Raw genomic sequence first — 70,137 nt, 5'->3', positions numbered from 1 at the left:
GGTCTGACTGAGCGCCTCCAGGAGAGAGGCCCAAGCAAGATGCATCCCGAGGAGCGTCTTGCCACATGTAAACAATGGGTCTGACTGAGGGCCTCCAGGAGAGAAGCCCAATCAAGACGCGCCCCGAGGAGAATCTTGCCACATGTCAGCACTCGTTCTGACAGAGGGCCTCCAGGAGAGAGGCCCAAGCAAGACGCGCCCCGAGGAGCGTCTTGCCACATGTCAACAATGGGTCCGACTGAGGGCCTCCAGGAGAGAAGCCCAAGCAAGACGCGCCCCGAGGAGCGTCTTGCCACATGTCAACACTGGGTCTGACTGAGCGCCTCCAGGAGAGAGGCCCAGCAAGACGCGCCCGGAGGAGCGTCTTTTCACATGTCAACACTGGGTCTGACAGAGGGCCTCCAGGAGAGAGGCCCAAGCAAGACGCGCCCCGAGGAGCATCTTGCCACATGTCACCTCTGGGTCTGACTGATCGCCTCCAGGAGAGAGGCCCAAGCAAGACGCGCCCCGAGGAGCGTCTTGTCACATGTCAACACTGGGTCTGACTGAGCGCCTCCAGGAGAGAAGCCGCAGCAAGACGCGCCCCGAGGAGCGTCTTGCCACATGTCAGCACTCGGTCTGACTGTGCGCCTCCAGGAGAGAGGCCCAAGCAAGATGCGCCCCGAGGAGCGTCTTGCCACATGTCAGCACTCGGTCTGACGGAGCGCCTCCAGGAGAGAGGCCCAAGCAAGACGCACCCCGAGGAGCGTCTTTCCACATGTAAACAATGGGTCTAAATGAGGGCCTCCATGAGAGAAGCCCAAGCAAGACGCGCCCCGAGGAGCGTCTTGCCACATGTCAACACTGGGTCTGACAGAGGGCCTCCAGGAGAGAGGCCCAAGCAATACGCGCCCCGAGGAGCGTCTTGCCACATGTCACCACTTTGTCTGACTGAGCGCCTCCAGGAGAGAGGCCCAAGCAAGACGCGCCCCAAGGAGCGTCTTGCCACATGTCACCACTGGGTCTGACTGAGCGCCTCCAGGAGAGAGGCCCAAGCAAGACGCGCCCCGAGGAGCGTCATGCCACATGTCAGCACTGGGTCTGACTGAGCGCCTCCAGGAGAGAGGCCCCAGCATGACGCGCCCCGAGGAGCGTCTTGCCTTATGTCAGCACTCGGTCTGACTGAGCTTCTCCAGGAGAGAGGCCCAAGCAAGACGCGCCCCGAGGAGCGTCTTGCCACATGTCAACAATGGGTCTGACTGAGGGCCTCCAGGAGAGAAGCCCAAGCAAGACGCGCCCCGAGGAGCGTCTTGCCACATGTCATCACTGGGTCTGACTGAGCTTCTCCAGCAGAGAGGCCCAAGCAAGACGCGCCCCGAGGAGCGTCTTGTCACATGTCAACACTGGGTCTGACAGAGGGCCTCCAGGAGAGAGGCCCAAGCAAGACGCGCCCCGAGGAGCGTCTTGCCACATGTCAACACTCGGTCTGACTGAGCTTCCCCAGGAGAGAGGCCCAAGCAAGACGCGCCCCGAGGAGCGTCATGACACATGTCAACACTGGGTCTGACTGAGGGCCTCCATGAGAGAAGCCCAAGCAAGACGCGCCCCGAGGAGTGTCTTGCCACATGTCAGCACTGGGTCTGACAGAGGGCCTTCAGGTGAGAGGCCCAAGCAAGATGCACCCCGAGGAGCGTCTTGCCACATGTCAACACTGGGTCTGACTGAGCGCCTCCAGGAGAGAGGCCCAAGCAAGAAGCACCCAGAGGACCGTCTTGCCACATGTCAACAATGGGTCTGACTGAGGGCCTCCAGGAGAGAATCCCAAGCAAGACGCGCCCCGAGGAGCATCTTGCCACATGTCAACAATGGGTCTGACTGAGCGCCTCCAGGAGAGAGGCCCAAGCAAGACGCGCCCCGAGGAGCGTCTTGACACTTGTCAACACTGGGTCTGACTGAGGGCCTCCATGAGAGAAGCCCAAGCAAGACGCGCCCTGAGGAGTGTCTTGCCATATGTCAACACTGGGTCTGACAGAGGGCCTCCAGGAGAGAGGCCCAAGCAAGACGCGCCCCGAGGAGCGTCTTGCCACATGTCAGCACTCGGTCTGACTGTGCGCCTCCAGGAGAGAGGCCCAAGCAAGACGCACCCCGAGGAGCGTCTTGCCACATGTCAACAATGATTCTGACTGAGGGCCTCTAGGAGAGAAGCCCAATTAAGACGTGCCCCGGGGTGCGTCTTGCCACATGTCAGCACTCGGTCTGACTGAACGCCTCCAGGAGAGAAGCCCCAGCAAGACACGCCCCGAGGAGCGTCTTGCCACATGTCAGCACTCGGTCTGACTGAGCACCTCCAGGAGAGAGGCCAAAGCAAGACGCGCCCCGAGGAGCGTCTTGCCACATGTCAACTCTGGGTCTGACTGAGCGCCTCCAGGAGAGAGGCCCAAGCAAGAAACGCCCAGGAGCGTCTTGACACATGTAAACACTGGGTCTGCCTGAGCGCCTCCAGGAGAGAGGCCCAAGCAAGAAACGCCCAGGAGCGTCTTGCCACATGTCAACAATGGGTCTGACTGAGGGCCTCCAGGAGAGAAGCCCAAGCAAGACGCGCCCTGAGGAGCGTCTTGCCACATGTCAACACTGGGTTTAACTGAGCACCTCCAGGAGAGAGGCCCAAGCAAGAAGCGCCCCGAGGACCGTCTTGCCACATGTCACCACTGTGTCTGACTGAGCGCCTCCAGGAGAGAGGCCCAAGCAAGAAGCGCCCCGAGGAGCGTCTTGCCACATGTCACCACTGGGTCTGACTGAGCACCTCCAGGAGAGAGTCCCAAGCAAGACGCGCCCCGAGGAAAATCTTGCCACATGTCAACACTGGGTCTGACTGAGGGCCTCCATGAGAGAAGCCCAAGCAAGTCGCGCCCCGAGGAGCGTCTTGCCACATGTCACCACTGGGTCTGACTGAGCGCCTCCAGGAGAGAGGCCCAAGCAAGACGCGCCCCGAGGAGCGTCTTGACACATGTCAACACTGGGTCTGACTGAGGGCCTCCATGAGAGAAGCCCAAGCAAGACGCGCCCCGAGGAGTGTCTTGCCACATGTCAACACTGGGTCTGACAGAGGGCCTCCAGGTGAGAGGCCCAAGCAAGATGCACCCCGAGGAGCGTCTTGCCACATGTCAACACTTGGTCTGACTGAGCGCCTCCAGGAGAGAGGCCCAAGCAAGAAGCGCCCAGAGGAGCGTCTTGCCACATGTCAACAATGGGTCTGACTGAGGGCCTCCAGGAGAGAATCCCAAGCAAGACGCGCCCCGAGGAGCGTCTTGCCACATGTCAACAATGGGTCTGACTGAGCGCCTCCAGGAGAGAGGCCCAAGCAAGACGCGCCCCGAGGAGCGTCTTGACACTTGTCAAAACTGGGTCTGACTGAGGGCCTCCATGAGAGAAGCCCAAGCAAGACGCGCCCCGAGGAGTGTCTTGCCACATGTCAACACTGGGTCTGACAGAGCGCCTCCAGGAGAGAGGCCCAAGCAAGACGCGACCCGAGGAGCGTCATGCCACATGTCAGTACTCGGTCTGACTGAGCGCCTCCAGAAAAGAGGCCCAAGCAAGACGCGCCCCGAGGAGCGTCTTGCCACGTGTCAACACTGGGTCTGATTGAGGGCCTCCAGGAGAGAGGCCCAAGCAAGATGCGCCCCGAGGAGCGCGTTGCCACATGTCAACACTGGGTCTGACTGAGCGCCTCCAGGAGAGAGGCCCAAACAAGACGCGCCCCGAGGTGCATCTTGCCACATGTCAACACTGGGTCTGACAGAGGGCCTCCAGGAGAGATTCCCAAGCAAGACGCGCCCCGAGGAGCGTCTTGCCAAATGTCACCTCTGGGTCTGACTGAGCGCCTCCAGGAGAGAGGCCCAAGCAAGACGCGCCCCGAGGAGCGTCTTGTCACATGTCACCTCTGGGTCTGACTGAGCGCCTCCAGGAGAGAGGCCCAAGCAAGACGCGCCCCGAGGAGCGTCTTGTCACATGTCAACACTGGGTCTGACTGAGCGCCTCCAGGAGACAGGCCCAAGCAAGACGCACCCCGAGGAGCGTCTTGCCACATGTCAACAATGATTCTGACTGAGGGCCTCTAGGAGAGAAGCCCAAGCAAGACGTGCCCCGAGGAGCGTCTTGCCACATGTCAGCACTCGGTCTGACTGAACGCCTCCAGGAGAGAAGCCCCAGCAAGACACGCCCCGAGGAGTGTCTTGCCACATGTCAGCACTCGGTCTGACTGAGCGCCTCCAGGAGAGAGGCCAAAGCAAGACGCGCCCCGAGGAGCATCTTGCCACATGTCACCTCTGGGTCTGACAGAGGGCCTCCAGGTGAGAGGCCCAAGCAAGATGCACCCCGAGGAGCGTCTTGCCACATGTCAACACTTGGTCTGACTGAGCGCCTCCAGGAGAGAGGCCCAAGCAAGAAGCGCCCAGAGGAGCGTCTTGCCACATGTCAACAATGGGTCTGACTGAGGGCCTCCAGGAGAGAAGCCCAAGCAAGACGCGCCCTGAGGAGCGTCTTGCCACATGTCAACACTGGGTTTAACTGAGCACCTCCAGGAGAGAGGCCCAAGCAAGAAGCGCCCCGAGGACCGTCTTGCCACATGTCACCACTGTGTCTGACTGAGCGCCTCCAGGAGAGAGGCCCAAGCAAGAAGCGCCCCGAGGAGCGTCTTGCCACATGTCACCACTGGGTCTGACTGAGCACCTCCAGGAGAGAGTCCCAAGCAAGACGCGCCCCGAGGAAAATCTTGCCACATGTCAACACTGGGTCTGACTGAGGGCCTCCATGAGAGAAGCCCAAGCAAGTCGCGCCCCGAGGAGCGTCTTGCCACATGTCACCACTGGGTCTGACTGAGCGCCTCCAGGAGAGAGGCCCAAGCAAGACGCGCCCCGAGGAGCGTCTTGACACATGTCAACACTGGGTCTGACTGAGGGCCTCCATGAGAGAAGCCCAAGCAAGACGCGCCCCGAGGAGTGTCTTGCCACATGTCAACACTGGGTCTGACAGAGGGCCTCCAGGTGAGAGGCCCAAGCAAGATGCACCCCGAGGAGCGTCTTGCCACATGTCAACACTTGGTCTGACTGAGCGCCTCCAGGAGAGAGGCCCAAGCAAGAAGCGCCCAGGGGAGCGTCTTACCACATGTCAACAATGGGTCTGACTGAGGGCCTCCAGGAGAGAATCCCAAGCATGACGCGCCCCGAGGAGCGTCTTGCCACATGTCAACAATGGGTCTGACTGAGCGCCTCCAGGAGAGAGGCCCAAGCAAGACGCGCCCCGAGGAGCGTCTTGACACTTGTCAAAACTGGGTCTGACTGAGGGCCTCCATGAGAGAAGCCCAAGCAAGACGCGCCCCGAGGAGTGTCTTGCCACATGTCAACACTGGGTCTGACAGAGCGCCTCCAGGAGAGAGGCCCAAGCAAGACGCGACCCGAGGAGCGTCATGCCACATGTCAGTACTCGGTCTGACTGAGCGCCTCCAGAAAAGAGGCCCAAGCAAGACGCGCCCCGAGGAGCGTCTTGCCACGTGTCAACACTGGGTCTGATTGAGGGCCTCCAGGAGAGAGGCCCAAGCAAGATGCGCCCCGAGGAGCGCGTTGCCACATGTCAACACTGGGTCTGACTGAGCGCCTCCAGGAGAGAGGCCCAAACAAGACGCGCCCCGAGGTGCATCTTGCCACATGTCAACACTGGGTCTGACAGAGGGCCTCCAGGAGAGATTCCCAAGCAAGACGCGCCCCGAGGAGCGTCTTGCCAAATGTCACCTCTGGGTCTGACTGAGCGCCTCCAGGAGAGAGGCCCAAGCAAGACGCGCCCCGAGGAGCGTCTTGTCACATGTCACCTCTGGGTCTGACTGAGCGCCTCCAGGAGAGAGGCCCAAGCAAGACGCGCCCCGAGGAGCGTCTTGTCACATGTCAACACTGGGTCTGACTGAGCGCCTCCAGGAGACAGGCCCAAGCAAGACGCAGCCCGAGGAGCGTCTTGCCACATGTCAACAATGATTCTGACTGAGGGCCTCTAGGAGAGAAGCCCAAGCAAGACGTGCCCCGAGGAGCGTCTTGCCACTTGTCAGCACTCGGTCTGACTGAACGCCTCCAGGAGAGAAGCCCCAGCAAGACACGCCCCGAGGAGTGTCTTGCCACATGTCAGCACTCGGTCTGACTGAGCGCCTCCAGGAGAGAGGCCAAAGCAAGACGCGCCCCGAGGAGCATCTTGCCACATGTCACCTCTGGGTCTGACTGAGCGCCTCCAGGAGAGAGGCCCAAGCAAGACGCGCCATGAGGAGCGTCTTGTCACATGTCAACACTGGGTCTGACTGAGCGTCTCCAGGAGAGAGGCCCAAGCAAGAAACGCCCAGGAGCGTCTTGACACATGTCAACACTGGGTCTGCCTGAGCGCCTCCAGGAGAGAGGCCCAAGCAAGACGCGCGCCGAGGAGCGTCTTGCCACATGTCAACACTGGGTCTGACTGAGTGCCTCCATGAGAGAAGCCCCAGAAAGACGCGCCCCGAGGAGCGTCTTGCCACATGTCACCACTGGGTCTGACTGAGCACCTCCAGGAGAGAGTCCCAAGCAAGACGCGCCCCGAGGAAAATCTTGCCACATGTCAACACTGGGTCTGACTGAGGGCCTCCATGAGAGAAGCCCAAGCAAGTCGCGCCCCGAGGAGCGTCTTGCCACATGTCACCACTGGGTCTGACTGAGCTTCTCCAGGAGAGAGGCCCAAGCAAGACGCACCCCGAGGAGCGTCTTGACACATGTCAACACTGGGTCTGACTGAGGGCCTCCATGAGAGAAGCCCAAGCAAGACGCGCCCCGAGGAGTGTCTTGCCACATGTCAACACTGGGTCTTACAGAGGGCCTCCAGGTGAGAGGCCCAAGCAAGATGCACCCCGAGGAGCGTCTTGCCACATGTCAACACTGGGTCGTACTGAGCGCCTCCAGGAGAGAGGCCCAAGCAAGAAGCGCCCAGAGGAGCGTCTTGCCACATGTCAACAATGGGTCTGACTGAGGGCCTCCAGGAGAGAATCCCAAGCAAGACGCGCCCCGAGGAGCGTTTTGCCACATGTCAACAATGGGTCTGACTGAGCGCCTCCAGGAGAGAGGCCCAAGCAAGACGCGCCCCGAGGAGCGTCTTGACACTTGTCAAAACTGGGTCTGACTGAGGGCCTCCATGAGAGAAGCCCAAGCAAGACGCGCCCCGAGGAGTGTCTTGCCACATGTAAACACTGGGTCTGACAGAGCGCCTCCAGGAGAGAGGCCCAAGCAAGACGCGACCCGAGGAGCGTCATGCCACATGTCAGTACTCGGTCTGACTGAGCGCCTCCAGAAAAGAGGCCCAAGCAAGACGCGCCCCGAGGAGCGTCTTGCCACGTGTCAACACTGGGTCTGATTGAGGGCCTCCAGGAGAGAGGCCCAAGCAAGATGCGCCCCGAGGAGCGCGTTGCCACATGTCAACACTGGGTCTGACTGAGCGCCTCCAGGAGAGAGGCCCAAACAAGACGCGCCCCGAGGTGCATCTTGCCACATGTCAACACTGGGTCTGACAGAGGGCCTCCAGGAGAGATTCCCAAGCAAGACGCGCCCCGAGGAGCGTCTTGCCAAATGTCACCTCTGGGTCTGACTGAGCGCCTCCAGGAGAGAGGCCCAAGCAAGACGCGCCCCGAGGAGCGTCTTGTCACATGTCACCTCTGGGTCTGACTGAGCGCCTCCAGGAGAGAGGCCCAAGCAAGACGCGCCCCGAGGAGCGTCTTGTCACATGTCAACACTGGGTCTGACTGAGCGCCTCCAGGAGACAGGCCCAAGCAAGACGCACCCCGAGGAGCGTCTTGCCACATGTCAACAATGATTCTGACTGAGGGCCTCTAGGAGAGAAGCCCAAGCAATACGTGCCCCGAGGAGCGTCTTGCCACATGTCAGCACTCGGTCTGACTGAACGCCTCCAGGAGAGAAGCCCCAGCAAGACACGCCCCGAGGAGCGTCTTGCCACATGTCAGCACTCGGTCTGACTGAGCGCCTCCAGGAGAGAGGCCAAAGCAAGACGCGCCCCGAGGAGCATCTTGCCACATGTCACCTCTGGGTCTGACTGAGCGCCTCCAGGAGAGAGGCCCAAGCAAGACGCGCCATGAGGAGCGTCTTGTCACATGTCAACACTGGGTCTGACTGAGCGTCTCCAGGAGAGAGGCCCAAGCAAGAAACGCCCAGGAGCGTCTTGACACATGTCAACACTGGGTCTGCCTGAGCGCCTCCAGGAGAGAGGCCCAAGCAAGACGCGCGCCGAGGAGCGTCTTGCCACATGTCAACACTGGGTCTGACTGAGTGCCTCCATGAGAGAAGCCCCAGAAAGACGCGCCCCGAGGAGCGTCTTGCCACATGTCAGCACTCGGTCTGACTGAGCGCCTCCAGGAGAGAGGCCCAAGCAAGAAGCGCCCCGAGGAGCGTCTTGCCACATGTCAACAATGGGTCTGACTGAGGGCCTCCAGGAGAGAAGCCCAAGCAAGACGCGCCCTGAGGAGCGTCTTGCCACATGTCAACACTGGGTTTAACTGAGCACCTCCAGGAGAGAGGCCCAAGCAAGACGCGCCCCGAGGTGCGTCTTGCCACATGTCACTACTCGGTCTGACTGAGCGCCTCCAGGAGAGAGGCCCAGGCAAGACGCGCCCGGAGGAGCGTCTTGCCACATGTCAACACTGGGTCTGACAGAGGGGCTCCAGGAGAGAGGCCCAAGCAATACGCGCCACGAGGAGCGTCTTTCCAAATGTCACCACTGGGTCTGACTGAGCGCCTCCAGCAGAGAGGCCCAAGCAAGACGCGCCCCGAGGAGCGTCTTGTCACATGTCAACACTGGGTCTGACTGAGTGCCTCCATGAGAGAAGCCCCAGAAAGACGCGCCCCGAGGAGCGTCTTGCCACATGTCACCACTGGGTCTGACTGAGCACCTCCAGGAGAGAGTCCCAAGCAAGACGCGCCCCGAGGAAAATCTTGCCACATGTCAACACTGGGTCTGACTGAGGGCCTCCATGAGAGAAGCCCAAGCAAGTCGCGCCCCGAGGAGCGTCTTGCCACATGTCACCACTGGGTCTGACTGAGCTTCTCCAGGAGAGAGGCCCAAGCAAGACGCACCCCGAGGAGCGTCTTGACACATGTCAACACTGGGTCTGACTGAGGGCCTCCATGAGAGAAGCCCAAGCAAGACGCGCCCCGAGGAGTGTCTTGCCACATGTCAACACTGGGTCTTACAGAGGGCCTCCAGGTGAGAGGCCCAAGCAAGATGCACCCCGAGGAGCGTCTTGCCACATGTCAACACTGGGTCGTACTGAGCGCCTCCAGGAGAGAGGCCCAAGCAAGAAGCGCCCAGAGGAGCGTCTTGCCACATGTCAACAATGGGTCTGACTGAGGGCCTCCAGGAGAGAATCCCAAGCAAGACGCGCCCCGAGGAGCGTTTTGCCACATGTCAACAATGGGTCTGACTGAGCGCCTCCAGGAGAGAGGCCCAAGCAAGACGCGCCCCGAGGAGCGTCTTGACACTTGTCAAAACTGGGTCTGACTGAGGGCCTCCATGAGAGAAGCCCAAGCAAGACGCGCCCCGAGGAGTGTCTTGCCACATGTAAACACTGGGTCTGACAGAGCGCCTCCAGGAGAGAGGCCCAAGCAAGACGCGACCCGAGGAGCGTCATGCCACATGTCAGTACTCGGTCTGACTGAGCGCCTCCAGAAAAGAGGCCCAAGCAAGACGCGCCCCGAGGAGCGTCTTGCCACGTGTCAACACTGGGTCTGATTGAGGGCCTCCAGGAGAGAGGCCCAAGCAAGATGCGCCCCGAGGAGCGCGTTGCCACATGTCAACACTGGGTCTGACTGAGCGCCTCCAGGAGAGAGGCCCAAACAAGACGCGCCCCGAGGTGCATCTTGCCACATGTCAACACTGGGTCTGACAGAGGGCCTCCAGGAGAGATTCCCAAGCAAGACGCGCCCCGAGGAGCGTCTTGCCAAATGTCACCTCTGGGTCTGACTGAGCGCCTCCAGGAGAGAGGCCCAAGCAAGACGCGCCCCGAGGAGCGTCTTGTCACATGTCACCTCTGGGTCTGACTGAGCGCCTCCAGGAGAGAGGCCCAAGCAAGACGCGCCCCGAGGAGCGTCTTGTCACATGTCAACACTGGGTCTGACTGAGCGCCTCCAGGAGACAGGCCCAAGCAAGACGCACCCCGAGGAGCGTCTTGCCACATGTCAACAATGATTCTGACTGAGGGCCTCTAGGAGAGAAGCCCAAGCAATACGTGCCCCGAGGAGCGTCTTGCCACATGTCAGCACTCGGTCTGACTGAACGCCTCCAGGAGAGAAGCCCCAGCAAGACACGCCCCGAGGAGCGTCTTGCCACATGTCAGCACTCGGTCTGACTGAGCGCCTCCAGGAGAGAGGCCAAAGCAAGACGCGCCCCGAGGAGCATCTTGCCACATGTCACCTCTGGGTCTGACTGAGCGCCTCCAGGAGAGAGGCCCAAGCAAGACGCGCCATGAGGAGCGTCTTGTCACATGTCAACACTGGGTCTGACTGAGCGTCTCCAGGAGAGAGGCCCAAGCAAGAAACGCCCAGGAGCGTCTTGACACATGTCAACACTGGGTCTGCCTGAGCGCCTCCAGGAGAGAGGCCCAAGCAAGACGCGCGCCGAGGAGCGTCTTGCCACATGTCAACACTGGGTCTGACTGAGTGCCTCCATGAGAGAAGCCCCAGAAAGACGCGCCCCGAGGAGCGTCTTGCCACATGTCAGCACTCGGTCTGACTGAGCGCCTCCAGGAGAGAGGCCCAAGCAAGAAGCGCCCCGAGGAGCGTCTTGCCACATGTCAACAATGGGTCTGACTGAGGGCCTCCAGGAGAGAAGCCCAAGCAAGACGCGCCCTGAGGAGCGTCTTGCCACATGTCAACACTGGGTTTAACTGAGCACCTCCAGGAGAGAGGCCCAAGCAAGACGCGCCCCGAGGTGCGTCTTGCCACATGTCACTACTCGGTCTGACTGAGCGCCTCCAGGAGAGAGGCCCAGGCAAGACGCGCCCGGAGGAGCGTCTTGCCACATGTCAACACTGGGTCTGACAGAGGGGCTCCAGGAGAGAGGCCCAAGCAATACGCGCCACGAGGAGCGTCTTTCCAAATGTCACCACTGGGTCTGACTGAGCGCCTCCAGCAGAGAGGCCCAAGCAAGACGCGCCCCGAGGAGCGTCTTGTCACATGTCAACACTGGGTCTGACTGAGTGCCTCCATGAGAGAAGCCCCAGAAAGACGCGCCCCGAGGAGCGTCTTGCCACATGTCACCACTGGGTCTGACTGAGCACCTCCAGGAGAGAGTCCCAAGCAAGACGCGCCCCGAGGAAAATCTTGCCACATGTCAACACTGGGTCTGACTGAGGGCCTCCATGAGAGAAGCCCAAGCAAGTCGCGCCCCGAGGAGCGTCTTGCCACATGTCACCACTGGGTCTGACTGAGCGCCTCCAGGAGAGAGGCCCAAGCAAGACGCGCCCCGAGGAGCGTCTTGACACATGTCAACACTGGGTCTGACTGAGGGCCTCCATGAGAGAAGCCCAAGCAAGACGCGCCCCGAGGAGTGTCTTGCCACATGTCAACACTGGGTCTGACAGAGGGCCTCCAGGTGAGAGGCCCAAGCAAGATGCACCCCGAGGAGCGTCTTGCCACATGTCAACACTGGGTCTGACTGAGCGCCTCCAGGAGAGAGGGCCAAGCAAGAAGCGCCCAGAGGAGCGTCTTGCCACATGTCAACAATGGGTCTGACTGAGGGCCTCCAGGAGAGAATCCCAAGCAAGACGCGCCCCGAGGAGCGTTTTGCCACATGTCAACAATGGGTCTGACTGAGCGCCTCCAGGAGAGAGGCCCAAGCAAGATGCGACCCGAGGAGCGTCATGCCACATGTCAGTACTCGGTCTGACTGAGCGCCTCCAGAAAAGAGGCCCAAGCAAGACGCGCCCCGAGGAGCGTCTTGCCACGTGTCAACACTGGGTCTGATTGAGGGCCTCCAGGAGAGAGGCCCAAGCAAGATGCGCCCCGAGGAGCGCGTTGCCACATGTCAACACTGGGTCTGATTGAGCGCCTCCAGGAGAGAGGCCCAAACAAGACGCGCCCCAAGGTGCATCTTGCCACATGTCAACACTGGGTCTGACAGAGGGCCTCCAGGAGAGATTCCCAAGCAAGACGCGCCCCGAGGAGCGTCTTGCCAAATGTCACCTCTGGGTCTGACTGAGCGCCTCCAGGAGAGAGGCCCAAGCAAGACGCGCCCCGAGGAGCGTCTTGTCACATGTCACCTCTGGGTCTGACTGAGCGCCTCCAGGAGAGAGGCCCAAGCAAGACGCGCCCCGAGGAGCGTCTTGTCACATGTCAACACTGGGTCTGACTGAGCGCCTCCAGGAGACAGGCCCAAGCAAGATGCACCCCGAGGAGCGTCTTGCCACATGTCAACAATGATTCTGACTGAGGGCCTCTAGGAGAGAAGCCCAAGCAAGACGTGCCCCGAGGAGCGTCTTGCCACATGTCAGCACTCGGTCTGACTGAACGCCTCCAGGAGAGAAGCCCCAGCAAGACACGCCCCGAGGAGCGTCTTGCCACATGTCAGCACTCGGTCTGACTGTGCGCCTCCAGGAGAGAGGCCAAAGCAAGACGCGCCCCGAGGAGCATCTTGCCACATGTCACCTCTGGGTCTGACTGAGCGCCTCCAGGAGAGAGGCCCAAGCAAGACGCGTCATGAGGAGCGTCTTGTCACATGCCAACACTGGGTCTGACTGAGCGTCTCCAGGAGAGAGGCCCAAGCAAGAAACGCCCAGGAGCATCTTGACACATGTCAACACTGGGTCTGCCTGAGCGCCTCCAGGAGAGAGGCCCAAGCAAGATGCATCCCGAGGAGCGTCTTGCCACATGTAAACAATGGGTCTGACTGAGGGCCTCCAGGAGAGAAGCCCAATCAAGACGCGCCCCGAGGAGAATTTTGCCACATGTCAGCACTCGGTCTGACAGAGGGCCTCCAGGAGACAGGCCCAAGCAAGATGCGCCCCGAGGAGCGTCTTGCCACATGTCAACAATGGGTCTGACTGAGGGCCTCCAGGAGAGAAGCCCAAGCAAGACGCGCCCCGAGGAGCTTCTTGCCACTTGTCAACACTGGGTCTGACTGAGCGCCTCCAGGAGAGAGGCCCAAGCAAGACACGCCCGGAGGAGCTTCTTTTCACATGTCAACACTGGGTCTGACAGAGGGCCTCCAGGAGAGAGGCCCAAGCAAGACGCGCCCCGAGGAGCGTCTATCCACATGTCACCTCTGGGTCTGACTGATCGCCTCCAGGAGAGAGGCCCAAGCAAGACGCGCCCCGAGGAGCGTCTTGTCACATGTCAACACTGGGTCTGACTGAGCGCCTCCAGGAGAGAAGCCGCAGCAAGACGCGCCCCGAGGAGCGTCTTGCCACATGTCAGCACTCGGTCTGACTGTGCGCCTCCAGGAGAGAGGCCCAAGCAAGATGCGCCCCGAGGAGCGTCTTGCCACATGTCAGCACTCGGTCTGACGGAGCGCCTCCAGGAGAGAGGCCCAAGCAAGACGCACCCCGAGGAGCGTCTTTCCACATGTAAACAATGGGTCTGAATGAGGGCCTCCATGAGAGAAGCCCAAGCAAGACGCGCCCCGAGGAGCGTCTTGCCACATGTCAACACTGGGTCTGACAGAGGGCCTCCAGGAGAGAGGCCCAAGCAATACGCGCCCCAAGGAGCGTCTTGCCACATGTCACCACTTGGTCTGACTGAGCGCCTCCAGGAGAGAGGCCCAAGCAAGACGCGCCCCAAGGAGCGTCTTGCCACATGTCAACACTGGGTCTGACTGAGGGCCTCCATGAGAGAAGCCCAAGCAAGACGCGCCCCGAGGAGTGTCTTGCCACATGTCAGCACTGGGTCTGACAGAGGGCCTCCAGTTGAGAGGCCCAAGCAAGATGCACCCCGAGGAGCATCTTGCCACATGTCAACACTGGGTCTGACTAAGCGCCTCCAGGAGAGAGGCCCAAGCAAGAAGCGCCCAGAGGAGCGTCTTGCCACATGTCAACAATGGGTCTGACTGAGGGCCTCCAGGAGAGAATCCCAAGCAAGACGCGCCCCGAGGAGCGTCTTGCCACATGTCACCTCTGGGTCTGACTGAGCGCCTCCAGGAGAGAGGCCCAAGCAAGACGCGCCATGAGGAGCGTCTTGTCACATGTCAACACTGGGTCTGACTGAGCGTCTCCAGGAGAGAGGCCCAAGCAAGAAACGCCCAGGAGCGTCTTGACACATGTTAACACTGGGTCTGCCTGAGCTCCTCCAGGAGAGAGGCCCAAGCAAGACGCGCGCCGAGGAGCGTCTTGCCACATGTCAACACTGGGTCTGACTGAGTGCCTCCATGAGAGAAGCCCCAGAAAGACGCGCCCCGAGGAGCGTCTTGCCACATAACAGCACTCGGTCTGACTGAGCACCTCCAGGAGAGAGGCCCAAGCAAGAAGCGCCCCAAGGAGCGTCTTGCCACATGTCAACAATGGGTCTGACTGAGGGCCTCCAGGAGAGAAGCCCAGCCAAGACGCGCCCTGAGGAGCGTCTTGCCACATGTCACTACTCGGTCTGACTGAGCGCCTCCAGGAGAGAGGCCCAAGCAAGACGCGCCCGGAGGAGCGTCTTGCCACATGTCAACACTGGGTCTGACAGAGGGCCTCCAGGAGAGAGGCCCAAGCAATACGCGCCACAAGGAGCGTCTTGCCACATGTCACCACTGGGTCTGACTGAGCGCCTCCAGCAGAGAGGCCAAAGCAAGACGCGCCCCGAGGAGCGTCTTGTCACATGTTAACACTGGGTCTGACTGAGCGCCTCCAGGAGAGAAGCCCCAGGAAGACGTGCCCCGAGGAGCGTCTTGCCACATGTCAGCACTCGGTCTGACTGAGCGCCTCCAGGAGAGAGGCCCAAGCAAGATGCATCCCGAGGAGCATCTTGCCACATGTAAACAATGGGTCTGACTGAGGGCCTCCAGGAGAGAAGCCCAATCAAGACGCGCCCCGAGGAGCTTCTTGCCACTTGTCAACAATGGGTCTGACTGAGGGCCTCCAGGAGAGAAGCCCAAGCAAGACGCGCCCCGAGGAGCTTCTTGCCACTTGTCAACACTGGGTCTGACTGAGCGCCTCCAGGAGAGAGGCCCAAGCAAGACACGCCCGGAGGAGCTTCTTTTCACATGTCAACACTGGGTCTGACAGAGGGCCTCCAGGAGAGAGGCCCAAGCAAGACGCGCCCCGAGGAGCGTCTATCCACATGTCACCTCTGGGTCTGACTGATCGCCTCCAGGAGAGAGGCCCAAGCAAGACGCGCCCCGAGGAGCGTCTTGTCACATGTCAACACTGGGTCTGACTGAGCGCCTCCAGGAGAGAAGCCGCAGCAAGACGCGCCCCGAGGAGCGTCTTGCCACATGTCAGCACTCGGTCTGACTGTGCGCCTCCAGGAGAGAGGCCCAAGCAAGATGCGCCCCGAGGAGCGTCTTGCCACATGTCAGCACTCGGTCTGACGGAGCGCCTCCAGGAGAGAGGCCCAAGCAAGACGCACCCCGAGGAGCGTCTTTCCACATGTAAACAATGGGTCTGAATGAGGGCCTCCATGAGAGAAGCCCAAGCAAGACGCGCCCCGAGGAGCGTCTTGCCACATGTCAACACTGGGTCTGACAGAGGGCCTCCAGGAGAGAGGCCCAAGCAATACGCGCCCCAAGGAGCGTCTTGCCACATGTCACCACTTGGTCTGACTGAGCGCCTCCAGGAGAGAGGCCCAAGCAAGACGCGCCCCAAGGAGCGTCTTGCCACATGTCAACACTGGGTCTGACTGAGGGCCTCCATGAGAGAAGCCCAAGCAAGACGCGCCCCGAGGAGTGTCTTGCCACATGTCAGCACTGGGTCTGACAGAGGGCCTCCAGTTGAGAGGCCCAAGCAAGATGCACCCCGAGGAGCATCTTGCCACATGTCAACACTGGGTCTGACTAAGCGCCTCCAGGAGAGAGGCCCAAGCAAGAAGCGCCCAGAGGAGCGTCTTGCCACATGTCAACAATGGGTCTGACTGAGGGCCTCCAGGAGAGAATCCCAAGCAAGACGCGCCCCGAGGAGCGTCTTGCCACATGTCACCTCTGGGTCTGACTGAGCGCCTCCAGGAGAGAGGCCCAAGCAAGACGCGCCATGAGGAGCGTCTTGTCACATGTCAACACTGGGTCTGACTGAGCGTCTCCAGGAGAGAGGCCCAAGCAAGAAACGCCCAGGAGCGTCTTGACACATGTTAACACTGGGTCTGCCTGAGCTCCTCCAGGAGAGAGGCCCAAGCAAGACGCGCGCCGAGGAGCGTCTTGCCACATGTCAACACTGGGTCTGACTGAGTGCCTCCATGAGAGAAGCCCCAGAAAGACGCGCCCCGAGGAGCGTCTTGCCACATAACAGCACTCGGTCTGACTGAGCACCTCCAGGAGAGAGGCCCAAGCAAGAAGCGCCCCAAGGAGCGTCTTGCCACATGTCAACAATGGGTCTGACTGAGGGCCTCCAGGAGAGAAGCCCAGCCAAGACGCGCCCTGAGGAGCGTCTTGCCACATGTCACTACTCGGTCTGACTGAGCGCCTCCAGGAGAGAGGCCCAAGCAAGACGCGCCCGGAGGAGCGTCTTGCCACATGTCAACACTGGGTCTGACAGAGGGCCTCCAGGAGAGAGGCCCAAGCAATACGCGCCACAAGGAGCGTCTTGCCACATGTCACCACTGGGTCTGACTGAGCGCCTCCAGCAGAGAGGCCAAAGCAAGACGTGCCCCGAGGAGCGTCTTGTCACATGTTAACACTGGGTCTGACTGAGCGCCTCCAGGAGAGAAGCCCCAGGAAGACGTGCCCCGAGGAGCGTCTTGCCACATGTCAGCACTCGGTCTGACTGAGCGCCTCCAGGAGAGAGGCCCAAGCAAGATGCATCCCGAGGAGCATCTTGCCACATGTAAACAATGGGTCTGACTGAGGGCCTCCAGGAGAGAAGCCCAATCAAGACGCGCCCCGAGGAGAATCTTGCCACATGTCAGCACTCGGTCTGACAGAGGGCCTCCAGGAGAGAGGCCCAAGCAAGACGCGCCCCGAGGAGCGTCTTGCCACATGTCAACAATGGGTCTGACTGAGGGCCTCCAGGAGAGAAGCCCAAGCAAGACGCGCCCCGAGGAGCGTCTTCCCACATGTCAACACTGGGTCTGACTGAGCGCCTCCAGGAGAGAGGCCCAAGCAAGACGCGCCCGGAGGAGCGTCTTTTCACATGTCAACACTGGGTCTGACTGATCGCCTCCAGGAGAGAGGCCCAAGCAAGACGCGCCCCGAGGAGCGTCTTGTCACATGTCAACACTGGGTCTGACTGAGCGCCTCCAGGAGAGAAGCCGCAGCAAGACGCGCCCCGAGGAGCGTCTTGCCACATGTCAGCACTCGGTCTGACTGTGCGCCTCCAGGAGAGAGGCCCAAGCAAGATGCGCCCCGAGGAGCGTCTTGCCACATGTCAGCACTCGGTCTGACGGAGCGCCTCCAGGAGAGAGGCCCAAGCAAGACGCACCCCGAGGAGCGTCTTTCCACATGTAAACAATGGGTCTGAATGAGGGCCTCCATGAGAGAAGCCCAAGCAAGAGGCGCCCCGAGGAGCGTCTTGCCACATGTCAACACTGGGTCTGACAGAGGGCCTCCAGGAGAGAGGCCCAAGCAATACGTGCCCCGAGGAGCGTCTTGCCACATGTCACCACTTGGTCTGACTGAGCGCCTCCAGGAGAGAGGCCCAAGCAAGACGCGCCCCAAGGAGCGTCTTGCCACATGTCACCACTGGGTCTGACTGAGCGCCTCCAGGAGAGAGGCCCAAGAAAGACGCGCCCCGAGGAGCGTCTTGTCACATGTCAACACTGGGTCTGACTGAGCGCCTCCAGGAGTGAAGCCGCAGCAAGACGCGCCCCGAGGAGCGTCTTGCCACATGTCAGCACTCGGTCTGACTGTGCGCCTCCAGGAGAGAGGCCCAAGCAAGATGCGCCCCGAGGAGCGTCTTGCCACATGTCAGCACTCGGTCTGACGGAGCGCCTCCAGGAGAGAGGCCCAAGCAAGACGCACCCCGAGGAGCGTCTTTCCACAAGTAAACAATGGGTCTGAATGAGGGCCTCCATGAGAGAAGCCCAAGCAAGAGGCGCCCCGAGGAGCGTCTTGCCACATGTCAACACTGGGTCTGACAGAGGGCCTCCAGGAGAGTGGCCCAAGCAATACGTGCCCCGAGGAGCGTCTTGCCACATGTCACCACTTGGTCTGACTGAGCGCCTCCAGGAGAGAGGCCCAAGCAAGACGCGCCCCAAGGAGTGTCTTGCCACATGTCACCACTGGGTCTGACTGAGCGCCTCCAGGAGAGAGGCCCAAGCAAGACGCGCCCCGAGGAGCTTCTTGCCACTTGTCAACACTGGGTCTGACTGAGCGCCTCCAGGAGAGAGGCCCAAGCAAGACGCGCCCGGAGGAGCGTCTTTTCACATGTCAACACTGGGTCTGACAGAGGGCCTCCAGGAGAGAGGCCCAAGCAAGACGCGCCCCGAGGAGCGTCTATCCACATGTCACCTCTGGGTCTGACTGATCGCCTCCAGGAGAGAGGCCCAAGCAAGACGCGCCCCGAGGAGCGTCTTGTCACATGTCAACACTGGGTCTGACTGAGCGCCTCCAGGAGAGAAGCCGCAGCAAGACGCGCCCCGAGGAGCGTCTTGCCACATGTCAGCACTCGGTCTGACTGTGCGCCTCCAGGAGAGAGGCCCAAGCAAGATGCGCCCCGAGGAGCGTCTTGCCACATGTCAGCACTCGGTCTGACGGAGCGCCTCCAGGAGAGAGGCCCATGCAAGACGCACCCCGAGGAGCGTCTTTCCACATGTAAACAATGGGTCTGAATGAGGGCCTCCATGAGAGAAGCCCAAGCAAGACGCGCCCCGAGGAGCGTCTTGCCACATGTCAACACTGGGTCTGACAGAGGGCCTCCAGGAGAGAGGCCCAAGCAATACGCGCCCCAAGGAGCGTCTTGCCACATGTCACCACTTGGTCTGACTGAGCGCCTCCAGGAGAGAGGCCCAAGCAAGACGCGCCCCAAGGAGCGTCTTGCCACATGTCAACACTGGGTCTGACTGAGGGCCTCCATGAGAGAAGCCCAAGCAAGACGCGCCCCGAGGAGTGTCTTGCCACATGTCAGCACTGGGTCTGACAGAGGGCCTCCAGTTGCGAGGCCCAAGCAAGATGCACCCCGAGGAGCATCTTGCCACATGTCAACACTGGGTCTGACTAAGCGCCTCCAGGAGAGAGGCCCAAGCAAGAAGCGCCCAGAGGAGCGTCTTGCCACATGTCAACAATGGGTCTGACTGAGGGCCTCCAGGAGAGAATCCCAAGCAAGACGCGCCCCGAGGAGCGTCTTGCCACATGTCACCTCTGGGTCTGACTGAGCGCCTCCAGGAGAGAGGCCCAAGCAAGACGCGCCATGAGGAGCGTCTTGTCACATGTCAACACTGGGTCTGACTGAGCGTCTCCAGGAGAGAGGCCCAAGCAAGAAACGCCCAGGAGCGTCTTGACACATGTTAACACTGGGTCTGCCTGAGCGCCTCCAGGAGAGAGGCCCAAGCAAGACGCACGCCGAGGAGCGTCTTGCCACATGTCAACACTGGGTCTGACTGAGTGCCTCCATGAGAGAAGCCCCAGAAAGACGCGCCCCGAGGAGCGTCTTGCCACATAACAGCACTCGGTCTGACTGAGCACCTCCAGGAGAGAGGCCCAAGCAAGAAGCGCCCCAAGGAGCGTCTTGCCACATGTCAACAATGGGTCTGACTGAGGGCCTCCAGGAGAGAAGCCCAGCCAAGACGCGCCCTGAGGAGCGTCTTGCCACATGTCACTACTCGGTCTGACTGAGCGCCTCCAGGAGAGAGGCCCAAGCAAGACGCGCCCGGAGGAGCGTCTTGCCACATGTCAACACTGGGTCTGACAGAGGGCCTCCAGGAGAGAGGCCCAAGCAATACGCGCCACAAGGAGCGTCTTGCCACATGTCACCACTGGGTCTGACTGAGCGCCTCCAGCAGAGGCCAAAGCAAGACGCGCCCCGAGGAGCGTCTTGTCACATGTTAACACTGGGTCTGACTGAGCGCCTCCAGGAGAGAAGCCCCAGGAAGACGTGCCCCGAGGAGCGTCTTGCCACATGTCAGCACTCGGTCTGACTGAGCGCCTCCAGGAGAGAGGCCCAAGCAAGATGCATCCCGAGGAGCATCTTGCCACATGTAAACAATGGGTCTGACTGAGGGCCTCCAGGAGAGAAGCCCAATCAAGACGCGCCCCGAGGAGAATCTTGCCACATGTCAGCACTCGGTCTGACAGAGGGCCTCCAGGAGAGAGGCCCAAGCAAGACGCGCCCCGAGGAGCGTCTTGCCACATGTCAACAATGGGTCTGACTGAGGGCCTCCAGGAGAGAAGCCCAAGCAAGACGCGCCCCGAGGAGCGTCTTGCCACATGTCAACACTGGGTCTGACTGAGCGCCTCCAGGAGAGAGGCCCAAGCAAGACGCGCCCGGAGGAGCGTCTTTTCACATGTCAACACTGGGTCTGACAGAGGGCCTCCAGGAGAGAGGCCCAAGCAAGACGCTCCCCGAGGAGCGTCTTGCCACATGTCAACTCTGGGTCTGACTGATCGCCTCCAGGAGAGAGGCCCAAGCAAGACGCGCCCCGAGGAGCGTCTTGTCACATGTCAACACTGGGTCTGACTGAGCGCCTCCAGGAGAGAAGCCGCAGCAAGACGCGCCCCGAGGAGCGTCTTGCCACATGTCAGCACTCGGTCTGACTGTGCGTCTCCAGGAGAGAGGCCCAAGCAAGATGCGCCCCGAGGAGCGTCTTGCCACATGTCAGCACTCGGTCTGACGGAGCGCCTCCAGGAGAGAGGCCCAAGCAAGACGCACCCCGAGGAGCGTCTTTCCACATGTAAACAATGGGTCTGAATGAGGGCCTCCATGAGAGAAGCCCAAGCAAGAGGCGCCCCGAGGAGCGTCTTGCCACATGTCAACACTGGGTCTGACAGAGGGCCTCCAGGAGAGAGGCCCAAGCAATACGTGCCCCGAGGAGCGTCTTGCCACATGTCACCACTTGGTCTGACTGAGCGCCTCCAGGAGAGAGGCCCAAGCAAGACGCGCCCCAAGGAGCGTCTTGCCACATGTCACCACTGGGTCTGACTGAGCGCCTCCAGGAGAGAGGCCCAAGCAAGACGCGCCCCGAGGAGCGTCATGCCACATGTCAGCACTGGGTCTGACTGAGCGCCTCCAGGAGAGAGGCCCCAGCATGATGCGCCCCGAGGAGCGTCTTGCCTTATGTCAGCACTCGGTCTGACTGAGCTTCCCCAGGAGAGAGGCCCAAGCAAGACGCGCCCCGAGGAGCGTCTTGCCACATGTCAACAATGGGTCTGACTGAGGGCCTCCAGGAGAGAAGCCCAAGCAAGACGCGCCCCGAGGAGCGTCTTGCCACGTGTCACCACTGGGTCTGATTGAGCGCCTCCAGGAGAGAGGCCCCAGCAAGACGTGCCCCGAGGAGCGTCTTGCCTTATGTCAGCACTCGGTCTGACTGAGCGCCTCCAGGAGAGAGGCCCAAGCAAGATGCATCCCGAGGAGCGTCTTGCCACATGTAAACAATGTGTCTGACTGAGGGCCTCCAGGAGAGAAGCCCAATCAAGACGCACCACGAGGAGAATCTTGCAACATGTCAGCACTCGGTCTGACAGAGGGCCTCCAGGAGAGAGGCCCAAGCAAGACGCGCCCCAAGGAGCGTCTTGCCACATGTCAACAATGGGTCTGACTGAGGGCCTCCAGGAGAGAAGCCCAAGCAAGACGCGCCCCGAGGAGAGTCTTGCCACATATCAACACTGGGTCTGACTGAGCGCCTCCAGGAGAGAGGCCCAAGCAAGACGCTCCCGGAGGAGCGTCTTTTCACATGTCAACCCTGGGTCTGACAGAGGGCCTCCAGGAGAGAGGCCCAAGCAAGACGCGCCCCGAGGAGCGTCTTGTCACATGTCAACACTGGGTCTGACTGAGCGCCTCCAGGAGAGAGGCCCAAGCAAGACATGCCCCGAGGAGCGTCTTGCCACGTGTGAACAATGAGTCTGACTGAGGGCCTCCAGGAGAGAAGCCCAAGCAAGACGCGCCCCGAGGAGCGTCTTGCCACATGTCAGCACTCGGTCTGACTGAACGCCTCCAGGAGAGAAGCCCCAGCAAGATGCACCCCGAGGAGCGTCTTGCCACATGTCAGCACTCGGTCTGACGGAGCGCCTCCAGGAGAGAGGCCCAAGCAAGATGCACCCCGAGGAGCGTCTTTCCACATGTAAACAATGGGTCTGACTGAGGGCCTCCATGAGAGAAGCCCAAGCAAGACGCGCCCCGAGGAGCGTCTTGCCACATGTCAACACTGGGTCTGACAGAGGGCCTCCAGGAGAGAGGCCCAAGCAATACGCGCGCCAAGGAGCGTCTTGCCACATGTCACCACTGGGTCTGACTGAGCGCCTCCAGGAGAGAGGCCCAAGCAAGACTCGCCCCGAGGAGCGTCATGCCACATGTCAGCACTCGGTCTGACTGTGCGCCTCCAGGAGAGAGGCCCAAGCAAGACGCGCCCCGAGGAGCGTCATGCCACATGTCAACACTGGGTCTGACAGAGGGCCTCCAGGAGAGAGGCCCAAGCAAGACGCTCCCCGAGGAGCGTCTTGTCACATGTCAACTCTGGGTCTGACTGAGCGCCTCCAGGAGAGAAGCCGCAGCAAGACGCGCCCCGAGGAGCGTCTTGCCACATGTCAGCACTCGGTCTGACTGAGCGCCTCCAGGAGAGAAGCCGCAGCAAGACGCTCCCCGAGGAGCGTCTTGCCACATGTCAGCACTCGGTCTGACTGTGCGCCTCCAGGAGAGAGGCCCAAGCAAGATGCGCCCCGAGGAGCGTCTTGCCACATGTCAGCACTCGGTCTGACGGAGCGCCTCCAGGAGAGAGGCCCAAGCAAGACGCGCCCGGAGGAGCGTCTTTTCACATGTCAACACTGGGTCTGACTGATCGCCTCCAGGAGAGAGGCCCAAGCAAGACGCGCCCCGAGGAGCGTCTTGTCACATGTCAACACTGGGTCTGACTGAGCGCCTCCAGGAGAGAAGCCGCAGCAAGACGCGCCCCGAGGAGCGTCTTGCCACATGTCAGCACTCGGTCTGACTGTGCGCCTCCAGGAGAGAGGCCCAAGCAAGATGCGCCCCGAGGAGCGTCTTGCCACATGTCAGCACTCGGTCTGACGGAGCGCCTCCAGGAGAGAGGCCCAAGCAAGACGCACCCCGAGGAGCGTCTTTCCACATGTAAACAATGGGTCTGAATGAGGGCCTCCATGAGAGAAGCCCAAGCAAGAGGCGCCCCGAGGAGCGTCTTGCCACATGTCAACACTGGGTCTGACAGAGGGCCTCCAGGAGAGAGGCCCAAGCAATACGTGCCCCGAGGAGCGTCTTGCCACATGTCACCACTTGGTCTGACTGAGCGCCTCCAGGAGAGAGGCCCAAGCAAGACGCGCCCCAAGGAGCGTCTTGCCACATGTCACCACTGGGTCTGACTGAGCGCCTCCAGGAGAGAGGCCCAAGAAAGACGCGCCCCGAGGAGCGTCTTGTCACATGTCAACACTGGGTCTGACTGAGCGCCTCCAGGAGAGAAGCCGCAGCAAGACGCGCCCCGAGGAGCGTCTTGCCACATGTCAGCACTCGGTCTGACTGTGCGCCTCCAGGAGAGAGGCCCAAGCAAGATGCGCCCCGAGGAGCGTCTTGCCACATGTCAGCACTCGGTCTGACGGAGCGCCTCCAGGAGAGAGGCCCAAGCAAGACGCACCCCGAGGAGCGTCTTTCCACAAGTAAACAATGGGTCTGAATGAGGGCCTCCATGAGAGAAGCCCAAGCAAGAGGCGCCCCGAGGAGCGTCTTGCCACATGTCAACACTGGGTCTGACAGAGGGCCTCCAGGAGAGTGGCCCAAGCAATACGTGCCCCGAGGAGCGTCTTGCCACATGTCACCACTTGGTCTGACTGAGCGCCTCCAGGAGAGAGGCCCAAGCAAGACGCGCCCCAAGGAGTGTCTTGCCACATGTCACCACTGGGTCTGACTGAGCGCCTCCAGGAGAGAGGCCCAAGCAAGACGCGCCCCGAGGAGCTTCTTGCCACTTGTCAACACTGGGTCTGACTGAGCGCCTCCAGGAGAGAGGCCCAAGCAAGACGCGCCCGGAGGAGCGTCTTTTCACATGTCAACACTGGGTCTGACAGAGGGCCTCCAGGAGAGAGGCCCAAGCAAGACGCGCCCCGAGGAGCGTCTATCCACATGTCACCTCTGGGTCTGACTGATCGCCTCCAGGAGAGAGGCCCAAGCAAGACGCGCCCCGAGGAGCGTCTTGTCACATGTCAACACTGGGTCTGACTGAGCGCCTCCAGGAGAGAAGCCGCAGCAAGACGCGCCCCGAGGAGCGTCTTGCCACATGTCAGCACTCGGTCTGACTGTGCGCCTCCAGGAGAGAGGCCCAAGCAAGATGCGCCCCGAGGAGCGTCTTGCCACATGTCAGCACTCGGTCTGACGGAGCGCCTCCAGGAGAGAGGCCCATGCAAGACGCACCCCGAGGAGCGTCTTTCCACATGTAAACAATGGGTCTGAATGAGGGCCTCCATGAGAGAAGCCCAAGCAAGACGCGCCCCGAGGAGCGTCTTGCCACATGTCAACACTGGGTCTGACAGAGGGCCTCCAGGAGAGAGGCCCAAGCAATACGCGCCCCAAGGAGCGTCTTGCCACATGTCACCACTTGGTCTGACTGAGCGCCTCCAGGAGAGAGGCCCAAGCAAGACGCGCCCCAAGGAGCGTCTTGCCACATGTCAACACTGGGTCTGACTGAGGGCCTCCATGAGAGAAGCCCAAGCAAGACGCGCCCCGAGGAGTGTCTTGCCACATGTCAGCACTGGGTCTGACAGAGGGCCTCCAGTTGCGAGGCCCAAGCAAGATGCACCCCGAGGAGCATCTTGCCACATGTCAACACTGGGTCTGACTAAGCGCCTCCAGGAGAGAGGCCCAAGCAAGAAGCGCCCAGAGGAGCGTCTTGCCACATGTCAACAATGGGTCTGACTGAGGGCCTCCAGGAGAGAATCCCAAGCAAGACGCGCCCCGAGGAGCGTCTTGCCACATGTCACCTCTGGGTCTGACTGAGCGCCTCCAGGAGAGAGGCCCAAGCAAGACGCGCCATGAGGAGCGTCTTGTCACATGTCAACACTGGGTCTGACTGAGCGTCTCCAGGAGAGAGGCCCAAGCAAGAAACGCCCAGGAGCGTCTTGACACATGTTAACACTGGGTCTGCCTGAGCGCCTCTAGGAGAGAGGCCCAAGCAAGACGCACGCCGAGGAGCGTCTTGCCACATGTCAACACTGGGTCTGACTGAGTGCCTCCATGAGAGAAGCCCCAGAAAGACGCGCCCCGAGGAGCGTCTTGCCACATAACAGCACTCGGTCTGACTGAGCACCTCCAGGAGAGAGGCCCAAGCAAGAAGCGCCCCAAGGAGCGTCTTGCCACATGTCAACAATGGGTCTGACTGAGGGCCTCCAGGAGAGAAGCCCAGCCAAGACGCGCCCTGAGGAGCGTCTTGCCACATGTCACTACTCGGTCTGACTGAGCGCCTCCAGGAGAGAGGCCCAAGCAAGACGCGCCCCGAGGAGCGTCTTGCCACATGTCAACAATGGGTCTGACTGAGGGCCTCCAGGAGAGAAGCCCAAGCAAGACGCGCCCCGAGGAGCGTCTTGCCACATGTCAACACTGGGTCTGACTGAGCGCCTCCAGGAGAGAGGCCCAAGCAAGACGCGCCCGGAGGAGCGTCTTTTCACATGTCAACACTGGGTCTGACAGAGGGCCTCCAGGAGAGAGGCCCAAGCAAGACGCTCCCCGAGGAGCGTCTTGCCACATGTCAACTCTGGGTCTGACTGATCGCCTCCAGGAGAGAGGCCCAAGCAAGACGCGCCCCGAGGAGCGTCTTGTCACATGTCAACACTGGGTCTGACTGAGCGCCTCCAGGAGAGAAGCCGCAGCAAGACGCGCCCCGAGGAGCGTCTTGCCACATGTCAGCACTCGGTCTGACTGTGCGCCTCCAGGAGAGAGGCCCAAGCAAGATGCGCCCCGAGGAGCGTCTTGCCACATGTCAGCACTCGGTCTGACGGAGCGCCTCCAGGAGAGAGGCCCAAGCAAGACGCACCCCGAGGAGCGTCTTTCCACATGTAAACAATGGGTCTGAATGAGGGCCTCCATGAGAGAAGCCCAAGCAAGAGGCGCCCCGAGGAGCGTCTTGCCACATGTCAACACTGGGTCTGACAGAGGGCCTCCAGGAGAGAGGCCCAAGCAATACGTGCCCCGAGGAGCGTCTTGCCACATGTCACCACTTGGTCTGACTGAGCGCCTCCAGGAGAGAGGCCCAAGCAAGACGCGCCCCAAGGAGCGTCTTGCCACATGTCACCACTGGGTCTGACTGAGCGCCTCCAGGAGAGAGGCCCAAGCAAGACGCGCCCCGAGGAGCGTCATGCCACATGTCAGCACTGGGTCTGACTGAGCGCCTCCAGGAGAGAGGCCCCCAGCATGATGCGCCCCGAGGAGCGTCTTGCCTTATGTCAGCACTCGGTCTGACTGAGCTTCCCCAGGAGAGAGGCCCAAGCAAGACGCGCCCCGAGGAGCGTCTTGCCACATGTCAACAATGGGTCTGACTGAGGGCCTCCAGGAGAGAAGCCCAAGCAAGACGCGCCCCGAGGAGCGTCTTGCCACGTGTCACCACTGGGTCTGATTGAGCGCCTCCAGGAGAGAGGCCCCAGCAAGACGTGCCCCAAGGAGCGTCTTGCCTTATGTCAGCACTCGGTCTGACTGAGCGCCTCCAGGAGAGAGGCCCAAGCAAGATGCATCCCGAGGAGCGTCTTGCCACATGTAAACAATGTGTCTGACTGAGGGCCTCCAGGAGAGAAGCCCAATCAAGACGCACCACGAGGAGAATCTTGCAACATGTCAGCACTCGGTCTGACAGAGGGCCTCCAGGAGAGAGGCCCAAGCAAGACGCGCCCCAAGGAGCGTCTTGCCACATGTCAACAATGGGTCTGACTGAGGGCCTCCAGGAGAGAAGCCCAAGCAAGACGCGCCCCGAGGAGAGTCTTGCCACATATCAACACTGGGTCTGACTGAGCGCCTCCAGGAGAGAGGCCCAAGCAAGACGCTCCCGGAGGAGCGTCTTTTCACATGTCAACCCTGGGTCTGACAGAGGGCCTCCAGGAGAGAGGCCCAAGCAAGACGCGCCCCGAGGAGCGTCTTGTCACATGTCAACACTGGGTCTGACTGAGCGCCTCCAGGAGAGAGGCCCAAGCAAGACATGCCCCGAGGAGCGTCTTGCCACGTGTGAACAATGAGTCTGACTGAGGGCCTCCAGGAGAGAAGCCCAAGCAAGACGCGCCCCGAGGAGCGTCTTGCCACATGTCAGCACTCGGTCTGACTGAACGCCTCCAGGAGAGAAGCCCCAGCAAGATGCACCCCGAGGAGCGTCTTGCCACATGTCAGCACTCGGTCTGACGGAGCGCCTCCAGGAGAGAGGCCCAAGCAAGATGCACCCCGAGGAGCGTCTTTCCACATGTAAACAATGGGTCTGACTGAGGGCCTCCATGAGAGAAGCCCAAGCAAGACGCGCCCCGAGGAGCGTCTTGCCACATGTCAACACTGGGTCTGACAGAGGGCCTCCAGGAGAGAGGCCCAAGCAATACGCGCGCCAAGGAGCGTCTTGCCACATGTCACCACTGGGTCTGACTGAGCGCCTCCAGGAGAGAGGCCCAAGCAAGACTCGCCCCGAGGAGCGTCATGCCACATGTCAGCACTCGGTCTGACTGTGCGCCTCCAGGAGAGAGGCCCAAGCAAGACGCGCCCCGAGGAGCGTCATGCCACATGTCAGCACTGGGTCTGACTGAGCGCCTCCAGGAGAGAGGCCCCAGCATGATGCGCCCCGAGGAGCGTCTTGCCTTATGTCAGCACTCGGTCTGACTGAGCTTCTCCAGGAGAGAGGCCCAAGCAAGACGCGCCCCGAGGAGCGTCTTGCCACATGTCAACAATGGGTCTGACTGAGGGCCTCCAGGAGAGAAGCCCAAGCAAGACGCGCCCCGAGGAGCGTCTTACCACGTGTCACCACTGGGTCTGATTGAGCGCCTCCAGGAGAGAGGCCCCAGCAAGACGTGCCCCGAGGAGCGTCTTGCCTTATGTCAGCACTCGGTCTGACTGAGCGCCTCCAGGAAAGATGCCCAAGCAAGACGCGCCCCGAGGAGCGTCTTGCCACATGTCATCACTGGGTCTGACAGAGGGCCTCCAGGAGAGAGGCCCAAGCAATACGCGCCACGAGGAGCGTCTTGCCACATGTCACCACTGGGTCTGACTGAGCTTCTCCAGCAGAGAGGCCCAAGCAAGACGCGCCCCGAGGAGCGTCTTGTCACATGTCAACACTGGGTCTGACTGAGTGCCTCCAGGAGAGAAGCCCCAGGAAGACGCGCCCCGAGGAGCGTCTTGCCACATGTCAGCACTCGGTCTGACTGAGCGCCTCCAGGAGAGAGGCCCAAGCAAGATGCATCCCGAGGAGCGTCTTGCCACATGTAAACAATGCGTCGGACTGAGGGCCTCCAGGAGAGAAGCCCAATCAAGACGCGCCCCGAGGAGAATCTTGCCACATGTCAGCACTCGGTTTGACAGAGGGCCTCCAGGAGAGAGGCCCAAGCAAGACGCGCCCCAAGGAGCGTCTTGCCACATGTCAACAAAGGGTCTAACTGAGGGCCTCCAGGAGAGAAGCCCAAGCAAGACGCGCCCCGAGGAGCGTCTTGCCACATATCAACACTGGGTCTGACTGAGCGCCTCCAGGAGAGAGGCCCAAGCAAGACGCGCCCGGAGGAGCGTCTTTTCACATGTCAACACTGGGTCTGACAGAGGGCCTCCAGGAGAGAGGCCCAAGCAATACGCGCCCCAAGGAGCGTCTTGCCACATGTCACCACTGGGTCTGACTGAGCGCCTCCAGGAGAGAAGCCCCAGCAAGACGCGCCCCGAGGAGCGTCTTGCCACAAGTCAGCACTCGGTCTGACTGTGCGCCTCCAGGAGAGAGGCCCAAGCAAGACATGCCCCGAGGAGCGTCTTGCCACATGTCAACAATGAGTCTGACTGAGGGCCCCCAGGAGAGAAGCCCAAGCAAGACGCGCCCCGAGGAGCGTCTTGCCACATGTCAACACTGGGTCTGACAGAGGGCCTCCAGGAGAGAGGCCCAAGCAATACGCGCCCCAAGGAGCGTCTTGCCACATGTCACCACTGGGTCTGACTGAGCGCCTCCAGGAGAGAGGCCCAAGCAAGACGCGCCCCGAGGAGCGTCATGCCACATGTCAGCACTGGGTCTGACTGAGCGCCTCCAGGAGAGAGGCCCCAGCATGACGCGCCCCGAGGAGCGTCTTGCCACATGTCAACAATGATTCTGACTGAGGGCCTCTAGGAGAGAAGCCCAAGCAAGACGTGCCCCGAGGAGCGTCTTGCCACATGTCAGCACTCGGTCTGACTGAACGCCTCCAGGAGAGAAGCCCCAGCAAGACACGCCCCGAGGAGCGTCTTGCCACATGTCAGCACTCGGTCTGACTGAGCGCCTCCAGGAGAGAGGCCCAAGCAAGATGCATCCCGAGGAGCGTCTTGCCACATGTAAACAATGGGTCTGACTGAGGGCCTCCAGGAGAGAAGCCCAATCAAGACGCGCCCCGAGGAGAATCTTGCCACATGTCAGCACTCGGTCTGACAGAGGGCCTCCAGGAGAGAGGCCCAAGCAAGACGCGCCCCGAGGAGCGTCTTGCCACATGTCAACACTGGGTCTGACTGAGCGTCTCCAGGAGAGAGGCCCAAGCAAGACGCGCCCGGAGGAGCGTCTTTTCACATGTCAACAATGGGTCCGACTGAGGGCCTCCAGGAGAGAAGCCCAAGCAAGACGCGCCCCGAGGAGCGTCTTGCCACATGTCAACACTGGGTCTGACTGAGCGCCTCCAGGAGAGAGGCCCAAGCAAGACGCGCCCGGAGGAGCGTCTTTTCACATGTCAACACTGGGTCTGACAGAGGGCCTCCAGGAGAGAGGCCCAAGCAAGACGCGCCCCGAGGAGCGTCTTGCCACATGTCACCTCTGGGTCTGACTGATCGCCTCCAGAAGAGAGGCCCAAGCAAGACGCGCCCCGAGGAGCGTCTTGTCACATGTCAACACTGGGTCTGACTGAGCGCCTCCAGGAGAGAAGCCGCAGCAAGACGCGCCCCGAGGAGCGTCTTGCCACATGTCAGCACTCGGTCTGACTGTGCGCCTCCAGGAGAGAGGCCCAAGCAAGATGCGCCCCGAGGAGCGTCTTGCCACATGTCAGCACTCGGTCTGACGGAGCGCCTCCAGGAGAGAGGCCCAAGCAAGACGCACCCCGAGGAGCGTCTTTCCACATGTAAACAATGGGTCTGAATGAGGGCCTCCATGAGAGAAGCCCAAGCAAGACGCGCCCCGAGGAGCGTCTTGCCACATGTCAACACTGGGTCTGACAGAGGGCCTCCAGGAGAGAGGCCCAAGCAATACGCGCCCCGAGGAGCGTCTTGCCACATGTCACCACTTGGTCTGACTGAGCGCCTCCAGGAGAGAGGCCCAAGCAAGACGCGCCCCAAGGAGCGTCTTGCCACATGTCACGACTAAGTCTGACTGAGCACCTCCAGGAGAGAGGCCCAAGCAAGACGCGCCCCGAGGAGCGTCATGCCACATGTCAGCACTGGGTCTGACTGAGCGCCTCCAGGAGAGAGGCCCCAGCATGACGCGCCCCGAGGAGCGTTTTGCCTTATGTCAGCACTCGGTCTGACTGAGCTTCTCCAGGAGAGAGGCCCAAGCAAGACGCGCCCCGAGGAGCGTCTTGCCACATGTCAACAATGGGTCTGACTGAGGGCCTCCAGGAGAGAAGCCCAAGCAAGACGCGCCCCGAGGAGCGTCTTGCCACGTGTCACCACTGGGTCTGATTGAGTGCCTCCAGGAGAGAGGCCCCAGCAAGACGTGCCCCGAGGAGCGTCTTGCCTTATGTCAGCACTCGGTCTGACTGAGCGCCTCCAGGAGAGAGGCCCAAGCAAGACGCGCCCCGAGGAGCGTCTTGTCACATGTCAACACTGGGTCTGACTGAGCGCCTCCAGGAGAGAAGCCACAGGAAGACGCGCCCCGAGGAGCGTCTTGCCACATGTCAGCACTCGGTCTGACTGAGCGCCTCCAGGAGAGAGGCCCAAGCAAGATGCATCCCGAGGAGCGTCTTGCCACATGTAAACAATGCGTCTGACTGAGGGCCTCCAGGAGAGAAGCCCAATCAAGACGCGCCCCGAGGAGAATCTTGCCACATGTCAGCACTCGGTCTGACAGAGGGCCTCCAGGAGAGAGGCCCAAGCAAGACGCGCCCCAAGGAGCGTCTTGCCACATGTCAACAATGGGTCTGACTGAGGGCCTCCAGGAGAGAAGCCCAAGCAAGACGCGCCCCGCGGAGCGTCTTGCCACACATCAACACTGAGTCTGACTGAGCGCCTCCAGGAGAGAGGCCCAAGCAAGACGCGCCCGGAGGAGCGTCTTGCCACATGTCAGCACTCGGTCTGACTGAGCGCCTCCAGGAGAGAGGCCCAAGCAAGATGCATCCCGAGGAGCGTCTTGCCACATGTCAGCACTCGGTCTGACAGAGGGCCTCCAGGAGAGAGGCCCAAGCAAGACGCGCCCCGAGGAGCGTCTTGCCACATGTCAACAATGGGTCTGACTGAGGGCCTCCAGGAGAGAAGCCCAAGCAAGACGCGCCCCGAGGAGCGTCTTGCCACATGTCAACACTGGGTCTGACTGAGCGCCTCCAGGAGAGAGGCCCAAGCAAGACGCGCCCGGAGGAGCGTCTTTTCACATGTCAACACTGTGTCTGACAGAGGGCCTCCAGGAGAGAGGCCCAAGCAAGACGCGCCCCGAGGAGCGTCTTGCCACATGTCACCTCTGGGTCTGACTGATCGCCTCCAGGAGAGAGGCCCAAGCAAGACGCGCCCCGAGGAGTGTCTTGTCACATGTCAACACTGGGTCTGACTGAGCGCCTCCAGGAGAGAAGCCGCAGCAAGACGCGCCCCGAGGAGCGTCTTGCCACATGTCAGCACTCGGTCTGACTGTGCGCCTCCAGGAGAGAGGCCCAAGCAAGATGCGCCCCGAGGAGCGTCTTGCCACATGTCAGCACTCGGTCTGACGGAGCGCCTCCAGGAGAGAGGCCCAAGCAAGACGCACCCCGAGGAGCGTCTTTCCACATGTAAACAATGGGTCTGAATGAGGGCCTCCATGAGAGAAGCCCAAGCAAGACGCGCCCCGTGGAGCGTCTTGCCACATATAAACACTGGGTCTGACAGAGGGCCTCCAGGAGAGAGGCCCAAGCAATATGCGCCCCGAGGAGCGTCTTGCCACATGTCACCACTTGGTCTGACTGAGCGCCTCCAGGAGAGAGGCCCAAGCAAGACGCGCCCCAAGGAGCGTCTTGCCACATGTCACCACTGGGTCTGACTGAGCGCCTCCAGGAGAGAGGCCCAAGCAAGACGCGCCCCGAGGAGCGTCATGCCACATGTCAGCACTGGGTCTGACTGAGCGCCTCCAGGAGAGAGGCCCCAGCATGACGCGCCCCGAGGAGCGTCTTGCCTTATGTCAGCACTCGGTCTGACTGAGCTTCTCCAGGAGAGAGGCCCAAGCAAGACGCGCCCCGAGGAGCGTCTTGCCACATGTCAACAATGGGTCTGACTGAGGGCCTCCAGGAGAGAAGCCCAAGCAAGACGCGCCCCGAGGAGCGTCTTGCCACGTGTCACCACTGGGTCTGATTGAGCGCCTCCAGGAGAGAGGCCCCAGCAAGACGTGCCCCGAGGAGCGTCTTGCCTTATGTCAGCACTCGGTCTGACTGAGCGCCTCCAGGAGAGAGGCCCAAGCAAGATGCGCCCCGAGGAGCGTCTTGCCACATGTCATCACTAGGTCTGACAGAGGGCCTCCAGGAGAGAGGCCCAAGCAATACGCGCCACGAGGAGCGTCTTGCCACATGTCACCACTGGGTCTGACTGAGCTTCTCCAGCAGAGAGGCCCAAGCAAGACGCGCCCCGAGGAGCGTCTTGTCACATGTCAACACTGGGTCTGACTGAGCGCCTCCAGGAGAGAAGCCCCAGGAAGACGCGCCCCGAGGAGCGTCTTGCCACCTGTCAGCACTCGGTCTGACTGAGCGCCTCCAGGAGAGAGGCCCAAGCAAGATGCATCCCGAGGAGCGTCTTGCCACATGTAAACAATGCGTCTGACTGAGGGCCTCCAGGAGAGAAGCCCAATCAAGACGCGCCCCGAGGAGAATCTTGCCACATGTCAGCACTCGGTCTGACAGAGGGCCTCCAGGAGAGAGGCCCAAGCAAGACGCGCCCCAAGGAGCGTCTTGCCACATGTCAACAATGGGTCTGACTGAGGGCCTCCAGGAGAGAAGCCCAAGCAAGACGCGCCCCGCGGAGCGTCTTGCCACATATCAACACTGAGTCTGACTGAGCGCCTCCAGGAGAGAGGCCCAAGCAAGACGCGCCCGGAGGAGCGTCTTGCCACATGTCAGCACTCGGTCTGACTGAGCGCCTCCAGGAGAGAGGCCCAAGCAAGATGCATCCCGAGGAGCGTCTTGCCACATGTCAGCACTCGGTCTGACAGAGGGCCTCCAGGAGAGAGGCCCAAGCAAGACGCGCCCCGAGGAGCGTCTTGCCACATGTCAACAATGGGTCTGACTGAGGGCCTCCAGGAGAGAAGCCCAAGCAAGACGCGCCCCGAGGAGCGTCTTGCCACATGTCAACACTGGGTCTGACTGAGCGCCTCCAGGAGAGAGGCCCAAGCAAGACGCGCCCGGAGGAGCGTCTTTTCACATGTCAACACTGGGTCTGACAGAGGGCCTCCAGGAGAGAGGCCCAAGCAAGACGCGCCCCGAGGAGCGTCTTGCCACATGTCACCTCTGGGTCTGACTGATCGCCTCCAGGAGAGAGGCCCAAGCAAGACGCGCCCCGAGGAGCGTCTTGTCACATGTCAACACTGGGTGTGACTGAGCGCCTCCAGGAGAGAAGCCGCAGCAAGACGCGCCCCGAGGAGCGTCTTGCCACATGTCAGCACTCGGTCTGACTGTGCGCCTCCAGGAGAGAGGCCCAAGCAAGATGCGCCCCGAGGAGCGTCTTGCCACATGTCAGCACTCGGTCTGACGGAGCGCCTCCAGGAGAGAGGCCCAAGCAAGACGCACCCCGAGGAGCGTCTTTCCACATGTAAACAATGGGTCTGAATGAGGGCCTCCATGAGAGAAGCCCAAGCAAGACGCGCCCCGAGGAGCGTCTTGCCACATGTCAACACTGGGTCTGACAGAGGGCCTCCAGGAGAGAGGCCCAAGCAATACGCGCCCCGAGGAGCGTCTTGGCACATGTCACCACTTGGTCTGACTGAGCGCCTCCAGGAGAGAGGCCCAAGCAAGACGCGCCCCAAGGAGCTTCTTGCCACATGTCACCACTGGGTCTGACTGAGCGCCTCCAGGAGAGAGGCCCAAGCAAGACGCGACCCGAGGAGCGTCATGCCACATGTCAGCACTGGGTCTGACTGAGCGCCTCCAGGAGAGAGGCCCCAGCATGAGGCGCCCCGAGGAGCGTCTTGCCTTATGTCAGCACTCGGTCTGACAGAGGGCCTCCAGGAGAGAGGCCCAAGCAATACGCGCCACGAGGAGAGTCTTGCCACATGTCACCACTGGGTCTGACTGAGCTTCTCCAGCAGAGAGGCCCAAGCAAGACGCGCCCCGAGGAGCGTCTTGTCACATGTCAACACTGGGTCTGACTGAGCGCCTCCAGGAGAGAAGCCCCAGGAAGACGCGCCCCGAGGAGCGTCTTGCCACATGTCAGCACTCGGTCTGACTGAGCGCCTCCAGGAGAGAGGCCCAAGCAAGATGCATCCCGAGGAGCGTCTTGCCACATGTAAACAATGCGTCTGACTGAGGGCCTCCAGGAGAGAAGCCCAATCAAGACGCGCCCCGAGGAGAATCTTGCCACATGTCAGCACTCGGTCTGACAGAGGGCCTCCAGGAGAGAGGCCCAAGCAAGACGCGCCCCAAGGAGCGTCTTGCCATATGTCAACAATGGGTCTGACTGAGGGCCTCCAGGAGAGAAGCCCAAGCAAGACGTGCCCCGCGGAGCGTCTTGCCACATATCAACACTGAGTCTGACTGAGCGCCTCCAGGAGAGAGGCCCAAGCAAGACGCGCCCGGAGGAGCGTCTTGCCACATGTCAGCACTCGGTCTGACTGAGCGCCTCCAGGAGAGAGGCCCAAGCAAGATGCATCCCGAGGAGCGTCTTGCCACATGTCAGCACTCGGTCTGACAGAGGGCCTCCAGGAGAGAGGCCCAAGCAAGACGCGCCCCGAGGAGCGTCTTGCCACATGTCAACAATGGGTCTGACTGAGGGCCTCCAGGAGAGAAGCCCAAGCAAGACGCGCCCCGAGGAGCGTCTTGCCACATGTCAACACTGGGTCTGACTGAGCGCCTCCAGGAGAGAGGCCCAAGCAAGACGCGCCCGGAGGAGCGTCTTTTCACATGTCAACACTGGGTCTGACAGAGGGCCTCCAGGAGAGAGGCCCAAGCAAGACGCGCCCCGAGGAGCGTCTTGCCACATGTCAACACTGGGTCTGACTGAGCGCCTCCAGGAGAGAGGCCCAAGCAAGACGCGCCCGGAGGAGCGTCTTTTCACATGTCAACACTGGGTCTGACAGAGGGCCTCCAGGAGAGAGGCCCAAGCAAGACGCGCCCCGAGGAGCGTCTTGCCACATGTCACCTCTGGGTCTGACTGATCGCCTCCAGGAGAGAGGCCCAAGCAAGACGCGCCCCGAGGAGTGTCTTGTCACATGTCAACACTGGGTCTGACTGAGCGCCTCCAGGAGAGAAGCCGCAGCAAGACGCGCCCCGAGGAGCGTCTTGCCACATGTCAGCACTCGGTCTGACTGTGCGCCTCCAGGAGAGAGGCCCAAGCAAGATGCGCCCCGAGGAGCGTCTTGCCACATGTCAGCACTCGGTCTGACGGAGCGCCTCCAGGAGAGAGGCCCAAGCAAGACGCACCCCGAGGAGCGTCTTTCCACATGTAAACAATGGGTCTGAATGAGGGCCTCCATGAGAGAAGCCCAAGCAAGACGCGCCCCGTGGAGCGTCTTGCCACATATAAACACTGGGTCTGACAGAGGGCCTCCAGGAGAGAGGCCCAAGCAATATGCGCCCCGAGGAGCGTCTTGCCACATGTCACCACTTGGTCTGACTGAGCGCCTCCAGGAGAGAGGCCCAAGCAAGACGCGGCCCAAGGAGCGTCTTGCCACATGTCACCACTGGGTCTGACTGAGCGCCTCCAGGAGAGAGGCCCAAGCAAGACGCGCCCCGAGGAGCGTCATGCCACATGTCAGCACTGGGTCTGACTGAGCGCCTCCAGGAGAGAGGCCCCAGCATGACGCGCCCCGAGGAGCGTCTTGCCTTATGTCAGCACTCGGTCTGACTGAGCTTCTCCAGGAGAGAGGCCCAAGCAAGACGCGCCCCGAGGAGCGTCTTGCCACATGTCAACAATGGGTCTGACTGAGGGCCTCCAGGAGAGAAGCCCAAGCAAGACGCGCCCCGAGGAGCGTCTTGCCACGTGTCACCACTGGGTCTGATTGAGCGCCTCCAGGAGAGAGGCCCCAGCAAGACGTGCCCCGAGGAGCGTCTTGCCTTATGTCAGCACTCGGTCTGACTGAGCGCCTCCAGGAGAGAGGCCCAAGCAAGATGCGCCCCGAGGAGCGTCTTGCCACATGTCATCACTAGGTCTGACAGAGGGCCTCCAGGAGAGAGGCCCAAGCAATACGCGCCACGAGGAGCGTCTTGCCACATGTCACCACTGGGTCTGACTGAGCTTCTCCAGCAGAGAGGCCCAAGCAAGACGCGCCCCGAGGAGCGTCTTGTCACATGTCAACACTGGGTCTGACTGAGCGCCTCCAGGAGAGAAGCCCCAGGAAGACGCGCCCCGAGGAGCGTCTTGCCACATGTCAGCACTCGGTCTGACTGAGCGCCTCCAGGAGAGAGGCCCAAGCAAGATGCATCCCGAGGAGCGTCTTGCCACATGTAAACAATGCGTCTGACTGAGGGCCTCCAGGAGAGAAGCCCAATCAAGACGCGCCCCGAGGAGAATCTTGCCACATGTCAGCACTCGGTCTGACAGAGGGCCTCCAGGAGAGAGGCCCAAGCAAGACGCGCCCCAAGGAGCGTCTTGCCACATGTCAACAATGGGTCTGACTGAGGGCCTCCAGGAGAGAAGCCCAAGCAAGACGCGCCCCGCGGAGCGTCTTGCCACATATCAACACTGAGTCTGACTGAGCGCCTCCAGGAGAGAGGCCCAAGCAAGACGCGCCCGGAGGAGCGTCTTGCCACATGTCAGCACTCGGTCTGACTGAGCGCCTCCAGGAGAGAGGCCCAAGCAAGATGCATCCCGAGGAGCGTCTTGCCACATGTCAGCACTCGGTCTGACAGAGGGCCTCCAGGAGAGAGGCCCAAGCAAGACGCGCCCCGAGGAGCGTCTTGCCACATGTCAACAATGGGTCTGACTGAGGGCCTCCAGGAGAGAAGCCCAAGCAAGACGCGCCCCGAGGAGCGTCTTGCCACATGTCAACACTGGGTCTGACTGAGCGCCTCCAGGAGAGAGGCCCAAGCAAGACGCGCCCGGAGGAGCGTCTTTTCACATGTCAACACTGGGTCTGACAGAGGGCCTCCAGGAGAGAGGCCCAAGCAAGACGCGCCCCGAGGAGCGTCTTGCCACATGTCACCTCTGGGTCTGACTGATCGCCTCCAGGAGAGAGGCCCAAGCAAGACGCGCCCCGAGGAGCGTCTTGTCACATGTCAACACTGGGTGTGACTGAGCGCCTCCAGGAGAGAAGCCGCAGCAAGACGCGCCCCGAGGAGCGTCTTGCCACATGTCAGCACTCGGTCTGACTGTGCGCCTCCAGGAGAGAGGCCCAAGCAAGATGCGCCCCGAGGAGCGTCTTGCCACATGTCAGCACTCGGTCTGACGGAGCGCCTCCAGGAGAGAGGCCCAAGCAAGACGCACCCCGAGGAGCGTCTTTCCACATGTAAACAATGGGTCTGAATGAGGGCCTCCATGAGAGAAGCCCAAGCAAGACGCGCCCCGAGGAGCGTCTTGCCACATGTCAACACTGGGTCTGACAGAGGGCCTCCAGGAGAGAGGCCCAAGCAATACGCGCCCCGAGGAGCGTCTTGGCACATGTCACCACTTGGTCTGACTGAGCGCCTCCAGGAGAGAGGCCCAAGCAAGACGCGCCCCAAGGAGCTTCTTGCCACATGTCACCACTGGGTCTGACTGAGCGCCTCCAGGAGAGAGGCCCAAGCAAGACGCGACCCGAGGAGCGTCATGCCACATGTCAGCACTGGGTCTGACTGAGCGCCTCCAGGAGAGAGGCCCCAGCATGAGGCGCCCCGAGGAGCGTCTTGCCTTATGTCAGCACTCGGTCTGACAGAGGGCCTCCAGGAGAGAGGCCCAAGCAATACGCGCCACGAGGAGCGTCTTGCCACATGTCACCACTGGGTCTGACTGAGCTTCTCCAGCAGAGAGGCCCAAGCAAGACGCGCCCCGAGGAGCGTCTTGTCACATGTCAACACTGGGTCTGACTGAGCGCCTCCAGGAGAGAAGCCCCAGGAAGACGCGCCCCGAGGAGCGTCTTGCCACATGTCAGCACTCGGTCTGACTGAGCGCCTCCAGGAGAGAGGCCCAAGCAAGATGCATCCCGAGGAGCGTCTTGCCACATGTAAACAATGCGTCTGACTGAGGGCCTCCAGGAGAGAAGCCCAATCAAGACGCGCCCCGAGGAGAATCTTGCCACATGTCAGCACTCGGTCTGACAGAGGGCCTCCAGGAGAGAGGCCCAAGCAAGACGCGCCCCAAGGAGCGTCTTGCCACATGTCAACAATGGGTCTGACTGAGGGCCTCCAGGAGAGAAGCCCAAGCAAGACGTGCCCCGCGGAGCGTCTTGCCACATATCAACACTGAGTCTGACTGAGCGCCTCCAGGAGAGAGGCCCAAGCAAGACGCGCCCGGAGGAGCGTCTTGCCACATGTCAGCACTCGGTCTGACTGAGCGCCTCCAGGAGAGAGGCCCAAGCAAGATGCATCCCGAGGAGCGTCTTGCCACATGTCAGCACTCGGTCTGACAGAGGGCCTCCAGGAGAGAGGCCCAAGCAAGACGCGCCCCGAGGAGCGTCTTGCCACATGTCAACAATGGGTCTGACTGAGGGCCTCCAGGAGAGAAGCCCAAGCAAGACGCGCCCCGAGGAGCGTCTTGCCACATGTCAACACTGGGTCTGACTGAGCGCCTCCAGGAGAGAGGCCCAAGCAAGACGCGCCCGGAGGAGCGTCTTTTCACATGTCAACACTGGGTCTGACAGAGGGCCTCCAGGAGAGAGGCCCAAGCAAGACGCGACCCGAGGAGCGTCTTGCCACATGTCACCTCTGGGTCTGACTGATCGCCTCCAGGAGAGAGGCCCAAGCAAGACGCGCCCCGAGGAGCGTCTTGTCACATGTCAACACTGGGTCTGACTGAGCGCCTCCAGGAGAGAAGCCGCAGCAAGACGCGCCCCGAGGAGCGTCTTGCCACATGTCAGCACTCGGTCTGACTGTGCGCCTCCAGGAGAGAGGCCCAAGCAAGATGCGCCCCGAGGAGCGTCTTGCCACATGTCAGCACTCGGTCTGACGGAGCGCCTCCAGGAGAGAGGCCCAAGCAAGACGCACCCCGAGGAGCGTCTTTCCACATGTAAACAATGGGTCTGAATGAGGGCCTCCATGAGAGAAGCCCAAGCAAGACGCGCCCCGAGGAGCGTCTTGCTCCATGTCAACACTGGGTCTGACTGAGCGCCTCCAGGAGAGAGGCCCAAGCAAGACGCGCCCCAAGGAGCGTCTTGCCACATGTCACCACTGGGTCTGACTGAGCGCCTTCAGGAGAGAGGCCCAAGCAAGACGCGACCCGAGGAGCGTCATGCCACATGTCAGCACTGGGTCTGACTGAGCGCCTCCAGGAGAGAGGCCCCAGCATGACGCGCCCCGAGGAGCGTCTTGCCTTATGTCAGCACTCGGTCTGACAGAGGGCCTCCAGGAGAGAGGCCCAAGCAAGACGCGCCCCAAGGAGCGTCTTGCCACATGTCAACAATGGGTCTGACTGAGGGCCTCCAGGAGAGAAGCCCAAGCAAGATGCGCCCCGAGGAGCGTCTTGCCACATATCAACACTGAGTCTGACTGAGCGCCTCCAGGAGAGAGGCCCAAGCAAGACGTGCCCGGAGGAGCGTCTTTTCACATGTCAACACTGGGTCTGACAGAGGGCCTCCAGGAGAGAGGACAGAGCAAGACGCGCCCCGAGGAGCGTCTTGCCACATGTCACCTCTGGGTCTGACTGATCGCCTCCAGGAGAGAGGACTAAGCAAGACGCGCCCCGAGGAGCGTCTTGTCACATGTCAACACTGGGTCTGACTGAGCGCCTCCAGGAGAGAAGCCCAAGCAAGACGCGCCCCGAGGAGCGTCTTGCCACATGTCAACAATGGGTCTGACTGAGGGCCTCCAGGAGAGAAGCCCAAGCAAGACGCGCCCCGAGGAGCGTCTTGCCACGTGTCACCACTGGGTCTGATTGAGCGCCTCCAGGAGAGAGGCCCCAGCAAGACGTGCCCCGAGGAGCGTCTTGCCTTATGTCAGCACTCGGTCTGACTGAGCGCCTCCAGGAGAGAGGCCCAAGCAAGACGCGCCCCGACGAGCGTCTTGCCACATGTCATCACTGGGTCTGACAGAGGGCCTCCAGGAGAGAGGCTCAAGCAATACGCGCCACGAGGCGCGTCTTGCCACATGTCACCACTGGGTCTGACTGAGCTTCTCCAGCAGAGAGGCCCAAGCAAGACGCGCCCCGAGGAGCGTCTTGTCACATGTCAACACTGGGTCTGACTGAGCGCCTCCAGGAGAGAAGCCCCAGGAAGACGCGCCCCGAGGAGCGTCTTGCCACATGTCAGCACTCGGTCTTACTGAGCGCCTCCAGGAGAGAGGCCCAAGCAAGATGCATCCCGAGGAGCGTCTTGCCACATGTAAACAATGCGTCTGACTGAGGGCCTCCAGGAGAGAAGCCCAATGAAGACGAGCCCCGAGGAGAATCTTGCCACATGTCAGCACTCGGTCTGACAGAGGGCCTTCAGGAGAGAGGCCCAAGCAAGACGCGCCCCAAGGAGCGTCTTGCCACATGTCAACAATGGGTCTGACTGAGGGCCTCCAGGAGAGAAGCCCAAGCAAGACGCGCCCCGAGGAGCGTCTTGCCACATATCAACACTGAGTCTGACTGAGCGCCTCCAGGAGAGAGGCCCAAGCAAGACGCGCCCGGAGGAGCGTCTTTTCACATATCAACACTGGGTCTGACAGAGGGCCTCCAGGAGAGAGGCCAGAGCAAGACGCGCCCCGAGGAGCGTCTTGCCACATGTCACCTCTGGGTCTGACTGATCGCCTCCAGGAGAGAGGACCAAGCAAGACGCGCCCCGAGGAGCGTCTTGTCACATGTCAACACTGGGTCTGACTGAGCGCCTCCAGGAGAGAAGCCCCAGCAAGACGCGCCCCGAGGAGCGTCTTGCCACATGTCAGCACTCGGTCTGACTGTGCGCCTCCAGGAGAGAGGCCCAAGCAAGACATGCCCCGAGGAGCGTCTTGCCACATGTCAACAATGAGTCTGACTGAGGGCCTCCAGGAGAGAAGCCCAAGCAAGACGCGCCCCGAGGAGCGTCTTGTCACATGTCAACACTGGGTGTGACTGAGCGCCTCCAGGAGAGAAGCCGCAGCAAGACGCGCCCCGAGGAGCGTCTTGCCACATGTCAGCACTCGGTCTGACTGTGCGCCTCCAGGAGAGAGGCCCAAGCAAGATGCGCCCCGAGGAGCGTCTTGCCACATGTCAGCACTCGGTCTGACGGAGCGCCTCCAGGAGAGAGGCCCAAGCAAGACGCACCCCGAGGAGCGTCTTTCCACATGTAAACAATGGGTCTGAATGAGGGCCTCCATGAGAGAAGCCCAAGCAAGACGCGCCCCGAGGAGCGTCTTGCCACATGTCAACACTGGGTCTGACAGAGGGCCTCCAGGAGAGAGGCCCAAGCAATACGCGCCCCGAGGAGCGTCTTGGCACATGTCACCACTTGGTCTGACTGAGCGCCTCCAGGAGAGAGGCCCAAGCAAGACGCGCCCCAAGGAGCTTCTTGCCACATGTCACCACTGGGTCTGACTGAGCGCCTCCAGGAGAGAGGCCCAAGCAAGACGCGACCCGAGGAGCGTCATGCCACATGTCAGCACTGGGTCTGACTGAGCGCCTCCAGGAGAGAGGCCCCAGCATGAGGCGCCCCGAGGAGCGTCTTGCCTTATGTCAGCACTCGGTCTGACAGAGGGCCTCCAGGAGAGAGGCCCAAGCAATACGCGCCACGAGGAGCGTCTTGCCACATGTCACCACTGGGTCTGACTGAGCTTCTCCAGCAGAGAGGCCCAAGCAAGACGCGCCCCGAGGAGCGTCTTGTCACATGTCAACACTGGGTCTGACTGAGCGCCTCCAGGAGAGAAGCCCCAGGAAGACGCGCCCCGAGGAGCGTCTTGCCACATGTCAGCACTCGGTCTGACTGAGCGCCTCCAGGAGAGAGGCCCAAGCAAGATGCATCCCGAGGAGCGTCTTGCCACATGTAAACAATGCGTCTGACTGAGGGCCTCCAGGAGAGAAGCCCAATCAAGACGCGCCCCGAGGAGAATCTTGCCACATGTCAGCACTCGGTCTGACAGAGGGCCTCCAGGAGAGAGGCCCAAGCAAGACGCGCCCCAAGGAGCGTCTTGCCACATGTCAACAATGGGTCTGACTGAGGGCCTCCAGGAGAGAAGCCCAAGCAAGACGTGCCCCGCGGAGCGTCTTGCCACATATCAACACTGAGTCTGACTGAGCGCCTCCAGGAGAGAGGCCCAAGCAAGACGCGCCCGGAGGAGCGTCTTGCCACATGTCAGCACTCGGTCTGACTGAGCGCCTCCAGGAGAGAGGCCCAAGCAAGATGCATCCCGAGGAGCGTCTTGCCACATGTCAGCACTCGGTCTGACAGAGGGCCTCCAGGAGAGAGGCCCAAGCAAGACGCGCCCCGAGGAGCGTCTTGCCACATGTCAACAATGGGTCTGACTGAGGGCCTCCAGGAGAGAAGCCCAAGCAAGACGCGCCCCGAGGAGCGTCTTGCCACATGTTAACACTGGGTCTGACTGAGCGCCTCCAGGAGAGAGGCCCAAGCAAGACGCGCCCGGAGGAGCGTCTTTTCACATGTCAACACTGGGTCTGACAGAGGGCCTCCAGGAGAGAGGCCCAAGCAAGACGCGACCCGAGGAGCGTCTTGCCACATGTCACCTCTGGGTCTGACTGATCGCCTCCAGGAGAGAGGCCCAAGCAAGACGCGCCCCGAGGAGCGTCTTGTCACATGTCAACACTGGGTCTGACTGAGCGCCTCCAGGAGAGAAGCCGCAGCAAGACGCGCCCCGAGGAGCGTCTTGCCACATGTCAGCACTCGGTCTGACTGTGCGCCTCCAGGAGAGAGGCCCAAGCAAGATGCGCCCCGAGGAGCGTCTTGCCACATGTCAGCACTCGGTCTGACGGAGCGCCTCCAGGAGAGAGGCCCAAGCAAGACGCACCCCGAGGAGCGTCTTTCCACATGTAAACAATGGGTCTGAATGAGGGCCTCCATGAGAGAAGCCCAAGCAAGACGCGCCCCGAGGAGCGTCTTGCTCCATGTCAACACTGGGTCTGACTGAGCGCCTCCAGGAGAGAGGCCCAAGCAAGACGCGCCCCAAGGAGCGTCTTGCCACATGTCACCACTGGGTCTGACTGAGCGCCTTCAGGAGAGAGGCCCAAGCAAGACGCGACCCGAGGAGCGTCATGCCACATGTCAGCACTGGGTCTGACTGAGCGCCTCCAGGAGAGAGGCCCCAGCATGACGCGCCCCGAGGAGCGTCTTGCCTTATGTCAGCACTCGGTCTGACAGAGGGCCTCCAGGAGAGAGGCCCAAGCAAGACGCGCCCCAAGGAGCGTCTTGCCACATGTCAACAATGGGTCTGACTGAGGGCCTCCAGGAGAGAAGCCCAAGCAAGATGCGCCCCGAGGAGCGTCTTGCCACATATCAACACTGAGTCTGACTGAGCGCCTCCAGGAGAGAGGCCCAAGCAAGACGTGCCCGGAGGAGCGTCTTTTCACATGTCAACACTGGGTCTGACAGAGGGCCTCCAGGAGAGAGGACAGAGCAAGACGCGCCCCGAGGAGCGTCTTGCCACATGTCACCTCTGGGTCTGACTGATCGCCTCCAGGAGAGAGGACTAAGCAAGACGCGCCCCGAGGAGCGTCTTGTCACATGTCAACACTGGGTCTGACTGAGCGCCTCCAGGAGAGAAGCCCAAGCAAGACGCGCCCCGAGGAGCGTCTTGCCACATGTCAACAATGGGTCTGACTGAGGGCCTCCAGGAGAGAAGCCCAAGCAAGACGCGCCCCGAGGAGCGTCTTGCCACGTGTCACCACTGGGTCTGATTGAGCGCCTCCAGGAGAGAGGCCCCAGCAAGACGTGCCCCGAGGAGCGTCTTGCCTTATGTCAGCACTCGGTCTGACTGAGCGCCTCCAGGAGAGAGGCCCAAGCAAGACGCGCCCCGACGAGCGTCTTGCCACATGTCATCACTGGGTCTGACAGAGGGCCTCCAGGAGAGAGGCTCAAGCAATACGCGCCACGAGGCGCGTCTTGCCACATGTCACCACTGGGTCTGACTGAGCTTCTCCAGCAGAGAGGCCCAAGCAAGACGCGCCCCGAGGAGCGTCTTGTCACATGTCAACACTGGGTCTGACTGAGCGCCTCCAGGAGAGAAGCCCCAGGAAGACGCGCCCCGAGGAGCGTCTTGCCACATGTCAGCACTCGGTCTTACTGAGCGCCTCCAGGAGAGAGGCCCAAGCAAGATGCATCCCGAGGAGCGTCTTGCCACATGTAAACAATGCGTCTGACTGAGGGCCTCCAGGAGAGAAGCCCAATGAAGACGAGCCCCGAGGAGAATCTTGCCACATGTCAGCACTCGGTCTGACAGAGGGCCTTCAGGAGAGAGGCCCAAGCAAGACGCGCCCCAAGGAGCGTCTTGCCACATGTCAACAATGGGTCTGACTGAGGGCCTCCAGGAGAGAAGCCCAGGCAAGACGCGCCCCGAGGAGCGTCTTGCCACATATCAACACTGAGTCTGACTGAGCGCCTCCAGGAGAGAGGCCCAAGCAAGACGCGCCCGGAGGAGCGTCTTTTCACATGTCAACACTGGGTCTGACAGAGGGCCTCCAGGAGAGAGGCCAGAGCAAGACGCGCCCCGAGGAGCGTCTTGCCACATGTCACCTCTGGGTCTGACTGATCGCCTCCAGGAGAGAGGACCAAGCAAGACGCGCCCCGAGGAGCGTCTTGTCACATGTCAACACTGGGTCTGACTGAGCGCCTCCAGGAGAGAAGCCCCAGCAAGACGCGCCCCGAGGAGCGTCTTGCCACATGTCAGCACTCGGTCTGACTGTGCGCCTCCAGGAGAGAGGCCCAAGCAAGACATGCCCCGAGGAGCGTCTTGCCACATGTCAACAATGAGTCTGACTGAGGGCCTCCAGGAGAGAAGCCCAAGCAAGACGCGCCCCGAGGAGCGTCTTGCCACATGTCAGCACTCGGTCTGACTGAACGCCTCCAGGAGAGAAGCCCCAGCAAGATGCGCCCCGAGGAGCGTCTTGCCACATGTCAGCACTCGGTCTGACGGAGCGCCTCCAGGAGAGAGGCCCAAGCAAGATGCACCCCGAGGAGCGTCTTTCCACATGTAAACAATGGGTCTGACTGAGGGCCTCCATGAGAGAAGCCCAAGCAAGACACGCCCCGAGGAGCGTCTTGCCACATGTCAACACTGGGTCTGACAGAGGGCCTCCAGGAGAGAGGCCCAAGCAATACGCGCCCCAAGGAGCGTCTTGCCACATGTCACCACTGGGTCTGACTGAGCGCCTCCAGGAGAGAGGCCCAAGCAAGACGCGCCCCGAGGAGCGTCATGCCACTTGTCAGCACTGGGTCTGACTGAGCGCCTCCAGGAGAGAGGCCCCAGCATGACGCGCCCCGAGGAGCGTCTTGCCACATGTCAACAATGATTCTGACTGAGGGCCTCCAGGAGAGAAGCCCAAGCAAGACGTGCCCCGAGGAGCGTCTTGCCACATGTCAGCACTCGGTCTGACTGAACGCCTCCAGGAGAGAAGCCCCAGCAAGACACGCCCCGAGGAGCGTCTTGCCACATGTCAGCACTCGGTCTGACTGAGCGCCTCCAGGAGAGAGGCCAAAGCAAGACGCGCCCCGAGGTGCGTCTTGCCACATGTCATCACTGGGTCTGACAAAGGGCCTCCAGGAGAGAGGCCCAAGCAATACGCGCCACGAGGAGCGTCTTGCCACATGTCACCACTGGGTCTGACTGAGCTTCTCCAGCAGAGAGGCCCAAGCAAGACGCGCCCCGAGGAGCGTCTTGTCACATGTCAACACTGGGTCTGACTGAGCGCCTCCAGGAGAGAAGCCCCAGGAAGACGCGCCCCGAGGAGCGTCTTGCCACATGTCAGCACTCGGTCTGACTGAGCGCCTCCAGGAGAGAGGCCCAAGCAAGATGCCTCCCGAGGAGCGTCTTGCCACATGTAAACAATGCGTCTGACTGAGGGCCTCCAGGAGAGAAGCCCAATCAAGACGCGCCCCAAGGAGAATCTTGCCACATGTCAGCACTCGGTCTGACAGAGGGCCTCCAGGAGAGAGGCCCAAGCAAGACGCGCCCCAAGGAGCGTCTTGCCACATGTAAACAATGGGTCTGACTGAGGGCCTCCAGGAGAGAAGCCCAAGCAAGACGCGCCCCGAGGAGCGTCTTGCCACATATCAACACTGAGTCTGACTGAGCGCCTCCAGGAGAGAGGCCCAAGCAAGACGTGCCCGGAGGAGCGTCTTTTCACATGTCAACACTGGGTCTGACAGAGGGCCTCCAGGTGAGAGGCCAGAGCAAGACGCGCCCCGAGGAGCGTCTTGCCACATGTCACCTCTGGGTCTGACTGATCGCCTCCAGGAGAGAGGACCAAGCAAGACGCGCCCCGAGGAGCGTCTTGTCACATGTCAACACTGGGTCTGACTGAGCGCCTCCAGGAGAGAAGCCCCAGCAAGACGCGCCCCGAGGAGCGTCTTGCCACATGTCAGCACTCGGTCTGACTGTGCGCCTCCAGGAGAGAGGCCCAAGCAAGACATGCCCCGAGGAGCGTCTTGCCACATGTCAACAATGAGTCTGACTGAGGGCCTCCAGGAGAGAAGCCCAAGCAAGACGCGCCTCGAGGAGCGTCTTGCCACATGTCAGCACTCGGTCTGACTGAACGCCTCCAGGAGAGAAGCCCCAGCAAGATGCGCCCCGAGGAGCGTCTTGCCACATGTCAGCACTCGGTCTGACGGAGCGCCTCCAGGAGAGAGGCCCAAGCAAGATGCACCCCGAGGAGCGTCTTTCCACATGTAAACAATGGGTCTGACTGAGGGCCTCCATGAGGGAAGCCCAAGCAAGACACGCCCCGAGGAGTGTCTTGCCACATGTCAACACTGGGTCTGACAGAGGGCCTCCAGGAGAGAGGCCAGAGCAAGACGCGCCCCGAGGAGCGTCTTGCCACATGTCACCTCTGGGTCTGACTGATCGCCTCCAGGAGAGAGGACCAAGCAAGACGCGCCCCGAGGAGCGTCTTGTCACATGTCAACACTGGGTCTGACTGAGCGCCTCCAGGAGAGAAGCCCCAGCAAGACGCGCCCCGAGGAGCGTCTTGCCACATGTCAGCACTCGGTCTGACTGTGCGCCTCCAGGAGAGAGGCCCAAGCAAGACATGCCCCGAGGAGCGTCTTGCCACATGTCAACAATGAGTCTGACTGAGGGCCTCCAGGAGAGAAGCCCAAGCAAGACGCGCCCCGAGGAGCGTCTTGCCACATGTCAGCACTCGGTCTGACTGAACGCCTCCAGGAGAGAAGCCCCAGCAAGATGCGCCCCGAGGAGCGTCTTGCCACATGTCAGCACTCGGTCTGACGGAGCGCCTCCAGGAGAGAGGCCCAAGCAAGATGCACCCCGAGGAGCGTCTTTCCACATGTAAACAATGGGTCTGACTGAGGGCCTCCATGAGAGAAGCCCAAGCAAGACACGCCCCGAGGAGCGTCTTGCCACATGTCAACACTGGGTCTGACAGAGGGCCTCCAGGAGAGAGGCCCAAGCAATACGCGCCCCAAGGAGCGTCTTGCCACATGTCACCACTGGGTCTGACTGAGCGCCTCCAGGAGAGAGGCCCAAGCAAGACGCGCCCCGAGGAGCGTCATGCCACTTGTCAGCACTGGGTCTGACTGAGCGCCTCCAGGAGAGAGGCCCCAGCCTGACGCGCCCCGAGGAGCGTCTTGCCACATGTCAACAATGATTCTGACTGAGGGCCTCCAGGAGAGAAGCCCAAGCAAGACGTGCCCCGAGGAGCGTCTTGCCACATGTCAGCACTCGGTCTGACTGAACGCCTCCAGGAGAGAAGCCCCAGCAAGACACGCCCCGAGGAGCGTCTTGCCACATGTCAGCACTCGGTCTGACTGAGCGCCTCCAGGAGAGAGGCCAAAGCAAGACGCGCCCCGAGGTGCGTCTTGCCACATGTCATCACTGGGTCTGACAAAGGGCCTCCAGGAGAGAGGCCCAAGCAATACGCGCCACGAGGAGCGTCTTGCCACATGTCACCACTGGGTCTGACTGAGCTTCTCCAGCAGAGAGGCCCAAGCAAGACGCGCCCCGAGGAGCGTCTTGTCACATGTCAACACTGGGTCTGACTGAGCGCCTCCAGGAGAGAAGCCCCAGGAAGACGCGCCCCGAGGAGCGTCTTGCCACATGTCAACACTCGGTCTGACTGAGCGCCTCCAGGAGAGAGGCCCAAGCAAGATGCCTCCCGAGGAGCGTCTTGCCACATGTAAACAATGCGTCTGACTGAGGGCCTCCAGGAGAGAAGCCCAATCAAGACGCGCCCCAAGGAGAATCTTGCCACATGTCAGCACTCGGTCTGACAGAGGGCCTCCAGGAGAGAGGCCCAAGCAAGACGCGCCCCAAGGAGCGTCTTGCCACATGTAAACAATGGGTCTGACTGAGGGCCTCCAGGAGAGAAGCCCAAGCAAGACGCGCCCCGAGGAGCGTCTTGCCACATATCAACACTGAGTCTGACTGAGCGCCTCCAGGAGAGAGGCCCAAGCAAGACGTGCCCGGAGGAGCGTCTTTTCACATGTCAACACTGGGTCTGACAGAGGGCCTCCAGGTGAGAGGCCAGAGCAAGACGCGCCCCGAGGAGCGTCTTGCCACATGTCACCTCTGGGTCTGACTGATCGCCTCCAGGAGAGAGGACCAAGCAAGACGCGCCCCGAGGAGCGTCTTGTCACATGTCAACACTGGGTCTGACTGAGCGCCTCCAGGAGAGAAGCCCCAGCAAGACGCGCCCCGAGGAGCGTCTTGCCACATGTCAGCACTCGGTCTGACTGTGCGCCTCCAGGAGAGAGGCCCAAGCAAGACATGCCCCGAGGAGCGTCTTGCCACATGTCAACAATGAGTCTGACTGAGGGCCTCCAGGAGAGAAGCCCAAGCAAGACGCGCCTCGAGGAGCGTCTTGCCACATGTCAGCACTCGGTCTGACTGAACGCCTCCAGGAGAGAAGCCCCAGCAAGATGCGCCCCGAGGAGCGTCTTGCCACATGTCAGCACTCGGTCTGACGGAGCGCCTCCAGGAGAGAGGCCCAAGCAAGATGCACCCCGAGGAGCGTCTTTCCACATGTAAACAATGGGTCTGACTGAGGGCCTCCATGAGGGAAGCCCAAGCAAGACACGCCCCGAGGAGTGTCTTGCCACATGTCAACACTGGGTCTGACAGAGGGCCTCCAGGAGAGAGGCCAAAGCAATACGCGCCCCAAGGAGCGTCTTGCCACATGTCACCACTGGGTCTGACTGAGCGCCTCCAGGAGAGAGGCCCAAGCAAGACGCGCCCCGAGGAGCGTCATGCCACTTGTAAGCACTGGGTCTGACTGAGCGTCTCCAGGAGAGAGGCCCCAGCATGACGCGCCCCGAGGAGCGTCTTGCCACATGTCAACAATGATTCCGACTGAGGGCCTCCAGGAGAGAAGCCCAAGCAAGACGTGCCCCGAGGAGCGTCTTGCCACATGTCAGCACTCGGTCTGACTGAACGCCTCCAGGAGAGAAGCCCCAGCAAGACACGCCCCGAGGAGCGTCTTGCCACATGTCAGCACTCGGTCTGACTGAGCGCCTCCAGGAGAGAGGCCAAAGCAAGACGCGCCCCGAGGAGCGTCTTGCCACATGTCATCACTGGGTCTGACAGAGGGCCTCCAGGAGAGAGGCCCAAGCAATACGCGCCACGAGGAGCGTCTTGCCACATGTCACCACTGGGTCTGACTGAGCTTCTCCAGCAGAGAGGCCCAAGCAAGACGCGCCCCGAGGAGCGTCTTGCCACATGTCAGCACTCGGTCTGACTGAGCGCCTCCAGGAGAGAGGCCCAAGCAAGATGCATCCCGAGGAGCGTCTTGCCACATGTCAACACTGGGTCTGACTGAGCGCCTCCAGGAGAGAGGCCCAAGCAAGACGCGCCCGGAGGAGCGTCTTTTCACATGTCAACACTGGGTCTGACAGAGGGCCTCCAGGAGAGAGGCCCAAGCAAGACGCGCCCCGAGGAGCGTCTTGCCACATGTCACCTCTGGGTCTGACTGATCGCCTCCAGGAGAGAGGCCCAAGCAAGACGCGCCCCGAGGAGCGTCTCGTCACATGTCAACACTGGGTCTGACTGAGCGCCTCCAGGAGAGAAGCCGCAGCAAGACGCGCCCCGAGGAGCGTCTTGCCACATGTCAGCACTCGGTCTGACTGTGCGCCTACAGGAGAGAGGCCCAAGCAAGATGCGCCCCGAGGAGTGTCTTGCCACATGTCAGCACTCGGTCTGACGGAGCGCCTCCAGGAGAGAGGCCCAAGCAAGACGCACCCCGAGGAGCGTCTTTCCACATGTAAACAATGGGTCTGAATGAGGGCCTCCATGAGAGAAGCCCAAGCAAGACGCGCCCCGAGGAGCGTCTTGCCACATGTCAACACTGGGTCTGACAGAGGGCCTCCAGGAGAGAGGCCCAAGCAATACGCGCCCCGAGGAGCGTCTTGGCACATGTCACCACTTGGTCTGACTGAGCGCCTCCAGGAGAGAGGCCCAAGCAAGACGCGCCCCAAGGAGCGTCTTGCCACATGTCACCACTGGGTCTGACTGAGCGCCTCCAGGAGAGAGGCCCAAGCAAGACGCGACCCGAGGAGCGTCATGCCACATGTCAGCACTGGGTCTGACTGAGCGCCTCCAGGAGAGAGGCCCCAGCATGACGCGCCCCGAGGAGCGTCTTGCCTTATGTCAGCACTCGGTCTGACAGAGGGCCTCCAGGAGAGAGGCCCAAGCAAGACGCGCCCCAAGGAGCGTCTTGCCACATGTCAACAATGGGTCTGACTGAGGGCCTCCAGGAGAGAAGCCCAAGCAAGACGCGCCCCGAGGAGCGTCTTGCCACATATCAACACTGAGTCTGACTGAGCGCCTCCAGGAGAGAGGCCCAAGCAAGACGCGCCCGGAGGAGCGTCTTTTCACATGTCAACACTGGGTCTGACAGAGGGCCTCCAGGAGAGAGGCCAGAGCAAGACGCGCCCCGAGGAGCGTCTTGCCACATGTCACCTCTGGGTCTGACTGATCACCTCCAGGAGAGAAGCCGCAGCAAGACGCACCCCGAGGAGCGTCTTGCCACATGTCAGCACTCGGTCTGACTGTGCGCCTACAGGAGAGAGGCCCAAGCAAGATGCGCCCCGAGGAGTGTCTTGCCACATGTCAGCACTCGGTCTGACGGAGCGCCTCCAGGAGAGAGGCCCAAGCAAGACGCACCCCGAGGAGCGTCTTTCCACATGTAAACAATGGGTCTGAATGAGGGCCTCCATGAGAGAAGCCCAAGCAAGACGCGCCCCGAGGAGCGTCTTGCCACATGTCAACACTGGGTCTGACAGAGGGCCTCCAGGAGAGAGGCCCAAGCAATACGCGCCCCGAGGAGCGTCTTGGCACATGTCACCACTTGGTCTGACTGAGCGCCTCCAGGAGAGAGGCCCAAGCAAGACGCGCCCCAAGGAGCGTCTTGCCACATGTCACCACTGGGTCTGACTGAGCGCCTCCAGGAGAGAGGCCCAAGCAAGACGCGACCCGAGGAGCGTCATGCCACATGTCAGCACTGGGTCTGACTGAGCGCCTCCAGGAGAGAGGCCCCAGCATGACGCGCCCCGAGGAGCGTCTTGCCTTATGTCAGCACTCGGTCTGACAGAGGGCCTCCAGGAGAGAGGCCCAAGCAAGACGCGCCCCAAGGAGCGTCTTGCCACATGTCAACAATGGGTCTGACTGAGGGCCTCCAGGAGAGAAGCCCAAGCAAGACGCGCCCCGAGGAGCGTCTTGCCACATATCAACACTGAGTCTGACTGAGCGCCTCCAGGAGAGAGGCCCAAGCAAGACGCGCCCGGAGGAGCGTCTTTTCACATGTCAACACTGGGTCTGACAGAGGGCCTCCAGGAGAGAGGCCAGAGCAAGACGCGCCCCGAGGAGCGTCTTGCCACATGTCACCTCTGGGTCTGACTGATCACCTCCAGGAGAGAGGACCAAGCAAGACGCGCCCCGAGGAGCGTCTTGCCACATGTCAGCACTCGGTCTGACTGAACGCCTCCAGGAGAGAAGCCCCAGCAAGATGCGCCCCGAGGAGCGTCTTGCCACATGTCAGCACTCGGTCTGACGGAGCGCCTCCAGGAGAGAGGCCCAAGCAAGATGCACCCCGAGGAGCGTCTTTCCACATGTAAACAATGGGTCTGACTGAGGGCCTCCATGAGAGAAGCCCAAGCAAGACACGCCCCGAGGAGCGTCTTGCCACATGTCAACACTGGGTCTGACAGAGGGCCTCCAGGAGAGAGGCCCAAGCAATACGCGCCCCAAGGAGCGTCTTGCCACATGTCACCACTGGGTCTGACTGAGCGCCTCCAGGAGAGAGGCCCAAGCAAGACGCGCCCCGAGGAGCGTCATGCCACTTGTCAGCACTGGGTCTGACTGAGCGCCTCCAGGAGAGAGGCCCCAGCATGACGCGCCCCGAGGAGCGTCTTGCCACATGTCAACAATGATTCTGACTGAGGGCCTCCAGGAGAGAAGCCCAAGCAAGACGTGCCCCGAGGAGCGTCTTGCCACATGTCAGCACTCGGTCTGACTGAACGCCTCCAGGAGAGAAGCCCCAGCAAGACACGCCCTGAGGAGCGTCTTGCCACATGTCAGCACTGGGTCTGACAGAGGGCCTCCAGGAGAGAGGCCCAAGCAATACGCGCCACGAGGAGCATCTTGCCACATGTCACCACTGGGTCTGACTGAGCTTCTCCAGCAGAGAGGCCCAAGCAAGACGCGCCCCGAGGAGCGTCTTGTCACATGTCAACACTGGGTCTGACTGAGCGCCTCCAGGAGAGAAGCCCCAGGAAGACGCGCCCCGAGGAGCGTCTTGCCACATGTCAGCACTCGGTCTGACTGAGCGCCTCCAGGAGAGAGGCCCAAGCAAGATGCCTCCCGAGGAGCGTCTTGCCACATGTAAACAATGCGTCTGACTGAGGGCCTCCAGGAGAGAAGCCCAATCAAGACGCGCCCCAAGGAGAATCTTGCCACATGTCAGCACTCGGTCTGACAGAGGGCCTCCAGGAGAGAGGCCCAAGCAAGACGCGCCCCGAGGAGCGTCTTGCCACATGTCAACAATGGGTCTGACTGAGGGCCTCCAGGAGAGAAGTCCAAGCAAGACGCGCCCCGAGGAGCGTCTTGCCACATATCAACACTGAGTCTGACTGAGCGCCTCCAGGAGAGAGGCCCAAGCAAGACGCGCCCGGAGGAGCGTCTTTTCACATGTCAACACTGGGTCTGACAGAGGGCCTCCAGGAGAGAGGCCAGAGCAAGACGCGCCCCGAGGAGCGTCTTGCCACATGTCACCTCTGGGTCTGACTGATCGCCTCCAGGAGAGAGGACCAAGCAAGACGCGCCCCGAGGAGCGTCTTGTCACATGTCAACACTGGGTCTGACTGAGCGCCTCCAGGAGAGAAGCCCCAGCAAGACGCGCCCCGAGAAGCGTCTTGCCACATGTCAGCACTCGGTCTGACTGTGCGCCTCCAGGAGAGAGGCCCAAGCAAGACATGCCCCGAGGAGCGTCTTGCCACATGTCAACAATGAGTCTGACTGAGGGCCTCCAGGAGAGAAGCCCAAGCAAGACGCGCCCCGAGGAGCGTCTTGCCACATGTCAGCACTCGGTCTGACTGAACGCTTCCAGGAGAGAAGCCCCAGCAAGATGCGCCCCGAGGAGCGTCTTGCCACATGTCAGCACTCGGTCTGACGGAGCGCCTCCAGGAGAGAGGCCCAAGCAAGATGCACCCCGAGGAGCGTCTTTCCACATGTAAACAATGGGTCTGACTGAGGGCCTCCATGAGGGAAGCCCAAGCAAGACACGCCCCGAGGAGTGTCTTGCCACATGTCAACACTGGGTCTGACAGAGGGCCTCCAGGAGAGAGGCCAAAGCAATACGCGCCCCAAGGAGCGTCTTGCCACATGTCACCACTGGGTCTGACTGAGCGCCTCCAGGAGAGAGGCCGAAGCAAGACGCGCCCCGAGGAGCGTCATGCCACTTGTCAGCACTGGGTCTGACTGAGCGTCTCCAGGAGAGAGGCCCCAGCATGACGCGCCCCGAGGAGCGTCTTGCCACATGTCAACAATGATTCCGACTGAGGGCCTCCAGGAGAGAAGCCCAAGCAAGACGTGCCCCGAGGAGCGTCTTGCCACATGTCAGCACTTGGTCTGACTGAACGCCTCCAGGAGAGAAGCCCCAGCAAGACACGCCCCGAGGAGCGTCTTGCCACATGTCAGCACTCGGTCTGACTGAGCGCCTCCAGGAGAGAGGCCAAAGCAAGACGCGCCCCGAGGAGCGTCTTGCCACATGTCATCACTGGGTCTGACAGAGGGCCTCCAGGAGAGAGGCCCAAGCAATACGCGCCACGAGGAGCGTCTTGCCACATGTCACAACTGGGTCTGACTGAGCTTCTCCAGCAGAGAGGCCCAAGCAAGACGCGCCCCGAGGAGCGTCTTGTCACATGTCAACACTGGGTCTGACTGAGCGCCTCCAGGAGAGAAGCCCCAGGAAGACGCGTCCCGAGGAGCGTCTTGCCACATGTCAGCACTCGGTCTGACTGAGCGCCTCCAGGAGAGAGGCCCAAGCAAGATGCATCCCGAGGAGCGTCTTGCCACATGTCAACACTGGGTCTGACTGAGCGCCTCCAGGAGAGAGGCCCAAGCAAGACGCGCCCGGAGGAGCGTCTTTTCACATGTCAACACTGGGTCTGACAGAGGGCCTCCAGGAGAGAGGCCCAAGCAAGACGCGCCCCGAGGAGCGTCTTGCCACATGTCACCTCTGGGTCTGACTGATCGCCTCCAGGAGAGAGGCCCAAGCAAGACGTGCCCCGAGGAGCGTCTTGTCACATGTCAACACTGGGTCTGACTGAGCGCCTCCAGGAGAGAAGCCGCAGCAAGACGCGCCCCGAGGAGCGTCTTGCCACATGTCAGCACTCGGTCTGACTGTGCGCCTACAGGAGAGAGGCCCAAGCAAGATGCGCCCCGAGGAGCGTCTTGCCACATGTCAGCACTCGGTCTGACGGAGCGCCTCCAGGAGAGAGGCCCAAGCAAGACGCACCCCGAGGAGCGTCTTTCCACATGTAAACAATGGGTCTGAATGAGGGCCTCCATGAGAGAAGCACAAGCAAGACGCGCCCCGAGGAGCGTCTTGCCACATGTCAACACTGGGTCTGACAGAGGGCCTCCAGGAGAGAGGCCCAAGCAATACGCGCCCCGAGGAGCGTCTTGGCACATGTCACCACTTGGTCTGACTGAGCGCCTCCAGGAGAGAGGCCCAAGCAAGACGCGCCCCAAGGAGCGTCTTGCCACATGTCACCACTGGGTCTGACTGAGCGCCTCCAGGAGAGAGGCCCAAGCAAGACGCGACCCGAGGAGCGTCATGCCACATGTCAGCACTGGGTCTGACTGAGCGCCTCCAGGAGAGAGGCCCCAGCATGACGCGCCCCGAGGAGCGTCTTGCCTTATGTCAGCACTCGGTCTGACAGAGGGCCTCCAGGAGAGAGGCCCAAGCAAGACGCGCCCCAAGGAGCGTCTTGCCACATGTCAACAATGGGTCTGACTGAGGGCCTCCAGGAGAGAAGCCCAAGCAAGACGCGCCCCGAGGAGCGTCTTGCCACATATCAACACTGAGTCTGACTGAGCGCCTCCAGGAGAGAGGCCCAAGCAAGACGCGCCCGGAGGAGCGTCTTTTCACATGTCAACACTGGGTCTGACAGAGGGCCTCCAGGAGAGAGGCCAGAGCAAGACGCGCCCCGAGGAGCGTCTTGCCACATGTCACCTCTGGGTCTGACTGATCGCCTCCAGGAGAGAGGACCAAGCAAGACGCGCCCCGAGGAGCGTCTTGTCACATGTCAACACTGGGTCTGACTGAGCGCCTCCAGGAGAGAAGCCCAAGCAAGACGCGCCCCGAGGAGCGTCTTGCCACATGTCAACAATGGGTCTGACTGAGGGCCTCCAGGAGAGAAGCCCAAGCAAGACGCGCCCCGAGGAGCGTCTTGCCACGTGTCACCACTGGGTCTGATTGAGCGCCTCCAGGAGAGAGGCCCCAGCAAGACGTGCCCCGAGGAGCGTCTTGCCTTATGTCAGCACTCGGTCTGACTGAGCGCCTCCAGGAGAGAGGCCCAAGCAAGACGCGCCCCGACGAGCGTCTTGCCACATGTCATCACTGGGTCTGACAGAGGGCCTCCAGAAGAGAGGCCCAAGCAATACGCGCCACGAGGAGCGTCTTGCCACATGTCACCACTGGGTCTGACTGAGCTTCTCCAGCAGAGAGGCCCAAGCAAGACGCGCCCCGAGGAGCGTCTTGTCACATGTCAACACTGGGTCTGACTGAGCGCCTCCAGGAGAGAAGCCCCAGGAAGACGCGCCCCGAGTAACGTCTTGCCACATGTCAGCACTCGGTCTGACTGAGCGCCTCCATGAGAGAGGCCCAAGCAAGATGCATCCCGAGGAGCGTCTTGCCACATGTAAACAATGCGTCTGACTGAGGGCCTCCAGGAGAGAAGCCCAATCAAGACGCGCCCCGAGGAGAATCTTGCCACATGTCAGCACTCGGTCTGACAGAGGGCCTTCAGGAGAGAGGCCCAAGCAAGACGCGCCCCAAGGAGCGTCTTGCCACATGTCAACAATGGGTCTGACTTAGGGCCTCCAGGAGAGAAGCCCAAGCAAGACGCGCCCCGAGGAGCGTCTTGCCATAACTCAACACTGAGTCTGACTGAGCGCCTCCAGGAGAGAGGCCCAAGCAAGACGCGCCCGGAGGAGCGTCTTTTCACATGTCAACACTGGGTCTGACAGAGGGCCTCCAGGAGAGAGGCCAGAGCAAGACGCGCCCCGAGGAATGTCTTGCCACATGTCACCTCTGGGTCTGACTGATCGCCTCCAGGAGAGAGGACCAAGCAAGACGCACCCAGAGGAGCGTCTTGTCACATGTCAACACTGGGTCTGACTGAGCGCCTCCAGGAGAGAAGCCCCAGCAAGACGCGCCCCGAGGAGCGTCTTGCCACATGTCAGCACTCGGTCTGACTGTGCGCCTCCAGGAGAGAGGCCCAAGCAAGACATGCCCCGAGGAGCGTCTTGCCACATGTCAACAATGAGTCTGACTGAGGGCCTCCAGGAGAGAAGCCCAAGCAAGACGCGCCCCGAGGAGCGTCTTGCCACATGTCAGCATTCGGTGTGACTGAACGCCTCCAGGAGAGAAGCCCCAGCAAGATGCGCCCCGAGGAGCGTCTTACCACATGTCAGCACTCGGTCTGACGGAGCGCCTCCAGGAGAGAGGCCCAAGCAAGATGCACCCCGAGGAGCGTCTTTCCACATGTAAACAATGGGTCTGACTGAGGGCCTCCATGAGAGAAGCCCAAGCAAGACACGCCTCGAGGAGCGTCTTGCCACATGTCAACACTGGGTCTGACAGAGGGCCTCCAGGAGAGAGGCCCAAGCAATACGCGCCCCAAGGAGCGTCTTGCCACATGTCACCACTGGGTCTGACTGAGCGCCTCCAGGAGAGAGGCCCAAGCAAGACGCGCCCCGAGGAGCGTCATGCCACTTGTCAGCACTGGGTCTGACTGAGCGCCTCCAGGAGAGAGGCCCCAGCATGACGCGCCCCGAGGAGCGTCTTGCCACATGTCAACAATGATTCTGACTGAGGGCCTCCAGGAGAGAAGCCCAAGCAAGACGTGCCCCGAGGAGCGTCTTGCCACATGTCAGCACTCGGTCTGACTGAACGCCTCCAGGAGAGAAGCCCCAGCAAGACACGCCCCGAGGAGCGTCTTGCCACATGTCAGCACTCGGTCTGACTGAGCGCCTCCAGGAGAGAGGCCAAAGCAAGACGCGCCCCGAGGAGCGTCTTGCCACATGTCATCACTGGGTCTGACAGAGGGCCTCCAGGAGAGAGGCCCAAGCAATACGCGCCACGAGGAGCGTCTTGCCACATGTCACCACTGGGTCTGACTGAGCTTCTTCAGCAGAGAGGCCCAAGCAAGACGCGCCCAAAGGAGCGTCTTGTCACATGTCAACACTGGGTCTGACTGAGCGCCTCCAGGAGAGAAGCCCCAGGAAGACGCGCCCCGAGGAGCGTCTTCCCACATGTCAGCACTCGGTCTGACTGAGCGCCTCCAGGAGAGAGGCCCAAGCAAGATGCATCCCGAGGAGCGTCTTGCCACATGTAAACAATGCGTCTGACTGAGGGCCTCCAGGAGAGAAGCCCAATCAAGACGCGCCCCAAGGAGAATCTTGCCACATGTCAGCACTCGGTCTGACAGAGGGCCTCCAGGAGAGAGGCCCAAGCAAGACGCGCCCCAAGGAGCGTCTTGCCACATGTCAACAATGGGTCTGACTGAGGGCCTCCAGGAGAGAAGCCCAAGCAAGACGCGCCCTGAGGAGCGTCTTGCCACATATCAACACTGAGTCTGACTGAGCGCCTCCAGGAGAGAGGCCCAAGCAAGACGCGCCCGGAGGAGCGTCTTTTCACATGTCAACACTGGGTTTGACAGAGGGCCTCCAGGAGAGAGGCCAGAGCAAGACGCGCCCCGAGGAGCGTCTTGCCACATGTCACCTCTGGGTCTGACTGATCGCCTCCAGGAGAGAGGACCAAGCAAGACGCGCCCCGAGGAGCGTCTTGTCACATGTCAACACTGTGTCTGACTGAGCGCCTCCAGGAGAGAAGCCCCAGCAAGACGCTCCCCGAGGAGCGTCTTGCCACATGTCAGCACTCGGTCTGACTGTGCGCCTCCAGGAGAGAGGCCCAAGCAAGACATGCCCCGAGGAGCGTCTTTCAACATGTAAACAATGGGTCTGACTGAGGGCCTCCATGAGAGAAGCCCAAGCAAGACACGCCCCGAGGAGCGTCTTGCCACATGTCAACAATGAGTCTGACTGAGGGCCTCCAGGAGAGAAGCCCAAGCAAGACGCGCCCCGAGGAGCGTCTTGCCACATGTCAGCACTCGGTCTGACTGAACGCCTGCAGGAGAGAAGCCCCAGCAAGATGCGCCCCGAGGAGAGTCTTGCCACATGTCAGCACTCGGTCTGACGGAGCGCCTCCAGGAGAGAGGCCCAAGCAAGATGCACCCCGAGGAGCGTTTTTCCACATGTAAAGAATGGGTCTGACTGAGGGCCTCAATGAGAGAAGCCCAAGCAAGACACGCCCCGAGGAGCGTCTTGCCACATGTCAACACTGGGTCTGACAGATGGCCTCCAGGAGAGAGGCTCAAGCAATACGCTCCCCAAGGAGCGTCTTGCCACATGTCACCATTGGGTCTGACTGAGCGCCTCCAGGAGAGAGGCCCAAGCAAGACGCGCCCCGAGGAGCGTCATGCCACTTGTCAGCACTGGGTCTGACTGAGCGCCTCCAGGAGAGAGGCCCCAGCATGACGCGCCCCGAGGAGAGTCTTGCCACATGTCAACAATGATGCTGACTGAGGGCCTCCAGGAGAGAAGCCCAAGCAAGACGTGCCCCGAGGAGCGTCTTGCCACATGTCAGCACTCGGTCTGACTGAACGCCTCCAGGAGAGAAGCCCCAGCAAGACACGCCCCGAGGAGCGTCTTGCCACATGTCAGCACTCGGTCTGACTGAGCGCCTCCAGGAGAGAGGCCAAAGCAAGACGCGCCCTGAGGAGCGTCTTGCCACATGTCATCACTGGGTCTGACAGAGGGCCTCCAGGAGAGAGGCCCAAGCAATACGCGCCACGAGGAGCGTCTTGCCACATGTCACCACTGGGTCTGACTGAGCTTCTCCAGCAGAGAGGCCCAAGCAAGACGCGCCCCGAGGAGCGTCTTGTCACATGTCAACACTGGGTCTGACTGAGCGCCTCCAGGAGAGAAGCCCCAGGAAGACGCGTCCCGAGGAGCGTCTTGCCACATGTCAGCACTCGGTCTGACTGAGCGCCTCCAGGAGAGAGGCCCAAGCAAGATGCATCCCGAGGAGCGTCTTGCCACATGTCAACACTGGGTCTGACTGAGCGCCTCCTGGAGAGAGGCCCAAGCAAGACGCGCCCGGAGGAGCGTCTTTTCACATGTCAACATTGGGTCTGACAGAGGGCCTCCAGGAGAGAGGCCCAAGCAAGACGCGCCCCGAGGAGCGTCTTGCCACATGTCACCTCTGGGTCTGACTGATCGCCTCCAGGAGAGAGGCCCAAGCAAGACGCGCCCCGAGGAGCGTCTTGTCACATGTCAACACTGGGTCTGACTGAGCGCCTCCAGGAGAGAAGCCGCAGCAAGACGCGCCCCGAGGAGCGTCTTGCCACATGTCAGCACTCGGTCTGACTGTGCGCCTACAGGAGAGAGGCCCAAGCAAGATGCGCCCCGAGGAGCGTCTTGCCACATGTGAACACTGGGTCTGAATGAGCGCCTCCAGGAGAGAGGCCCAAGCAAGACGCGCCCCGAGGAGCGTCTTGCCACATGTCAACACTGGGTCTTACTGAGCGCCTCCAGGAGAGAGGCCCAAGCAAGAAGCGCCCCGAGGAGCGTCTTGCCACATGTCAACACTGGGTCTTACTGAGCGCCTCCAGGAGAGAGGCCCAAGCAAGAAGCGCCCCGAGGAGCGTCTTGCCACATGTCAACAATGGATCTGACTGAGCGCCTCCAGGATAGAGGCCCAAGCAAGACGCGCCCCGAGGAGCGTCTTGACACTTGTCAACACTGGGTCTGACTGAGGGCCTCCATGAGAGAATCCCAAGCAAGACGTGCCCCGAGGAGTGTCTTGCCACATGTCAACACTGGGTCTGACAGAGGGCCTCCAGGAGAGAGGCCCAAGCAATACGCGCCCCGAGGAGCGTCTTGCCATATGTCAGCACTTGGTCTAACTGAGCGCCTCCAGGAGAGAGGCCCAAGCAAGACGCGCCCCTAGGAGCGTCTAGCCACATATCAACACTGGTTCTGACAGAGGGCCTCCAGGAGAGAGGCCCGAGCAAGACGCGCCCCGAGGAGCGTCTTGCCACATGTGAACACTGGGTCTGACTGAGCGCCTCCAGGAGAGAGGCCCAAGCAAGACGCGCCCCGAGGAGCGTCTTGCCACATGTCAACACTGGGTCTGACTGAGCGCCTCCAGGAGAGAGGCCAAAGCAAGAAGCGCCCCGAGGAGCGTCTTGCCACATGTCAACAATGGATCTGACTGAGCGCCTCCAGGAGAGAGGCCCAAGCAAGACGCGCCCCGAGGAGCGTCTTGACACTTGTCAACACTGGGTCTGACTGAGGGCCTCCATGAGAGAATCCCAAGCAAGACGCGCCCCGAGGAGTGTCTTGCCACATGTCAACACTGGGTCTGACAAAGGGCCTCCAGTAGAGAGGCCCAAGCAATACGCGCCCCGAGGAAAGTCCTGCCATATGTCAGCACTCGGTCTGACTGAGCGCCTCCAGGAGAGAGGCCCGAGCAAGACGCGCCCCGAGGAGCGTCTTGCCACATGTCACCACTGGGTCTGACTGAGCGCCTCCAGGAGAGAGGCCCAAGCAACACGCGCCCCGAGGAGCGTCATTCCACATGTCACTACTCGGTCTGACTGAGCGCCTCCAGGAGAGAGGCCAAAGCAAGACGCGCCCCGAGGAGCGTCTTGCCACGTGTCAACACTGGGTCTGACTGAGCGCCTCCAGGAGAGAGGCCGAAGCAACACGCGCCCCGAGGAGCGTCATTCCACATGTCACTACTCGGTCTGACTGAGCGCCTCCAGGAGAGAGGCCAAAGCAAGACGCGCCCCGAGGAGCGTCTTGCCACGTGTCAACACTGGGTCTGACTGAGCGCCTCCAGGAGAGAGGCCCAAGCAAGACGCGCCCCGAGGGGCGTCTTGACACATGTCAACACTGGGTCTGACAGAGGGCCTCCAGGAGAGAGGCCCAAGCAATACGTGCCCCAAGGAGCGTCTAGCCAAATGTCACCACTGGGTCTGACTGAGCGCCTCTAGGAGAGAGGCCCAAGCAAGACGCGCCCCGAGGAGAGTCTTGCCACATGTCAGCACTCGGTCTGACTGAGCGCCTCCAGGAGAGAGGCCCAAGCAAGACGCGCCCCGAGGAGCGTCTTGCCACATGTCAACACTGGGTCTGACTGAGCGCCTCCAGGAGAGAGGCCCAAGCAAGACGCGCCCCGAGGAGCGTCTTGCCACATGTGAACACTGGGTCTGACTGAGCGCCTCGAGGAGAGAGGCCCAAGCAAGACGTGCCCCGAGGAGCGTCTTGCCACATGTCATCACTGGGCGTGACTGAGCGCCTCCAGGAGAGAGGCCCAAGCAAGAAGCGCCCCGAGGAGCGTCTTGCCACGTGTCACCACTGGGTCTGATTGAGCGCCTCCAGGAGAGAGGCCCCAGCAAGACGCGCCCCGAGGAGCGTCTTGCCTTATGTCAGCACTCGGTCTGACTGAGCGCCTCCAGGAGAGAGGCCAAAGCAAGACGCGCCCCGAGGAGCGTCTTGCCACATGTCACCTCTGGGTCTGACTGAGCGCCTCCAGGAGAGAAACCCAAGCAAGACGCGCCCCGAGGAGCGTCTTGTCACATGTCAACACTGAGTCTGACTGAGCGCCTCCAGGAGAGAAGCCCCAGCAAGACGCGCCCCGAGGAGCATCTTGCAGCATGTCAACACTGGGTCTGACTGAGCGCCTCCAGGAGAGAGGCCCAAGCAAGACGCGCCCGGAGGAGCGTCTTGCCACATGTGAGCACTCGGTCTGACTGTGCGCCTCCAGGAGAGAGGCCCAAGCAAGACGCGCCCCGAGGAGCGTCTTGCCACATGTCAACACTGGGTCTGACTGAGCGCCTCCAGGAGAGAGGCCCAAGCAAGACGCGCCCCGAGGGGCGTCTTGACACATGTCAACACTGGGTCTGACAGAGGGCATCCAGGAGAGAGGCCCAAGCAATACGTGCCCCGAGGAGCGTCTAGCCACATGTCACCACTGGGTCTGGCAGAGCGCCTCCAGGAGAGAGGCCCAAGCAAGACGCGCCCCGAGGAGCGTCTTGCCACATGTCAGCACTCGGTCTGACTGAGCGCCTCCAGGAGAGAGGCCCAAGCAAGACGCGCCCCGAGGAGCGTCATTCCACATGTCACTACTCGGTCTGACTGAGCGCCTCCAGGAGAGAGGCCAAAGCAAGACGCGCCCCGAGGAGCGTCTTGCCACGTGTCAACACTGGGTCTGACTGAGCGCCTCCAGGAGAGAGGCCCAAGCAAGACGCGCCCCGAGGGGCGTCTTGACACATGTCAACACTGGGTCTGACAGAGGGCCTCCAGGAGAGAGGCCCAAGCAATACGTACCCCGAGGAGCGTCTAGCCAAATGTCACCACTGGGTCTGACTGAGCGCCTCTAGGAGAGAGGCCCAAGCAAGACGCGCCCCGAGGAGAGTCTTGCCACATGTCAGCACTCGGTCTGACTGAGCGCCTCCAGGAGAGAGGCCCAAGCAAGACGCGCCCCGAGGAGCGTCTTGCCACATGTCAACACTGGGTCTGACTGAGCGCCTCCAGGAGAGAGGCCCAAGCAAGACGCGCCCCGAGGGGCGTCTTGACACATGTCAACACTGGGTCTGACAGAGGGCCTCCAGGAGAGAGGCCCAAGCAATACGTGCCCCGAGGAGCGTCTAGCCAAATGTCACCACTGGGTCTGACTGAGCGCCTCTAGGAGAGAGGCCCAAGCAAGACGCGCCCCGAGGAGAGTCTTGCCACATGTCAGCACTCGGTCTGACTGAGCGCCTCCAGGAGAGAGGCCCAAGCAAGATGCGCCCCGAGGAGCGTCTTGCCACATGTCAACACTGGGTCTGACTGAGCGCCTCCAGGAGAGAGGCCCAAGCAAGACGCGTTCCGAGGAGCGTCTTGCCACATGTGAACACTGGGTCTGACTGAGCGCCTCGAGGAGAGAGGCCCAAGCAAGACGTGCCCCGAGGAGCGTCTTGCCACATGTCATCACTGGGTCTGACTGAGCGCCTCCAGGAGAGAGGCCCAAGCAAGAAGCGCCCCGAGGAGCGTCTTGCCACGTGTCACCACTGGGTCTGATTGAGCGCCTCCAGGAGAGAGGCCCCAGCAAGACGCGCCCCGAGGAGCGTCTTGCCTTATGTCAGCACTCGGTCTGACTGAGCGCCTCCAGGAGAGAGGCCAAAGCAAGACGCGCCCCGAGGAGCGTCTTGCCACATGTCACCTCTGGGTCTGACTGAGCGCCTCCAGGAGAGAAACCCAAGCAAGACGCGCCCCGAGGAGCGTCTTGTCACATGTCAACACTGAGTCTGACTGAGCGCCTCCAGGAGAGAAGCCCCAGCAAGACGCGCCCCGAGGAGCATCTTGCAGCATGTCAACACTGGGTCTGACTGAGCGCCTCCAGGAGAGAGGCCCAAGCAAGACGCGCCCGGAGGAGCGTCTTGCCACATGTGAGCACTCGGTCTGACTGTGCGCCTCCAGGAGAGAGGCCCAAGCAAGACGCGCCCCGAGGAGCGTCTTGCCACATGTCAACACTGGGTCTGACTGAGCGCCTCCAGGAGAGAGGCCCAAGCAAGACGCGCCCCGAGGGGCGTCTTGACACATGTCAACACTGGGTCTGACAGAGGGCCTCCAGGAGAGAGGCCCAAGCAATACGTGCCCCGAGGAGCGTCTAGCCACATGTCACCACTGGGTCTGACAGAGGGCCTCCAGGAGAGAGGCCCAAGCAATACGTGCCCCGAGGAGCGTCTTGCCACGTGTCACCACTGGGTCTGATTGAGCGCCTCCAGGAGAGAGGCCCCAGCAAGACGCGCCCCGAGGAGCGTCTTGCCTTATGTCAGCACTCGGTCTGACTGAGCGCCTCCAGGAGAGAGGCCAAAGCAAGACGCGCCCCGAGGAGCGTCTTGCCACATGTCACCTCTGGGTCTGACTGAGCGCCTCCAGGAGAGAAACCCAAGCAAGACGCTCCCCGAGGAGCGTCTTGTCACATGTCAACACTGAGTCTGACTGAGCGCCTCCAGGAGAGAAGCCCCAGCAAGACGCGCCCCGAGGAGCATCTTGCAGCATGTCAACACTGGGTCTGACTGAGCGCCTCCAGGAGAGAGGCCCAAGCAAGACGCGCCCGGAGGAGCGTCTTCCCACATGTGAGCACTCGGTCTGACTGTGCGCCTCCAGGAGAGAGGCCCAAGCAAGACGCGCCCCGAGGAGCGTCTTGCCACATGTCAACACTGGGTCTGACTGAGCGCCTCCAGGAGAGAGGCCCAAGCAGGACGCGCCCCGAGGGGCGTCTTGACACATGTCAACACTGGGTCTGACAGAGGGCCTCCAGGAGAGAGGCCCAAGCAATACGTGCCCCGAGGAGCGTCTAGCCACATGTCACCACTGGGTCTGAAAGAGCGCCTCCAGGAGAGAGGCCCAAGCAAGACGCGCCCCGAGGAGCGTCTTGCCACATGTCAGCACTCGGTCTGACTGAGCGCCTCCAGGAGAGAGGCCCAAGCAAGACGCGCCCAGAGGAGCGTCTTGCCACATGTCAACACTGGGTCTGACTGAGCGTCTCCAGGAGAGAGGCCCAAGCATGACGCGCCCCGAGGAGCGTCTTGCCACATGTCAACACTGGGTCTGACTGAGCGCCTCCAGGAGAGAGGCCCAAGCAAGACGCGCCCCGAGGAGCGTCTTGCCACATGTGAACACTGGGTCTGACTGAGGGCCTCCAGGAGAGAGGCCCAAGCAAGACGCGCCCCGAGGAGCGTCTTGCCACATGTCAACACTGGGTCTGACTGAGGGCCTCCATGAGAGAATCCCAAGCAAGACGTGCCCCGAGGAGTGTCTTGCCACATGTCAACACTGGGTCTGACAGAGGGCCTCCAGGAGAGAGGCCCAAGCAATACGCGCCCCGAGGAGCGTCTTGCCATATGTCACCACTGGGTCTGACTGAGCACCTCCAGGAGAGAGGCCCAAGCAAGACGCGCCCCGAGGAGCGTCATGCCACATGTCAGCACTCGGTCTGACTGAGCGCCTCCAGGAGAGAGGCCCAAGCAAGACGCGCCCCTAGGAGCGTCTAGCCACATATCAACACTGGTTCTGACAGAGGGCCTCCAGGAGAGAGGCCCGAGCAAGACGCACCCCGAGGAGCGTCTTGCCACATGTCAACAATGATTCTGACTGAGGGCCTCTAGGAGAGAAGCCCAAGCAAGACGTGCCCCAAGGAGCGTCTTGCCACATGTCAGCACTCGGTCTGACTGAACGCCTCTAGGAGAGAAGCCCCAGCAAGACGCGCCCCGAGGAGCGTCTTGCCACATGTCAGCACTCGGTCTGACTGAGCGCCTCCAGGAGAGAGGCCAAAGCAAGACGCGCCCCGAGGAGCATCTTGCCACATGTCAACACTGGGTCTGACTGAGCGCCTCCAGGAGAGAGGCCCAAGCAAGACGCGCCCCGAGGGGCGTCTTGACACATGTCAACACTGGGTCTGACAGAGGGCCTCCAGGAGAGAGGCCCAAGCAAGACGCGCCCCGAGGAGCGTCTTGCCACATGTCAGCACTCGGTCTGACTGAGCGCCTCCAGGAGAGAGGCCCAAGCAAGACGCGCCCCGAGGAGCGTCTTGCCACATGTCAACACTGGGTCTGACTGAGCGCCTCCAGGAGAGAGTCCCAAGCATGACGCGCCCCGAGGAGCGTCTTGCCACATGTCAACACTGGCTCTGACTGAGCGCCTCCAGGAGAGAGGCCCAAGCAAGACGCGCCCCGAGGAGCGTCTTGCCACATGTGAACATCTGGTCTGACTGAGCGCCTCGAGGAGAGAGGCCCAAGCAAGACGTGCCCCGAGGAGCGTTTTGACACATGTCATCACTGGGTCTGACTGAGCGCCTCCAGGAGAGAGGCCCAAGCAAGAAGCGCCCCGAGGAGCGTCTTGCCACGTGTCACCACTGGGTCTGATTGAGCACCTCCAGGAGAGAGGCCCCAGCAAGACGCGCCCCGAGGAGCGTCTTGCCTTATGTCAGCACTCGGTCTGACTGAGCGCCTCCAGGAGAGAGGCCAAAGCAAGACGCGCCCCGAGGAGCGTCTTGCCACATGTCACCTCTGGGTCTGACTGAGCGCCTCCAGGAGAGAGACCCAGGCAAGACGCGCACCGAGGAGCGTCTTGTCACATGTCAACACTGAGTCTGACTGAGCGCCTCCAGGAGAGAAGCCCCAGCAAGACGCGCCCCGAGGAGCATCTTGCCACATGTCAACACTGGGTATGACTGAGCGCCTCCAGGAGAGAGGCCCAAGCAAGATGCGCCCGGAGGAGCGTCTTGCCACATGTCGCCACTGGGTCTGACTGAGCGCCTCCAGGAGAGAGGCCCAAGCAACACGCGCCCCGAGGAGCGTCATTCCACGTCACTACTCGGTCTGACTGAGCGCCTCCAGGAGAGAGGCTAAAGCAAGACGCGCCCCGAGGAGCGTCTTGCCACGTGTCAACAATGGGTCTGATTGAGGGCCTCCAGGAGAGAGGCCCGAGCAAGACGCACCCCGAGGAGCGTCTTGCCACATGTCAACAATGATTCTGACTGAGGGCCTCCAGGAGAGAGGCCCGAGCAAGACGCGCCCCGAGGAGTGTCTTGACACTTGTCAGAACTGGGTCTGACTGAGGGCCTCCATGAGAGAATCCCAAGCAAGACGTGCCCCGAGGAGTGTCTTGCCACATGTCAACACTGGGTCTGACAGAGGGCCTCCAGGAGAGAGGCCCAAGCAATACGCGCCCCGAGGAGCGTCTTGCCATATGTCACCACTGGGTCTGACTGAGCACCTCCAGGAGAGAGGCCCAAGCAAGACGCGCCCCGAGGAGCGTCTTGCCACATGTCAGCACTCGGTCTGACTGAGCGCTTCCAGGAGAGAGGCCCAAGCAAGACGTGCCCCTAGGAGCGTCTAGCCACATATCAACACTGGTTCTGACAGAGGGCCTCCAGGAGAGAGGCCCGAGCAAGACGCACCCCGAGGAGCGTCTTGCCACATGTCAACAATGATTCTGACTGAGGGCCTCTAGGAGAGAAGCCCAAGCAAGACGTGCCCCGAGGAGCGTCTTGCCACATGTCAGCACTCAGTCTGACTGAACGCCTCCAGGAGAGAAGCCCCAGCAAGACGCGCCCCGAGGAGCGTCTTGCCACATGTCCGCACTCGGTCTGACTGAGCGCCTCCAGGAGAGAGGCCAAAGCAAGACGCGCCGCGAGGAGCGTCTTGCCAAATGTCAACACTGGGTCTGACTGAGCGCCTCCAGGAGAGAGGCCCAAGCAAGACGCGCCCCGAGGGGCGTCTTGACACATGTCAACACTGGGTCTGACAGAGGGCCTCCAGGAGAGAGGCCCAAGCAAGACGCGCCCCGAGGAGCGTCTTGCCACATGTCAGCACTCGGTCTGACTGAGGGCCTCCAGGAGAGAGGCCCAAGCAAGACGCGCCCCGAGGAGCGTCTTGCCACATGTCAACACTGGGTCTGACTGAGCGCCTCCAGGAGAGAGTCCCAAGCATGACGCGCCCCGAGGAGCGTCTTGCCACATGTCAACACTGGGTCTGACTGAGCGCCTCCAGGAGAGAGGCCCAAGCAAGACGCGCCCAGAGGATCGTCTTGCCACATGTGAACATCTGGTCTGACTGAGCGCCTCGAGGAGAGAGGCCCAAGCAAGACGTGCCCCGGGGAGCGTCTTGCCACATGTCATCACTGGGTCTGACTGAGCGCCTCCAGGAGAGAGGCCCAAGCAAGAAGCGCCCCGAGGAGCGTCTTGCCACGTGTCACCACTGGGTCTGATTGAGCGCCTCCAGGAGAGAGGCCCCAGCAAGACGCGCCCCGAGGAGCGTCTTGCCTTATGTCAGCACTCGGTCTGACTGAGCGCCTCCAGGAGAGAGGCCAAAGCAAGACGCGCCCCGAGGAGCGTCTTGCCACATGTCACCTCTGGGTCTGACTGAGCGCCTCCAGGAGAGAGACCCAGGCAAGACGCGCCCTGAGGAGCGTCTTGTCACATGTCAACACTGAGTCTGACTGAGCGCCTCCAGGAGAGAAGCCCCAGCAAGACGCGCCCCGAGGAGCATCTTGCCACATGTCAACACTGGGTATCACTGAGCCCCTCCAGGAGAGAGGCCCAAGCAAGACGCGCCCGGAGGAGCGTCTTGCCACATGTGAGCACTCGGTCTGACTGTGCGCCTCCAGGAGAGAGTTCCAAGCAAGACGCGCCCCGAGGAGCGTCTTGCCACATGTCAACACTGGGTCTGACTGAGCACCTCCAGGAGAGAGGCCCAAGCAAGACGCGCCCCGAGGGGCGTCTTGACACATGTCAACACTTGGTCTGACAGAGGG

This window comes from Nothobranchius furzeri, chromosome 14 (assembly GCF_043380555.1).
Source record: "Nothobranchius furzeri strain GRZ-AD chromosome 14, NfurGRZ-RIMD1, whole genome shotgun sequence".
NCBI lineage: Eukaryota > Metazoa > Chordata > Actinopteri > Cyprinodontiformes > Nothobranchiidae > Nothobranchius > Nothobranchius furzeri.
Note: the sequence above shows the minus strand (reverse complement) of the source record.